Source organism: Coffea arabica, chromosome 1e, assembly GCF_036785885.1.
Source record: "Coffea arabica cultivar ET-39 chromosome 1e, Coffea Arabica ET-39 HiFi, whole genome shotgun sequence".
Classification (NCBI taxonomy): domain Eukaryota; kingdom Viridiplantae; phylum Streptophyta; class Magnoliopsida; order Gentianales; family Rubiaceae; genus Coffea; species Coffea arabica.
Genome location: NC_092311.1, coordinates 44092230 through 44160479, shown reverse-complemented (window position 1 = coordinate 44160479; position 68250 = coordinate 44092230). Strand labels below are relative to the sequence as shown.

General features: G+C 35.3%; 8 protein-coding genes and 1 long non-coding RNA gene across 14 annotated transcripts; 4 read left to right on the top strand and 5 right to left on the bottom strand.

Moving 5' to 3' along the window:
* Nucleotides 1–3550: 3550 nt before the first annotated feature.
* Nucleotides 3551–4711, bottom strand: LOC113705455 (uncharacterized). Its single transcript, XM_027227310.2, has one exon. It carries the CDS (start codon nucleotides 4503–4505, stop codon nucleotides 3942–3944), a length of 564 nt encoding a protein of 187 aa, XP_027083111.1. The 5' UTR covers nucleotides 4506–4711; the 3' UTR covers nucleotides 3551–3941.
* A 7512-nt stretch (nucleotides 4712–12223) lies between these two features.
* LOC113705446 (uncharacterized) lies at nucleotides 12224–13816 on the top strand. The gene is made up of 3 exons (XM_027227301.2): nucleotides 12224–12571; nucleotides 13264–13455; nucleotides 13556–13816. The coding sequence occupies exons 1-3, from the start codon at nucleotides 12335–12337 to the stop codon at nucleotides 13712–13714; spliced, it is 588 nt and encodes a 195-aa protein (XP_027083102.1). The 5' UTR covers nucleotides 12224–12334; the 3' UTR covers nucleotides 13715–13816.
* Nucleotides 13817–13986: 170 nt separating this feature from the next.
* LOC113705436 (transcription factor E2FB) lies at nucleotides 13987–20592 on the bottom strand. Its single transcript, XM_027227292.2, has 14 exons — nucleotides 20085–20592; nucleotides 17903–18095; nucleotides 17691–17750; nucleotides 17435–17520; nucleotides 17269–17357; nucleotides 17109–17163; nucleotides 16173–16225; nucleotides 16031–16081; nucleotides 15864–15912; nucleotides 15708–15773; nucleotides 15527–15603; nucleotides 15063–15285; nucleotides 14639–14705; nucleotides 13987–14528 (listed from the first exon to the last, which is right to left on the bottom strand). The coding sequence occupies exons 1-14, from the start codon at nucleotides 20250–20252 to the stop codon at nucleotides 14395–14397; spliced, it is 1371 nt and encodes a 456-aa protein (XP_027083093.1). The 5' UTR covers nucleotides 20253–20592; the 3' UTR covers nucleotides 13987–14394.
* Nucleotides 20593–27080: 6488 nt separating this feature from the next.
* LOC113705424 (uncharacterized) lies at nucleotides 27081–29848 on the bottom strand. 2 transcript variants are annotated; one of them, XM_072057141.1, is made up of 2 exons: nucleotides 29714–29848; nucleotides 27081–27515 (listed from the first exon to the last, which is right to left on the bottom strand). In XM_072057141.1, the coding sequence occupies exon 2, from the start codon at nucleotides 27506–27508 to the stop codon at nucleotides 27266–27268; it is 243 nt and encodes an 80-aa protein (XP_071913242.1). In that variant the 5' UTR covers nucleotides 27509–27515; nucleotides 29714–29848; the 3' UTR covers nucleotides 27081–27265. The 2 variants fall into 2 exon arrangements, with proteins under 2 accessions (XP_071913242.1, XP_027083080.1); XM_027227279.2 differs by having other exon boundaries at nucleotides 27081–27523; nucleotides 29714–29830.
* A 3077-nt stretch (nucleotides 29849–32925) lies between these two features.
* On the top strand, nucleotides 32926–36419 carry LOC113705414 (uncharacterized). The gene is made up of 4 exons (XM_027227268.2): nucleotides 32926–33307; nucleotides 33405–33527; nucleotides 34964–35182; nucleotides 35850–36419. The coding sequence occupies exons 1-4, from the start codon at nucleotides 33137–33139 to the stop codon at nucleotides 36237–36239; spliced, it is 903 nt and encodes a 300-aa protein (XP_027083069.1). The 5' UTR covers nucleotides 32926–33136; the 3' UTR covers nucleotides 36240–36419.
* Nucleotides 36420–39756: 3337 nt separating this feature from the next.
* LOC113705407 (probable aspartyl protease At4g16563) lies at nucleotides 39757–41859 on the top strand. Its single transcript, XM_027227257.2, has one exon. The coding sequence runs from the start codon at nucleotides 40138–40140 to the stop codon at nucleotides 41554–41556; it is 1419 nt and encodes a 472-aa protein (XP_027083058.1). The 5' UTR covers nucleotides 39757–40137; the 3' UTR covers nucleotides 41557–41859.
* A 2680-nt stretch (nucleotides 41860–44539) lies between these two features.
* LOC113705397 (uncharacterized) lies at nucleotides 44540–54957 on the top strand. Of its 4 annotated transcripts, XM_027227247.2 has the most exons (16): nucleotides 44540–44697; nucleotides 44805–44916; nucleotides 45640–45708; nucleotides 45857–46018; nucleotides 46115–46188; nucleotides 46916–47018; nucleotides 47489–47531; nucleotides 49068–49130; nucleotides 49713–49942; nucleotides 50848–50968; nucleotides 51058–51161; nucleotides 51401–51514; nucleotides 51591–51761; nucleotides 52582–52725; nucleotides 52803–52948; nucleotides 54644–54957. In XM_027227247.2, exons 1-16 carry the CDS (start codon nucleotides 44634–44636, stop codon nucleotides 54793–54795), a joined length of 1872 nt encoding a protein of 623 aa, XP_027083048.2. In that variant the 5' UTR covers nucleotides 44540–44633; the 3' UTR covers nucleotides 54796–54957. The 4 variants fall into 4 exon arrangements, with proteins under 4 accessions (XP_027083048.2, XP_071913218.1, XP_071913220.1 ...); XM_072057117.1 differs by lacking the exon at nucleotides 45640–45708; XM_072057119.1 differs by lacking the exon at nucleotides 51591–51761.
* Nucleotides 54958–55648: 691 nt separating this feature from the next.
* LOC140010374 (uncharacterized) lies at nucleotides 55649–56232 on the bottom strand. The gene is made up of 2 exons (XR_011817637.1): nucleotides 55991–56232; nucleotides 55649–55903 (listed from the first exon to the last, which is right to left on the bottom strand). It is a non-coding gene; the product is annotated as an uncharacterized lncRNA (long non-coding RNA).
* A 1644-nt stretch (nucleotides 56233–57876) lies between these two features.
* On the bottom strand, nucleotides 57877–65272 carry LOC113705374 (5'-3' exoribonuclease 3). 2 transcript variants are annotated; one of them, XM_027227216.2, is made up of 23 exons: nucleotides 64948–65272; nucleotides 64566–64671; nucleotides 64363–64439; nucleotides 63519–63710; nucleotides 63270–63389; nucleotides 63110–63172; nucleotides 62869–62973; nucleotides 62585–62725; nucleotides 62278–62448; nucleotides 62113–62190; nucleotides 61870–62019; nucleotides 61616–61768; nucleotides 61389–61484; nucleotides 61210–61302; nucleotides 60861–60931; nucleotides 60653–60781; nucleotides 60475–60551; nucleotides 60342–60382; nucleotides 60147–60221; nucleotides 59735–59880; nucleotides 59246–59296; nucleotides 59086–59161; nucleotides 57877–58812 (listed from the first exon to the last, which is right to left on the bottom strand). In XM_027227216.2, the coding sequence occupies exons 1-23, from the start codon at nucleotides 65101–65103 to the stop codon at nucleotides 58147–58149; spliced, it is 3033 nt and encodes a 1010-aa protein (XP_027083017.1). In that variant the 5' UTR covers nucleotides 65104–65272; the 3' UTR covers nucleotides 57877–58146. The 2 variants fall into 2 exon arrangements, with proteins under 2 accessions (XP_027083017.1, XP_027083025.1); XM_027227224.2 differs by having other exon boundaries at nucleotides 61616–61765; nucleotides 64948–65270.
* Between the last annotated feature and the right edge of the window lie 2978 nt (nucleotides 65273–68250).

The window sequence follows — 68250 nt, the reverse complement described above, 5'->3', positions numbered from 1 at the left end:
GTTCCCTCGTTTGCTCTTGTTCATTTGCTATTTCTGTTTCGGAAATGCTCATACATTGTTGTACCTGTTGGCAGTTATGGTACTCCTCAAAGTCATTCGCTGCCTTTCTGACTACCTCCATTGGATGCCTATGTTTGCCTTCAAATTCTACTTCATTCCTGGATTTCCAAATGTGCCAAAGGATATCCACAGTTAGACAAATGTGTTGCATTCCATCCTTTCGTTCCTTTACTCCCATTAGCATGCTCCATCATTTCCTGAAATCAGTTGTGTCCTCATGAAGCCCGTCCCACTGTAACGGAGCCATCTTCCATATCAGCTTTGCTTTGCTACATTGGAAGAAAATGTGCTCAACTGTCTCATTTGTTTCTCCACACTGCTTACAGATTAGCTCTCCCTTACCCGTTCTCCTAAATATAGCTTCTCTTACGGGTAACACCTGGTGTAAACTGCGTCTTATTCTCAATTTCCATAGCTGTTTCCAGATTTTGTTGCAGCCCCCAATCCAGCTTGTTTCTCCCAGACTGCTCGTAGGTGCTTTAGGCATCCTATCCTCCGCTGTGAAGGCTTCATAAGCAGATCTGACAGTGTATTTTCCAGTGGTGCCGTGCCTCCAGTAGTAGCAATCAGGTCTCTTTGTCACACTGATAGGCATTTTGTGTATATTCCTAGCTTCATGTGGACTGAAAGTTCGGAAGATGAGTGGTGATTTCCATCTGAAACTGGAGATCAGCTCGCTAACTTTTGTGATGGTGCATCCCAGTGGTTTTGGGGATTCTACCTTGCCTTGCTTCCCTTCCAATAGCCAAGCATCTTCCCAAATGTTAGTGCTCTTCCCATTTCCATATGAAGTAACTTATTCTGTTAAGTGAATGTTCATTTTGACAACAATTGAATGGCATGGTATAGTTGCAGTTACAAGTGCACCGATCCCGCATCCACTGGTACCAGTTTCAAGAACACAAATCCATGATTGTTTCCTCTTCTATATAGTCAAATCCAGAAGGCAAGGATTTCCTCTTTTATATTTTTATATTTATACTAATAAATATAAATATAAATATTTAATATATATAGTTATATAATATATTATTACTATTATATGCACATATATTATTATTATATACTAATTATACACACACACATATATATAATATAAACATATAATATATATTTATAAATATATATGTGTATACAATAAATATAAATATAATATATGTATTATTATAAATATATTATATAATTATACTAATATTATAATAAAATATATAATTATAATTATAATATATATAATTATATAATTAAATATTAATTTTTTTAACAGGTGGTATGGCGGGCCCCATTTCTAAACAGGGAGAAAAAATTCCCCCCACCCCATTAGCCTCCTGTGGGACGGGTGCCCCAATTGCCATCCCTAATTTTCGATAAATTAGATAGGAATCAGATTTGATTTTTGTTCAAAACTTTCCAAGTTACTAGAGAATTGTGGAATTTCAAATTTTTAGATATGATTTCAAAATCTCAATTCCAATACTAGTAATCCAAACAATAATTATGGAATTTATTCCAATTCTCCATTCCGAAACCCTCTTACCAAACGTCACCTAAGAATAAAAAATGCAAATAAATGTAAATATACGGCAGAATGCATGAATGACTGGTGTGAACTTCTTTAAAGTGATTTTATGGTTATTATCACTTTACCCCCTTAAAGTATATCACTACTATCAGTTTACCTCCTAACGTTATCTTTTAATCACTTTACCCCCATAAGTAATTCAACCCAACATGTTAAGAAATTTTGGACAAAACTACCATTTTATTTTATAACATTACTACATTGTTATTATCACTTTTTACGTTTAAATTATAGTGATACAATCATTTTAGTTCCTAACATTATTTTTTAGGTATTTTATTTCATCGTTAATCTAACTAGTATGGTCAAAAAATTTTAAATATATTTACCCTTTTTTATATATAATTAAAATAAAAAAATTGGAATGGCTATTCTTCCTTTTTTTTTTCACTTTAAGAGATCGAAAAACATAAAAATAAAAGGGTTTTCTCAAATTTCTTTTTTTCACACTTATTAATACTAGGAAAAGAAAAAAATACAAAAGAAGAAGAAAGAAAATTAGATTTTGCAAAGAAAAAAAATAAAGAAAAGTCTAACATTATCGTATTACATTAAGGTTGTTGGGATTAGGATTGAAATTTGGTAGTAAACAGAAAAGTGAAATAATTTTAAAATAATAAAAGTATTTAATTCTTTCTTATTTGTAATTTTTTAAAAAAAGAATTGAGCTCTCTCCCTCTCCATCTTTCTATTCTTTTTTGATATTAATAAGATTGTCAAGAAGAAAGAAACTAATACTTTGACTTTTTTTCTTGATACTAAAAAGAAGAAGAGCAACTCTAAATTTTTTATTATTTTTATTATGCAAAGAGGAGGGTATTTTCTTCTAAAGTTTTTTAACTTGCTAAGTTGGTTTAATGGTAGGATAAATTGCCTAAAAAATAACTCTAGGGGGTAAATTGATAATGCGACTATAATTTATGGAGGTAAAGTGATAATAGTTTTAAGGGTTAAACATGTCTTTTCACTTTAATTAATAAATTCCGTTAAGTTTGACTGTTAGTCTTGGGGGTAAAGTGACTAAAAGATAACGTTAAGGGGGAAATTGATAGTGGCACCAAACGTTAAGAGAGTAAAGCGAGGTCCAATTATAATCCTTTAAATGTTTGTTTGTTTCATTCTGTACAAAAGTATTTCTTGCCCGCTAACATTAAAAGCCAAAGTAGTACCCCGTGAAAAGCCAAAAGCCCACGATTTGGAAAAGTTAGGTAATTGGAGAAATAATTGAACATAATCTGCTCACAAACAGCTAGACTAATTAATCTTTCCTGTTTAATGTCAATTTTTCTCCTTCCAAATTTTGTTGGTAATAAAAAAAAAAGTTTGAATCCTGGTTAACTTCCTATCCCTTGAACTCCATGTTAATCTCTACTTATTTGGATGTGTATGGCAAAAAATGGAATTTTTCATTTGTCTCCAATTGCAACAACGTAGAGACCATAGATGCAAAGTCCAATTTAAGGTGCAAAGTTGCACAACAATTTCTCCAAGCAGAGAGACTTTTCTGTTCTAAATCTGATGGAGAGGAGTACTCCCAGTGAATACTTAATGTTGCATGTGCAACTTCTGGCTTTTAACTTTCCCCCCGTTTGGTGTTTTATTAGGTACAAATAGTTAAATATTCTGCTCTGAGGAATACCGACCCTTGCCTAAATGTACCAAAAAAATCTACCCCACTATCAAAATTATTCTATTGCATTACACCTTAAGTGATCATATATATTAGCAAGAACTCAGTTTGACATTCCAACTTCCAAGAATATGCCTCTTTCCCCTCTTTCTACACCCAAATTATAGAAGAACTAAAGATGAATCAGGATTTTCAACTCTAATACTAGAATCAGGATCATAAATTCCAATAGGGATACCATCATAAAATCAAAACTTAAGATGCACAACCCGCAAGAAGAATAGGATGAACATAAATGAAGACCATTCATAGCCAACTACTTGGCACCAATAATAATACATAGCTTGCACTAAATGTCATCAAACTGGAAACTTTTGGATAGTCAGAAAATTTCCAGAAGGAGAATACAGTAAAGATTTCTGTCTTAAACTTCTTTTCATCATCTGATCAGAGCATTAAAGCTCTTGCCTCCTCCTTACTTCCATGTCTTGTTTCACTACTACTTTGCATTTAACTCTTTTCATCAGTTCATCTAACTTCTTCCCACCATCATCATAGCTGGTACTAACAGTTCAGATTCTGCTATACTAATAACCAACACCATATTAGTAGTACCAGAAGAAAAAAGGGAAAATACCATTCAACCTTTATCTATCCATAAAGGTCTTCATATCATACTAATTTGTTTATTCCACCATGACATTGAATTTCTTGTTGCTGATTTTTCTGCTTGTTTGCGGGATCAGATTTCTCGGAGACAACCCCATTCCAGATGTCCATGAAGGCATTGACAATGATTTCATGATGAGAAGGAGAATTAAGACGAAGAAAGCAGCTGAGAAGCTCTTGTAGATCATCTTTTGAGTAGATTTCTTTCTCAAGAATCATTTGTAGCATTGATTGGCGAAAATCTTGATAAGGGTCGTCAGACTCCTTGACAACTGCAACACTATCACCAAATTTGGGCAGTGGACTTACCATTTTAGAGCTGCTTGGAACATTGAATTGATCCTGCTCAGAACAATGTGTTAACGTTGTGGAAGTATCATCGATGGAGTTTCCACCACCTCCTCTATCCCAGGAGCTTGAAGAAGAGTGATAAATAGGTGTATTGCTTGAGGCTTTACCCTTTGGTTTTGGCTCAATTACTTCATTAGGCTTTGGCTTCCCACATCCACATCCTCCATTAGCTGTAAATATGACCTTAAACATTTGTTTGGTCTTGCTGGAAGACATTGAAGAAAGAAGGTGGAAGAAATAGGAGAAGGAAAAGCCAAAACTTGATTTGTGAAATAATAAAAAAAAAATTCTAGTAGATATTTGTCATTTTCAGTATTTGATTGGATGTTGAGAGGATGGAGGGAGGGGGTTTGGAGGTGTAGAGGCTGTGTGTATTAAATCTCACCATGCCGTAGGGAATAAGGAAGTTGTAGTTTCTTTGAAGTATCAAATTATGATGGCAAAAAGCTTTCAAATTAAGTGTATAAGTACATATGTATTGATTAATCCGCAGGTCGATTCGGTGAGTCTTATCTTGATAAGGAAAATCTTAGCCATGAATTTGACTGGTATTCAAGCTTTCAAATAACATCAACTCTTTATAGATAATGAACATCTTATCTATAGCTTATGCATGTATATTTTCTTTGGTCATATGGTGATGTGCATTGTTCTAGAGGTTTTAAATCTCATATCCTATATATACTAAGTAGTGGAATCGAATGGTAGGATTTTAAACAATATTTGTCCAAAAAAAAAAGGGATTTTAAACAATAGAGAAACAACAAAAGGTCCATTAATTTGCAAATGACAGGTAGGTGACAGGCGGTTTAAGGTATTGTGCTCCTCTTGGAAGAGACGGTTAAGGTCCTAATCTTGGATAAAGAAAGAAATGGCATTGCTCTTGGAAAGAGTACCATTTTATTCCTGTATGCTCTACATACAAAGATTTGCATGTGCTCGTGTGGCCATGGGAAATGAATTGGACAAAGTGGGACAAATGGAGGTTCATTTTCAGCCTGTGACCACTTTTAATTAAGACCCATTAATCCAACAAATTGAGACAAATAAAAGCCAAAATTAAAAGGTAAGCAATGGGGTCGACAGGTCCTTCTTAATCTAGACCCAAAAAAAAAAAAATTTCCGCTATGTCACATCCATGCTTCAAGGTTTTGATGCATATGTGTGTGTGCTAGCATTGTGTATTATGTGTCCAATTAAGCAGATAAGTATGTTCTGAAATCTTAACCACTAAAAAGTGTATTTTGATCCTTAACCATTTATTTACTTTATCTTTGTCATTTTAGATTTTAATTTCTTTAAAGCCAACTTAAGTCATGATATCAATATGTAGAGATGCAAAACTATATATGGGATGCAGACTAGTTTTTTTTTTTTTTTTTTTTTTTTTCCTGTTTGTGCTAGTCCATAAATGAGAAAAGAACTGAGATTCTATCACAAGAAGGTTCAAAATTCAATGAGGACGACGCATGCTAGATGAACTCATCTTTCCCATCATGTGCTGTTAAATTGCTTCTTAATGGAGTTTGATTATATATAGTATATGTAAACCAACTTGACTAAAAATAAAGAAACATTTTTCACTCGAAAACATAAAATGCATGTAAATAAAAGTGCGAGGGAACTAGATTTGTGCTGTTTTTCTTTGAAATCAATGAAGATTTTGAGATGGATCTTTAAGAAATAAATGAAGTTTTTGGAAAACTCCAACATGATTGTCCCTCACCAAATACATAACTAGTAAACCAATTACCAATACATACAATAATAAGGCAAAAAAAAAAAAAAAAAAGTGCGGTGCAGAATATATAAAAAAATGGACATTCAATAAGATGGTTGTCTTCAAAAATTGATTATAGCACCTTCAAAAAAAACATTTGTTAATACATGTTTTGATGTATCTACTTCCTTTGCCGTCTTAAAAAGTATGACATAGATTGGCTGTTGAAATTGCATATCCATCCAAATTCACCTGCATTTCCATAATTTGATTCCTGTCATCCAACTGCTATTATAGTTACAGTCTAACAGATGTTAAGCATGCATGCTACAATAGTTAAGGAAATGACTATTGACTAAGGGTCACAATAGTTAATGAAATGATTAAAGGTCTATCATGGTTAATGAAATAATTAAGGATCAGTTTTGAGTGAGACGTTTCTAGTGTAAGGGTCAGTTTTGAGTGAGACGAATCAAGTTTATCTTAAAAGATTAGATAATGCAATTATTGAATGAGAGATATCAAGTTTATCTTATAAGATTAGATAAGGCAATTATTGAATGAGAGATACCAAGTTTATGTTAAAAGTGGATAATGCAGCACAAGTCAACTAGACTAAATTTGGCATCCTCTTTTTTTTTTTTGGGGGGGGGGGGGGGGGGGGGTACTCAATTGTAAAGTTAAATTCATTACATAAATATGCATTTGAACTATATTAGACTGAAAATGGCTGTTCAATCCTGACTAAAAGTGAATTAACCTTTTTTTTTTTTTAATGTTCAATCCTAAAGTTTATTTTCCGAGTACATTGATCATCATAATATGTCTAGAAGGTTATCATGATAAAATCCTACTTTGGGTTCAATTACACATAATCAATGAATTAACCATATTTTGAAGTCAATTACACATTTATTGTTTTTCATTTTGTGTGTCCAATCTACAAATAGGAAGGTTTCTGAAAGGTTAATTAATTAAAGCTAATTTTTATTTTTTAACTTGTAAGCTTAAAACTACCATCACATAAAGCTAACAACCTTATGGTAACTCTAGGATGGTATCTGAAAGCTTAAAGCTAGTTTCTAGTTGTTAACTTCTCTAGGTGGTATCTAAAAGCTTAAAGCTAACACCTAACATCCCTAGTAGTTGAGTAAGAGCAAAAGGAAAATAGGATTAGTGTACATGTTTGCAATAGTAGTTGAGTAAGAGCAAAAGGACAATAGAGTTAGTGTACATGTTGGCAAGATAGTAATGGATTTCTTCTTAAGTGGACTTGGTCTTCATTTTGGATGTATTTCCTTGTTAGTTTTGTATCATCTAGCAAAACTACGATGCTTTTATGGCATCAACATCACTACGTGTAGGTTTTTTTTTTTTTTGGTATCAGCCCTTTATAAACTAGTATACCTTAATCAAATAACTAGTTTAAACTGATCAAAGAACTAGTTTTATACATAATTCATAGTTTATGACTAGTATACGGTAATCATGTAAAATTCACAGTGATGCTGATGCTAGATTTGAGGTTTGAAATCTTGTAAAATTCATCTTTCCTTCTATATTCATTATGCAATCTTTAAATCTTTCTTTGTCATTGCAGTATCTCAAGTTAATTATATGGGGTACTAAATTGTCCTGTTCAAATTCACTTTTGAAATCAAATATTATTCGATTTAGGCTGGAGCATATACCAGCTGCAGGAATGGGAAAACACTTTTACACTTGCTGGACTTATAAAAATGATCTAGCTTTTAACTTCATGTCATCTGCCTAATAATTCATCGTATCAAAGACAAAACAAGAAACTCATTATATTTGACCACAAAAGCCAAACTCAAACGTCATGATTGAGTTTGAACTTAAATAGAGAAACCATGAATATCTACTATTAAACCAAAGGCAATCGAATCTAATAGGCCAGTTTCAGGAAAAAAAAAAAAAGAATCTAATAGGCAATATGCAATTGGAAATTGTCACATCCAAACGTTGTAAATTGTGCAAATGAGTGAGAAATTTATTCTCAAATTTATTTAATCAAAGGAATACATCTCTAGTTAAATAACATTACAAGTTATGCTAGAGAAACAAATAGACCTAACGTTAACTGCTGATGAAGAAGACATTTGTTTTCATCTCCTATCACCTGCCTAAAACTGATGACATAGTCATGCAACCAAACGGTTAAAACTGATGCCTAATAAACTAAACGAAGGAAGTAAAAAAAAAGTACAAAATGACATAACACCAAAACTATCCATGTCACCTTTGAGGAAGCCCGTTGATTAATTGACTAGATTTATCAATGGACTATTTATTAGTCTAAAACCTACTAATTAAAACCGTCTAATCACTAAGGTTAAAATTGGACAAGTGTCATTCAGCAGCCTAAAAAATCAAGAATGGCTGCGAAAATCTTACCAATAGTCTGGCTGATTTTCACAATAAATTTTTGATGGATGAGGTTTAAGCAATTTGACAAGGGTCGTTTTAGATCTTCAAGAAAATGTTCCCACACTGCAAGAACCAAGATCTTCTCAGAAGCGCTTCTTTTCACAATCATTGGAGGTGAGGAAAATGATGCAGACTTCTTCTTCATCTGCGCTAATCTTCCTTGGTTTCTGTCAACAATCCCAGAAAATGTGAATGAACGGCCATAAGGCATCATGTCCCTTAAAGATACATATTTTGGAGCTGATGAAGTCCATGAATTTTTGCATGATTTTGCTGTAGGAAAGCTATGACTGTGACGCATTGAGACTTCCAACATTGAATTGGACTTGTAGATTTGTGGGGATGGAGAGAATAACATATGAAAAATAACGAAAAACAGACCTGGAAGAAGTTTTCGCGAAACGAATGTAATCACCTGATTTGGAAGAAGTTTATTAGGATGGTATTTTCTCTGTTGTTTAAAAATTAAAACTCTTTTGAAATTTAACTAAAAAGTAATTTGAAAGAATTTAAGATGCAGTTTGGATTTTATCATGGTTATCTAGATAATGATCTGGACCTATCTGGAGATAGGAGCAGTAATCTAATCCTTGTTTTTAGTTAATTAATCTCTCTGAATATTCCTGAATATGCAACTTTTTTAGGTGAAGATATAGTTATTGTAAAGGACAGAGTTTAATCCCAGAAGTACCATACTCCAGTTGCAGTTGTTTATTAGAAACAAAAGAATGAAATATGTAGAATCTATATCTATAAGTATTGTAGGGGAGGTTTTAGTGGAGGGGCCCAAATCTCCCATATTTTTTTTCTGAATTTTTTGTTTATTTTAATACATAAACTCAATTTAAAAGTTTTAAATAGTGATTTACAACTAATTCTATGTCAATTCAAATTTAAAATTTAAAACTTTTCCACTTCAAATGAGTGCTTAATAAATCTTTTATAGTTCGTTTTCAAGACTTTAACCCCTTTTTTACTTCCATAATTAAAGAAAATAAATTTGAAAAATTTGATTAGTCCCATATTAAAATTATTCACCCCATTACAACTTTATCACTTTAGCCCATTTTACTTCTTGATTAGTAAAGATTGATTTGTCAAAATTGAGGAATAATGTGATTATTCCCATTTTTTAATGAATTACATAGTAACATTTTTAGCACTTTCTTTCCAGGTATATACATATAGATTTGTTAACACATTCAAATGATATATCCAATTATAACCATTATTTAACCATTTAAACTATAGTAACTAAATCAATTTTTTTAGTCTTAAACTTATCCTATTAAACAATTATTCTAACCAATGAAATAAACATTCTGACAAACAACGTTATCTAGATAATTTTTGACATGTGCAAAACTTATTTAGATAATTTTTCATATAACATGTATATCAAAAAGTGCACATAAAACAAAATTTTTATATGAATTTTAAATTAATAAAAGGAGCATTTAGATGATTTTTTTGGAGATTTTATCAAAAATTCTAAAACAAATATTTGTTTAAACAATTATCTTGGGTTGTTTAAGCAATCATCTTGGGTGATCATCACAAAAAATAGTAGTATTTCACCAAAATTATACCCATTATTTTTTCTTGATGACTATAATTCTAACTTTTTATTTGAAAAACCACACTTCAAAAGTGAGGCAACGAATTCTAAATAATAAAAAGAATAGAAAAATATGAGTATAGGGTTGGGAATGGTAAAAGTGAGATGACAAATACTAAATAGTAAAAGGAGTATAAAGATAAGAGTATAGGGTTGGAGAGGGTAAAGTCAAGGGATCTTTAGTTGTGAGTTGAGATGAAACTATCAAAATGAGTGATTTATGTGCATTAAATGGATATAGTTTTACATGAATTTAGGTATTTTACCCATTTACGATCCACTACAAATTTTATTTTTTTTCTCTCATATTCTTTGAGTAACAAAATAAGATATCATTGTAATCAATAAAAATAAGAGCACATTATATTAATAAATATGTTTTTAACTAAAAAAATTACACAGAAGAACCAATAGTGGTGAGTTTCAAATTTCACACTCTACAAGAATCTCAAAATAATTTGGGTGAGAAGGCAAGAAATCAATTAACACTCAATGAGTTAATTAAAACTTTGATGAAAGGGAGGGAGGAAGTAGGATGATATTTAACAAAAATTAAAGAATAGGAAAAGAACGTTAAATATGCTTTTGCAAAAAGTAGAATATAATTATTGTATTAGTAGTAATTTAAATTTACTTACTAATGAATTTGAATCTAAGTCTAAGTTAATTGGTTCTAAATAGGTAAACCCAATCTATCCATTTAATAGCTATTAATTAATGGATTTAAATGAGTTATCCATTTGAAACTAATAAAATTGCATACCCATACTCATTTGTTGAAGAACGAGTTGAAAAATTGGTCACTATTTATAACTGTAAATGGGTGGAAAGAGTAGTAAAATAGGAGGTAAATAGGTTGTGAAATTTGATAAGAGATGGCACAATTTGATAAAAACAGAGTAAAGTGAAAAGAAGGTAGAATTCGTGGGAGGGAGAAGAGTTGGAGGGATGTAGAAAATTTGGCTTAAAAAGGTGAAGAAAAGGATAATGAAAAGTAAGAGAATGCTGAGAGAAAATGGCACAAAAAGAGAGAGCGTGGAAGGGAGGGATAATAACGTTGTATTTGGTGTGCTTATAATAGTTCTTTAGATATTTTTTGTAATATTTGTTCATATTTTTTAATATACTTTAAGGTTTTAGATAAGGTATATAAATACAATAGAAATAAGATACTAAAATATTTTATTTACTATTATTATTATATTAGATGTAAATCCGTGCATGACACGGGTTACAATACTAGTACCTAGAGTATTGGGTATGCATGTTTGGTATCTGATGGTCTACCATTACAAGATTCCTACTGAAAAAATTTATTTCCAAGTGGTAGTTCACAATAGAGCCCACACACACAAACGTATAGTAAAAAAAGACATGTATAGTAGCTGTTTGTACCCAGCATTATGTGGGCAAAATCTTACATATCTTGCAAATTTGAACACCACATTAAAGACATGAGATTAAGATTAAAATCTTTATGCTGTAAACACCTATCACCCCATCCGATTCATTAATAATTCCTGCTTTCATCAAAAAGAAAATTGAAAATTTAAGGAGGGGATTTTTTCAGTTAACTTTATAAACCATTTTATGTTGGGTTCATATATAGGCAATCATTAGTCATTGACTTTACTCCAATGTCGAAATATAACCGCAGAATCTTTGAACAAAAGATTAGAACAGTTTACACCAAAAAAAAGGGTCTCTTAAATCATATTATGATGAACAATGAAAAAATAAGTGCTCTCTACGTTTCAATAAGAGTGTTTTGGTACATAATAAGAAAATTAATTTTTTGCCAAAAACTACTATTATTACTATTTTACAACTGATTTATTTGCTCATGAATAATTATGAATTTTATATATATATACATATAGACTTATATATATATATATACATACGGATTCATACATACATATATACATACACACACATGTGTGTAGACACACACACACATATGCAAGAAAAAGAAAAAAGAAAAAAGGCCATAGAAGGAGCTAATCATTGTCCTCTAAGCAAATACACAAGCACAAGGAATAAGAAATCTTTCAGAGGGTAAAATAATAAATATCAAATTAGACATTTTTTCTTTTTGTTTGTCTGATTATTAGTTGCTCAAAAAGAGGTAACCTGTCACATTTTTCCACCAACAAATTTGCTAGTAAGATTTCTCTAATCTCCACCCCTCAATCCTCATACAAATATGTTAGTCCATTAATCTGGCGTCCAACTATCAAGATTTTGTTCAGACACATGGCCACAGCTCTGCAGGTCCCTTCTTACTTCTGCTTCCACAGGAAGAAGAATGATAGGAAATTGAACTCACTCATCAGCAATTCTTCCATCTCCCCTTCCAGTTCCAAGTCTAATTACAGTACAAGTTTTAGACTCAGAGCTGTAAAGGAGAAAACAGAGGAAATCAAGTCTTCTGCACCATCCTCAGCTGAAGATGTTACCAAGAAGTATGGCCTTGAAGTTGGGCTCTGGAAGGTATCCACCTTCCTTTTCCCTTCCAAATTCTGCTTATCCATTGTTCTTTTGTCAGTTTCATCATGTTCTGGGATTGTGGAATATATTTGCTCCTTTTTTTATTTTTCCAAAGACAGGAAAGGAATATTCCTGGGTTTTAGTCATCTGACTTTATCTTCATAATTGCTGAACTAGAATTTGGTTAAGAATATTAACATCTGTTCAATATGACAGCATAGTCTTGGTGCAGGAGCTAGCTGACTTGTGACTTTTTCCCAATTAATCATTTATCTATCCAATTTATCTGGTTGTAAGAATATGACAACTATTCTTTGCAATTTTGATAAGTTAATTAATGCCCAAACTAACTAAATGCTATTTTTTTTTAATCTTCGATGCATAATGACTAAGTGGTTAGCTTAATTAGCCATTTTTTTTGGCCATTCTGAAAGTTATTTTAGCAGTAAATAAAAAGTAAGATTTATGGGTCGATATGCGATTAGTATTACCGACTAATGGTTGTTTGGCATAGTACATTAGAAGTTTTTAAGGTATTGAATGGAACTCCGAAACTAAGGGTCCAAATTGCCAACCTAATCTGTCCCTGTAATTCAAGAATTAGCTATATATAGTGCTTATGAGCCTTGGGTTAATGCCAGCAAATTGGTTGGATCAATGATGCCAAAATTTGGTCTGCCTCTGCCAATTTGTAGATATTCAGCTCAAAAGAGAAAGGAGATGAAGGAAATGAGGAAAAGAAATCAAAAGGGGACCAAGCAAAGGAACTCTTGGCAAAGTATGGAGGAGCATACTTGGCCACCTCTATTACCCTCTCTTTAATCTCCTTTGCCCTTTGTTATGCTCTCATTAGCGCTGGTGTTGATGTTCCAGCTTTGCTGCAGAAGGTAGTGTGCCTCTGGCAATCAACTTCCAAAAATTACAGGATTTAACTTTATTTTGTGAATAATTGTTACAATTTGAGTTCATGGTCTTGCTGCCTTGCAGGTAGGAATTTCCACCAACGAGGCTGGGGAAAAAGTTGGGACTTTTGCTTTGGCCTATGCTGCTCATAAGGCTGCATCTCCCATCAGATTTCCTCCTACTGTTGCCCTTACTCCAATCGTTGCAAGCTGGATTGGCAAGAAAGTTGATAAAGAAAACTGACCTGGCTGATTAGTGATGCTGGGCAATTTTTTGTTACCAACATATGTAGTATTTCTTTGGCAGCAATATAACTATTTGACAGAGTTTTTGACCGCTTTTAAATACGCAAGAATTCTTGTAAAGGTGATCATCTAGATCAGACTGAAGGCCTTAAAACAAAATGTTAACAATCCCCACATAATACTGCAGTAGTCTGAACAAACAGAACTTCAGATAAAATTGGCCTCAAATATTTCAGCAATTCTCAGAAGCATGTCATTTGGAAACAGGGCTTAAGCAGTCAACTAGCATTTACCATTATAATATGACTGACAAACTATCCACTTATGAAGGTCATCAACTAGCAGGAAGTAGTAGTGAAGGAAACAATTTACAGTGGCCAATGTTTGATGATAACATAACTTTATCTATTTATTGATATTACAGGGTATAGATACATAATGTACAAAAAAACCACCAGCCTCCACTTCTGTTTACCAGCTCTTTCATAGATTGACTTCCTGGAGATTCCGGCAGTACGTGGATCCTGAAAGTGATCTAATGCAACTCCAAGGTCTTTCAAGGGTTTTAAATGGAGAAATTACTGGACCTGAACTTTATATCAAAAGCTTCAGGCACTTCCTTCCAGTTTTCTGCAATCAGCATGCCCAGGATTGGCAAGTAGGATTGATCAATCTTATTTAACTGCCTGAAACATTTGTTGCAGAAGGCACTTCTGTTGTATGTGGTGGTGGAGTTTGTGCACGTGGCGTACTAACACTAGGCATGGCATAATTCTCTTGAATTGCGCTCAAATCGCCCCAATCAACTCCAGCTATTCACAAGAGTCAAGGAATCTTATTCACAAAATTCATACATTATTGTAATCCACGAAGAGATTTTAAACACAGCAGAGAAAAACAGACAAACAATAGGAAAGGATACATTCAGTTCTCCACATGTCTGTGATGCTAACATCAGCATCTGACAAAAGCCAGTAATCTGCATCACTCTGCAAGGAGGAAAAGAGTTGCATTAGCTGAAAATGAGGTAGAAACCGCTCTCCCGAATTAAGATTTTCAATGTACGTGGAAGGAAAATAGCGTCTCCCTCTCTGATTTTTCTTTCAAAAGACAGTGGTTTTTAGTCTGGGAAAACTATGAGATCAGCATGCCATCTAAAATTCTCAATACTGGAAAAATTAGGAGGTCCGCTACACTTCCTAGAAGAGATCTTCAATTAGATGTCCTCAACTGAATGGATGAGGTGGCTTCCAAGACATGATCAATTTTAACTGGATCATGTTCCCAACACTCATCTAAGATGCTAAGAAATAAGAAATCATATATGGTACTGAATAAGGACTTACATCAACATCAGGAACAATTTTCATGATCCCACTCACAAAATCTTGCGATGTGCCTATATCTGAGCACATCCTATTATCTTCCTGCTCTTCGATTTGAATGTTGTCTCCTCCACTCTCCTTGGTCACTGATGTCGTAGCTAAATTCTCATTCACCCCCGATGTTGAAGGAATGTCTGGAGGTGCCTCGACTGCATTAATCTCCTCAAATTTTTCCTCGAATTGACTTAAAACACAATCATCCAGAAAGGAAAACAAAAATTAGAATCAGAAACAAATGAGCAGCAGATTGCATCCAATGCACTATCAAGGACTGAGAAAACAACACTAAAATTTAATGAAAATATCAGAATAGATAGCATCAGATTCAATGTCATCCTAACATAATATATCTAATGTCTAGTCCCGCATAGAGTCCATATGAACCAGGAAGGCAAAATATCATTTTATCATTTAGAACAAAATACCTGACAAGGTAAACATCAATTGGTCCCATTGTACTCCTGAGAACTATTCTGTATCTCCTCTGGGGATAGTCAACAGCCTGGAGAAGAAAGGAATGTTGCCTCACTATATTGCATATAGAACTAGTTTCGGAACGATAGACTTTGATTACATAAACCAAAAGCAAGAAGCATCAACAATTACCTCATCAGGATCTGGAACTTCCAAGGTAGTGCCATGAGGAGCTTTAATTGCTATTAACGTTTCATTCTAACAATATTGAATACAAAAACACAAGTCAGCTCGGAGTTAGAATTGAAAGACAGGAAATGTTACCAGTTATAGAGCACTAATATCCACCTGGAAGCAAGGTAAACTCTTAATGTCTTCTTCAGTAACGAATAGCCATCTGATGAGAGCAAGGTGAAGATGAGAACCAACAGATGAGCAAATAAACTTCAACAAATACATGCTAAATGATACTCAGAAAACAAGATTCGTTATTAAAGGCAGAAGAATGAAATTACTTTTGGTTATTCTCAGCTTCACTCAGGTCTCTCAACCTTTCCTGCATTTCTCTGTAAGACAATATTTCAGTAGCGTTAGCATCGTCATGATAGACCTAAGCAAACATGTAAAATTTGTACAATGTGGGCTTTAGAACAGAACCTTATTTGGTCATCTAATCTGTGCTCTTCCATTGTTAAATTTTCTATATCCGCCTGCAAAGCGAGAGAACACAATGAAAAAATATTCCAGAACAACCCAACAAAAAAAGCTGAAGGAAAGGCACATGTTTATCTCTTTGGACTAGCTTCATTAGTGCATGACGACAATCTCAAAGGATGACTCATTTACTGATAATATGAATTTCATGCCAAGTTATAACATGGTTTCTTCTAGGTTCAGCTGCGACATATTTTTGCACTTCCATATTAGCTTAGGTACAGGAATCCTTTCTTCATGTTCCAAAGAACTACACATACTCAATTTCCTCAAACAAATGACATGCTTAATCTGGTTTTGCTTTCTACAAGGAATAACTCATAAAATCAGCAATACCATCACGTGTTACATGAAAACTCTCGGACAAAAGAAAGAATTGAAAAATCTTCAATAACAGAAGAGCGAGCAATATTTTTATTAGCAAGGTGAACTACGTTACCTAAATTTCTGATCGTGCAAGCATTTTCACATTGTTCTTCATTGATGGTTTCAATATGGAGTCAAAGGGAATTTAAACCAAACAAGATGGTCAAGTAATCCATTCATTTTCAGACTTTTAGAATTACATCTCTACTGTAATGTTAATAATGCAATGTGAAGAAATGACAAAGGTAGTATTGAGTACTCATTGTACTCATTACTAAGGCAACACATGCATTTGGGGATCACTTCGATAGCATCTCAAGAGATTGAAATGCACAGAAAAGTTAAGGACCAGAAATGCCAGGTAGAACAGTGATCTCTACAAGCCTGCAAGCTAGCAACACTCATTGGGGATCACATGCATTTAGGGATCACTTCGATAGCATCTCAAGAGATTGAAATGCACAGAAAAGTTAAGGACCAGAAATGCCAAGGAGAACAGTGGTCTCGACGAACCTGCAAGCTAGCAACACTCTCATCAACCTCCCCAGGTCTTGATACATCTAGACCCCTGACCAAAGAACAAGTGTTAGGAACTTTTCAAATTTTTAGTAAATCCAGGAAAGAAGTACATTTACACAAGACAATCTTCATCACAGCAAATATTTGAGCATACTTCCACTGAATCCTGTTCTTGAGTTTCTTTTCAATGAGTCCAATGCCTTCTAGGACATTTGTTATGTCATATATACGCCTTTTCTGCACCTGTTATGGCAGTATCTCTTCAGCTAAAATAACATCAATAAAATTTGGACCATTGTTCAGATCTGTAAAATAGTTACCTCTAATGTGTCAGCAGCTTTATTTAGATCAAGGATGCCATCTTCAGCATGTTTAATCAGATTAATGAACTTCTTTGTCAACAAACCTGAGCAATTTGAAGCACATTCATCATTCAATCTAACTGTAGCATACTTAACGTACAGAAATAATCCTATAGAATTATCAACATAGGAAATAGGCCACAGAAAACCAAGTGACAATAAAGTATGGCCAGAATTTGTTTCCCCCCAAAATCAAGGCCCCAACAATATTTACCAAGGGAGCTATCATAGCGACATGGACCAACTGGCGTGAGATGATTGCCCGAAGGAGAACCTGCAAATGATTCCAATGTTTAGCCTTTTTCACTGATATGCACGCATAAGCCTGATTCTCTTCTGGTTTTCAATTTGTTATTGCAACCGACAACTACTTTTAGGAGACATCAAAATGAGAAGCACGTAAGACTTCCAACAAAAAAGTCTCACCAACATTTGTCGCAGGAGTTTGAGAACCAGATCTACTCGCCTTTGTCATCCTTGGAGCTTTTTGTGCTTTTCCAACTTTTCCCGATACAGGTGTTTTTGCCGAAACATTGGCAGCATCGGTATAACCAAGACCATGGTTCTGATCATTAGACTCAACTTCAACATCTACCACATCATTCTTCCTTTTTAAAGGCTGCAAGAAAATTTCATATCCGTGAATCATCATCAGAAGGATTTAAAATTCAAGAAAAATGATAAAAAGAGCTTTGTTATCAGCATAACAGCATTGGGATTAAAAAATTTATGTTAGAAAATTAATAGCATAAAGTGAAGAAAGATACATCACTGAAAAACTTTAGAACTTCTTCAGAATTATTTAAATTTACAGGATAAAATGGAGAAAAATGAATCACTTAACAATTTTAAAACTTCTTTAGAATTATAGATAAGACTTAGTTATCGTTGAAGTTCTAAAGCACGATCTATTGGTAATTACATATGTCAAGTTGCATATGTTCTTAAAACTAGTTCAAGTTATGCCTTTTAGCTTCTCTTCTCTCAAATAAAATCACCAGAACAGTGTCATGTTCTTGATCTTGGAAGAACCACTGAAAGGTTTGAGAAAAGCACATTGCATGACTTTTTGTAGATCCACTGGATTATGTTTTGAAAAATATCATTCCTTAGTTTCCTTGTGCATCCATTAGGACCATTACTTGAACTTAAGAGCACAGGAAGAAATGCAGTGAGCAAGCAATCCAACATTGCAAGGAAACGTCAATATCAAGCAAAAGTCAATCAGATCAGTATCAATCACTGTGATGTACTTCTCTTTCTTTTTTCATGAGCTTCATTCCTGCTCTTCTCTATTAACCTTCCTTCTATCTACCAAGCCAGCTATGTTTACCCCTGCATTGCATTTTTCTCCTCTGATTTTCCATTATCTTGTTTATTTTTCTTTGACATTCTCATGTTTCTCTATTTCCCATATATAACTATGGCCACTCAGTAGTTCTTTTTCTTTCTTGCAGAAATAATTACTTATTTCACCAATCTATCAAATCATATCTCTGAATTTCTTTAGTCTGCATCTGACCTACAAAATCACTTAAGACATGTCTTCATGTATCACATACTACTTCCTTCAAGAAAAAAAAGGTTAACATACATGTATCATGTTTTGGTGCCTTCACCCCAACTTCTCAATGACACAACATTAAATATTCTCCAATCTTTTAGTCCCTGCAACACCAGCGACATTTTCCTTATGAAGTGCACCATTAATCATAAATTAACTGCTGATTTCTATTTTTCTTTCATACTTCCTATTACAAGATTGCCAAGTATAGAATCTACAACCATATATTCCAAGAGTCCATGTACAGCAGAAGCAACTGTTACTTTTCATACAGTGCTCTAGCCTACTAGTCTTTGAACTCATAAAGCTCTATCAGCTGCAAAGGTGCATAGGCTTTCTTTCTAGATGATTTAAGCAATTAGCACAAGTTGGATATCAAGCTTCTCTCCCCCGAACCTTTGACATGTAGCAGTTGTCACAGCTGTGCTAGATGACAAAAGACATACGAAACTATCTCAGCACAGTGATAGTGGTTATCTGCATGTAGCAGCAATTCAAACAGGCAAGATTTTCCATTTCTTGTCAAGATCTCACATAAGATCAACCTTCATACGCAGCTTCACAACTTGGAAATGACAGCCCTCTGATCCTTTCACGCAATCCCCAGTGATTGATTCTATTCTCCAGAATAGATAAAATCAATGCTATATAACTCCATCGAACTCAAAATGCTCCATAAAAATTCCATCAACTCAACTTCAGAGTCACCAAAAGGTCGAATTTTGACCAAATCGAGTAAAGAACAATTATGAGTTTAAAAAGAAGAACAAGAAGAATTAGCTGAGCAAACACCAAAACAAGAAACTACACTTAACCTACTTCCTTATAACACCTAAAGATCATAAAATTGAACCTCTCAAATCCTACAACACACGAATCATCCAACAGTCATGTCGCACCTAGCACAAAACTTCGCATAGATCTCAATATCAACAAAGATAAAGTTTTTACTCCAATCATATCCAAAACCAAACACCACTAAAGAACGACAAATTACTTTTGAAAAAATCCAAAGGGTCATCAGCTATAAGAGAAAACACTTACCGGAGGTGCAGGGGGCGAAGACTTGACAATAACAGCTTCCGGCTCAAGGGGCAGCCGATGAGGGTCGGTGGAGAAGTGATGGTAGTCACCAAAAGGCGGCTTCATCGAGGTGAATGGCAGCTGCTTCTTCAACGCCTGCTGCTGCTGCTGCTGCTGTTGCTGCTGCATGATCTGCTATTTTTTCTTGAACTAAAAAGATCAAATTTTTACGGATTTTTGGTGGGAAAATCAAGAAACAGTGGGAAATTTGAGGGGAATTGGAGCTTGGAAAGGGGAAGAAGGATAAAGGGATGATGGAATTCTGGAGATGGGCTGCCGGAGAGGTGAAAAGGGGTGGCGATGAGGGCGGAGGAGATCTGAAGATGGTGGTGGAGGAAGGGAATAAAAAAGCGGGAAGAGAGAGAGAGAGAGAAGATGGGGATTGAGTTGGAAGATAAGAGGGGAGAAAACGAGGGAAATTAGAGAGAGGGGATTGTGAAGGGGGTTCGGAGAAAGGAGGGAAGTTGGTTCGGAAATAGATGTGGAGGGAAGAAACTAGTTTTATTACTCTATATTAATTTAATTTAATTAAATATTTTCACTATTCATCTAAATTAATCATAATAACCAAAATTGACTCCTATTATGAATATTAGTCCATCATGATTGTAATTATTCAGGAGGTTATTGAAATGAATAAATTACTAATACTTTTTTTTAAAAAAAAATTATTAGTACTTCCTAGGAAGTTGTGAGACTATTGATTGACTAGAAAATAGTCTATGGTGCCATTATTTTTGTAGCCTGCAAATTTGATGTATATAATTAATAAATTGGTTGATCTCAGAGGATGGAGAAAAACAAAAATCACTTGGTCCATCTGAGGATTAGATAGGGGTGGGAAAAGTATCCAGGCCAAAATCCTCTAGCTATTCATAAGATTATGATTGGAGCTTCCATTATTTGTCCTCTTCCCTTTTACTACATTGACATGAATGTAGAAATTTTGAAATTAAAATTTGTTAACATGCCAGGATTTCCACAACACTCATAAATTATGCTAATAACTAGCTTATGTATAAAAATAAATAAATAAGTGAAGTCTTGTGGTATCATATGTGGACTTTGGGGAGTAATCTAGCTAAAGTAGTATATGCTCATGTGTCCACTACCATGAGCAGTTTGGCATACTTCCTTTTGGTGTAGAAATAGTGTGCATAGTGTGCTAGTGATGTCTTTTGAGAGCTGAATACTTTAATTGGCTAGGAAGTAAAAAAAAAAAAATTGATTCCAAGAAATTACAACAAAATTCTTCTTCTTTATTTATTAGAAAAGTTTTTCGAGAGATTAATGTTCAGAATTCAAAATTATGTAATGCTCTATTGAGTCTTTGAAACATCAATCTAAAAAGAAAACGTTTATGCGTCAATATCAGCAGAAATAAAAAAAAAGACCATCTATCAGTATTTTGGTTAAAAATACGTGGACGAAACAAAATTTGAAATATCAGAGTCGAACTTCTTCAAACACTTTTTTAAAACAACTAAATTTGAAATATTTCTTCTACTTTCTCCTTTAATATATTTGTAACTTACGTTTTATTAATTATCAAATGGAATCATTTTAAAGGTGCAAAAAGAATAAAAAATTAAAGGTCCTCCAAACTTATCCATATAGGCAATGCAAATATTATTGTAGCCAAGGACCAATGGAAGTCTTTATCTAAGCAGGTTCGAATCGGCGATTCGCGCCTTACGTTGGGCAGTGCCGTTACTTGACGATTCTTTGGCGCGTAATTCAGTCGGCAGCTTTACCGAACCCAAATTTTGGGACTAAAAAATGTAGTGGCAGCGGGCTCAAGTTTGGGCTAGTTAGGACGTAATCATTTATTTATAATTGGGCTGTTTGCGTGAAGCCCAGAATCGAGTTAAAATCTTATTTCTGATAATGCAATTGCCCCGCTAGGCAAGTGAGTTTTTTAGATGTTTGTCTAAAACTTTATTGTAATTTACTGTAGAAGTTGTAGAAAAAATTTTTGAAGCATGTAAATTTTTGAATATTTTGAAATATATAGTTTAAAAATTATCGTGGCATCAAACTACCTTCATGCTGACAAGATTTTCCTTCATGCTGGACAAGATTACAACCACATGAGGAGCACATGATTTTTTTTTTTTTTTTTTTTTGTGGAAACTAAGGTATAAAATGCATAAGAAATAAGCAAAATCAGAAAACAAATTTGTCGATTTGCAAAGAAAATGAACTACTTCTTTTAGCTGTAACCAGAAGAGTTTTCAATCATTTTTGGAATCATGTTTTGTGAGAGTTAAGAATCTTGTCCAGAACTTGAAATCTTGTTGGGACCATTAATTGTCAGGAGTTAGAATCCTTGTTGCTTAATCCCTCCCAAATGACAAAGCATAAAGCAGTGAGATCCTCTCCATTACTTTTCTATGTTTTTTTTTTTTTGGGGGTAATAGAATCTTCATGAAAGGAAAATGGATGGATTTCAGTATTTAAATAGAGTGAACAGATCCTTTTGCTGGTTGCTTGAGGGCAATTTGTTCACAAGGATTTAGCATTCTGAGAATTTTTGAATTAGCAAACTTGAAGTCAATGGAGGGCAAAATCAATATTGTTTTTTAAGTTGGGACAATAAACTGCAACTGAGCTGCTTCTGCACAAGTTTTGGGGTATTTGCTGCATTTAATACTAATCTTAAAATGTGATTAATAGGGCTGTTAATTTGCCCCAATTTAAATGCAAGCTTAAGGTAAGGTTGCACAAAGTCAGCACACTAAAATCTTTGCTTGAGTTGTGTATAAATATACATAACCACACATAATAGACTATTTATGTGGAGGATTCTATTAGCAACATCTAGTCTTCTTTCTTTATGCTCACAACTCCAACAATTAACTCTTCTCTCTACTGTCTACGTACATTCACAAACTACATTTTCTTTTTCTTTTTCTTGAACCTAAATTTTAATTTTCTCAAATTTCAAGAAAAAGGCATCAAGAAGACATTAGTTGTTTATTTGATTCTTAACAATTGAGGTAAGATTTTCATCTTCTCTATTTTGTATTTGTGTTTGTTGATTTTTTTTTTTTTTTTATTGCCAACTTCAAAAGATAGAGTTGTGGTTTGAAATTTGTTATATAAGACATAAAAACATGGTTGAAGAGGTGATCAGCTTACACCGTCAATTCGTAAAGAATTTCAAATCAGTTTTTAGGATTTAACACATTGCTTACAATTGGTTGAAGAGGCATGCCTAATTGTTGCTCTGGACCAGCATAAAATTTTTCCCTGCATGATAGATCTTTGTTGTTTTGGTTAAGCGTGAAGTCTGAAGAAATCTTTCACTGTTTGACCAATTTATAAGGATACAGTTAGAGTAAATTCTTAAATTGTGATAAAAAAAAGTTTTTCTACAAGAGGGGTTGATTTTGGGGCTGATTCTAAGAGTGGAATCTTCGCATTTGATAAATGCGAGATTCATGTTTTTTTAAAAAAAAATGATTAAGATTTTTGGTTTTTTTTTTTTGAAAAAAAGAAGTGCCAAAAGCTCGCATTTTAACAAATGCGAGGTCTAAAGCAATTTTTTTTTTGGATTTTTGCAAGTCAGAAATTTAATGATAAATCAGATCTGTGAAATGCGAACTCAGTGAGCTTGCATTTTGCAAATGCGAACATCACTTGACGGAATGCTATAGTCAAAAAAGCCCTATCAGTAGAAAAATTTAAAATTTCATCATAAAATTAGGAATTTCTCGATACAGTTAGCCTGTCGAGTATCCATAAACACATGTTTCTTTTGAATTAGTATATAGGTTGCAATTAATGGACCTTTAGAACTGAATTTTAAATTGTAAAGGTTTAGCGTGGGGTGACAAGTTTATGATCTCTATAAGCTTAATATGCTAGCCTCTTATTCGCAATAGGCATTTGATTTTGGTTTAACTAGCAAAAATGAGCTAATGGCATTATGGGTCGACTCAAAGGGATCATTAATCATATAATGAACCTTTGTACTTGGAAAAGTTACAACGCACCCCCAACACTATTAACTTCTTTTTAGAATAAGCAAATTATGTGGTAGAGCAAATTTAAGTACCCCCATTGTTTGTTAGCAAGAAACTAATTGCATATCTAAAATCCTTTATTTTTCACTTAAAGTTCAAATTCAGGACTAAGCCAGATGATTCTCTTAGCTACAAAACAATTCCATCCTATATGGTAGGTCAAAATTTCTTTTCTTTCCTTCAAAATTTTTGAAATAAGAATCACAAGTTCTTGTTGAAAATAAAATACAGAAAAGAATAAATAAATGATGAGACGAAGTTGGGAGGTATGATTCTTGCTTTATGGGAAGCAAGCACTAAGAAGCAAACTTCAATTTGCACCATTGCCGGGATTTGAAGTCCATTGTGCACATTAATTTCCTGTATCGGTCAAAAAAAAAGCCATTACTGAGATTTGAAGTTGGTGGATGGCCAGCATCTCCGACGAACCAACAGGCATGAAGACAAATCTTATGTGTTACATTTAACTATATTTAATTAATATTAGTTTGTTATATTTAATTAGTAGTAATTTGTTTGCTAGTTGATTACATATAAGTAGTGTGAATTTATTACATTGATTAGTATTTGAATTAGTTAAATTAGTAATAGCTTATTAATGAATAGTGTTCATGTTTAGGATTTACAAGTTTTTACGTCTTAATGTTTAGGATTAGGGTTTATAAATTAGGATTTAGGGTTTAGTTATTAGAGTTTAGGGTTTCATTAAAAAAAATTTGATTATCGCCGCCTGCACTAATTAATAAAAAAAAAAAAAATCCAATTGCGGAATGGAAAATGAAAAGGAAAAAAAAATTATTTTTTGGTAGCCAATAATTTCAAATGTGACGACCCTTCTACTGTCATGAATCCTAAAACAACGTCACTTCTTCGACTTTTTCTCTTCTTAACATTATTTATAGAAATTCGCCCTCAAATAGTCCAAGTCTTACCTATCCCACCTCATTTTCTATCTTTACAACCACTTTGCCATCCCACCCTTATCCCACAGCGCCGTTCTCATCCAATGGCTATAAAAAATAAAACAAAGGTGCAACTCGTCCATTCACGCCAAAAAATAAAACTAAGGGTTTTGGTTGCAATTTAGTATGCAAATCCAATGGCTATAAGGCCATTCCATAACTGAGATAAGTCACCTACCATCTAGCATTTTTTGGTACCTTGCCCCATTTTAACAAAAGACTACTATTTTCAACTTCTTTCCTATTTATTAAACTCCTTTGTTTAAAAACAGAAAGAAGGAAAAAACAAAGAATGGCAACGCAAAGAGTAGAGAGAGGATGAGATGGATGGGAATCAAATCATATTCCTGAGGTTGGAGATAAAGACTCTGAACTAGTAGACTGCATCAGACTCCCAAGACAGGAACTAGTATCTTATGTCTGAGTCAAAAATTAAACTCTATCTGATCAATCCTAAAGTAAAATAATGACCAATAATAACACCAAGTTGTGAGTGAATTTAGCAAATTTCTTTGTTGTTTGGCGATATTGTAATATGTTAGAATTCTTATATCATATTTCTATCTTAAGTTGCCAAAACGTCTTTATTCATTTCACTTTCGACACAATTATAATCGGTTACACTTCTTTTTATGGTATTTCTATTTTAACTTGGCACAATTTGTGTCTAAACATTTCCCTACGTAGTGCTTAGGAGTTAGGATAAATTTTAAAGCCAAATTAATGTTACCAATGATCAATGAATATGCATGTCGAAACCGAAGGCAACTGCTTAATCCTGGAGGAGTAGATAAAACGGCAGGGTGGACTTCGGGTGGGTTTTGAATGTATTCATGGAAAATAGGCGTTACTTCTTCTACCTATTTTGTTGATAGGTTAATTGGCAGAAATACTAAATGAAAAAAAAAAATCATAACTTACTTCTTGAAAATGAAATAGAGAAAAGAATAGTTAAAGGAGTTGAGAGAGAGGTTTGGCACCTGCTCTTTGGGAAGAAAGCACCTGCAAGCAAACATCAATTTTCAGTATTTTTATCTACTTGTAATTTGCACAAATATGGATGGTAATACATACATATACATACAAATGTACATATTCATGCAGAGATAGAGATGTGCAGGGTACGTGCCGTGGGGGCAGGGATGGGTTGAGCGGTACGAAGGGAAAGCAGTGTAAGTAAGAATTTTCGAGTTTAAAACATCCCAATTATACAAAAAAAAAAACCGTACGTTCCGTGGAGAAAAAGAGAAAGGTGGTTAGTTAGATATGTGCAGAATTTGCACGCTGGATAAAGAGAAAGGTTTGTGCGAATTGGAGTGTAATGTGTGTATAAATACGCACGCTTTAGTGTGCAGGTTTCGTTGTTTCACATTTTTGCTTTGTATCTTTTCCACTTGCTGTTAAAAATTGAATTATTCTCATCATGTTAACTAATGAGCATTTTCTCCAATTATTTTTGAGGCATCATCCTATCCCAATTGTGGCCTAAACATTTTGTACATTATCTGGAATTGGAATAGCAGGAGGATAACATGAATGAGCTATTCTCTTTTAATTCTACCTCTCCAGTCCCCATCATGACTACTTACAACGGGTTGCTTTTCTTCAGGTTTTGCAGGTGCTTCTTGTTCTAGGAAGTATAAAGTCGTGCACTTCTACCTCGACAGCGGGATAGGTGGACGCAAAATATTGACTGTCAATGTTGATAAATGTTGGAGACGACTTGGTGTCAGATAGAAGTTCATTTGGAAAATTACGAGAGTACAATGCTTCACCATTAGTTACTACTTCTGAACCCTGCAGTCTGCTAATTGGTAATGCCAGAATGTTACGAGATCATGTGCCATTTTTTGTTCTTTTGGGCGAGTACCCATTACCGCTGTAATGAAAGCCTCACAATAGGCAAATTGGAGCAAGAATGATAATTCCTATCTATACAAAAATGCAGCTCTTAAGAGGTGCAAACATTGATCCCAATCTGCGATAATATACTCTCATCCACTCTTTATATGTCTGAATAATGATTCAGCTCATACAAAATGTTATAACAAAGGGTCCATATACAGAATGGTGAGGGTGCATGTCCCAGTGCTTTATCTTCCATCAGTTGCCTAAGTGCGACTCTTTCTGGATATTGACAAGCAAAGATCATTTACTTGAACAAGTGTGCCAGATCAGGGTCATCCAGGTCTACATCCAACCATCCATTCAGACGCATGTACTCAATGTAATGCTCTGGTGGCTCTATGGCTCGAGGGTTTCTTGGAGCAATGCCATGAATCCTCTCGAGATCTCGAAAAAGCCAGCGAGCATAGGCTTGATCTATAGGAGGCACAATCTTCAACAGCACTTCTTCCTTCTGTGGCTTTACAGACTTTGCTTGCTTGTTTCCCATGATCAACCTGCTCAACTTCAAGTGTCGGTCAGAACAAACAGAATCGTTCCACAATCATGAATTCTTGATAACCAATAGGAAAAGGTAATCATTCATAATCGTAACACACAAAAACAAAATGGAGAAATGTAACCAGGAACTAAAGCATGAATTGTTTGCAAAGTTCTTAGTAATAAAAGATTCTTGAAGCCTAGGCTTGTAAGGCATCAGAGTTTTGTTCATTCACTGAAATGTTAAGAAATAAAACAGCTGTTAAAGGTTAACCTCCAACCCAGCAAAACACGCCACAATTGGTATTTGTACTCAGGATATGCATAGAGACATGTTGAAATTTGGTCAAAATTTTCAAGGCCTTTCCTAAACTGTTTTTGCCTCCTTTTTATACACTATCAAAGAACATTCAGTGATACCACAGCATGTGAGTTAAAGAATGCACTAAGAGGCAACTATGCAGTCGTTCCATCTATTTTTTTTTTCAGAGAATTTGGCTAATCAGGACATCAAAAAAGTAGAATACGATGCGTGAAAGCTTCGGTAATTGAATGACTAATGAAGGTAATAAAATGAAAGCTTCGGTAAAAGTTTGCTCAACTTTAATTGCTTCTCCTATTTACATTCCTTAAATTCTTTACTCAAGGTAATTGTAGTTCAAATATTTGAAAGCAGAAACCAGCTAGGATCGTAGAAGTTGCTACCAAGTCCACATACTATTCAACTCAAACTTACAGTGCACCACATTAGAATAATAAAAGTATCAGAAACTGATTTACAAGCTAAACCAACTAATTATTCAATTCCAACAAAGAACAGGTGGGAACAGATTCAAAGAAGTTTTAGAATCTAAGAGAGGGTCACTGCAAGAAAATGAAAGGAAGAATGTGCCAACAGAAATGCTAAGCTATCGAAAAAACTACCGAGGAGACAAGGTGTGATTTATAAGTTATTCACATCATCTGATCTAGCTATGCATAAAGAGCATATACACATCAACAGTATCCCCAGAGCAACTACAGGCAAACCCCAAGATGAAAACTTAATGCCTGAAAGTAAAAGTTATTGGGGGGATTGCAGTTGGTCAAAACATTTCTTTTTGGGCAAAATACAAAAGGGTTTAGACACAAATATTGATATTTCTATCCAAATTAAAGAAGCATTGATGGTTTTATTCAGCTTCCTTAAACATAGAGATCGGTGTCCTAGAAATCAGACTTCAAAATCATTTTCTAACAAGTCAACTTCTCTTTTCCCTTCTCTTGTTCACACCTAACATCTCCACAGAATAACACAAGCAAACTCTCTTCCAAATCTTCCCGGTTGAGTTCAAAGAAGATGTTAACATTGCCTCTTCATTCGTAGCGATTTTGACAATCATGGCAGAAAGCCAATTCATCAGATTGAAGAAACTGCAAAGTTCACCACAAGAATACCAAAATCTGAAGGCTTGACATTGGTGGATTTAAAAAACTGTCAAGAGCACCAAACACGACTTGCTTGTCTTCTTCTCCACCTGGTAGTAGCCATGGTCGGCCTTATGAAATAGAAGAATACTTCTACTACAAATTGACTCATGAAGAAGTATTGAAACTAAATGTCCGAAGACTCAATAGACTTAAAAGGAGCGGACTAAATTGTACAAGAACGTTCCCAAGACTTTTGTTTTAGCCCTGGAAATGAACTCTATAGTCGACTTTTTCGAAATCAACATCCATATATATTCATAAATCTAGATAAAATTATCAATATTGTTGAGTTTAGAATAAAAATACCTCTATATTGTGAATAACCCAAATACAAAATCTCTTGATCCCTTCTCAGGATCTTGGGTTGTCTCTTATAATAATTTCTACTAAGTCACTATTCCACCCATGATATCAAATTTTCAAATTCAGCATAAGCACCCTTTTCAAGGCAAATAATCAGCAAGCAACCATTCCTGGGTCTAATTCATCTTCTTCATAACACTTCTCCAAAGAACATACTTTTGAACGAACGAAGCATATTCTTTCTGGGACGACAAAGGGGGAAACATACAGAACTACTGAGAATATATTGCAGTCTAATTTAGAAGCATAGAGCCCAACTAAATAATTTCAATTGCATGCAATTTTGCTTCAATTAAAATGAAAAAAAAAAAGTTTAAGCAAAGAGAATCACCACAAGAAATCAAAATTAGAACAAAAAATGTATAGAAAACAATTGACTCACAATCGCAGAAGGGGTGCAAAACAGCAGTCTTCTTGAAAGTTTCAGCTGTCGAAATGCTGCTGATTAGTGAGTGGAGACGATTAAAATAAGCATCTGCCGCATAACGGATTCTACCCGCTAAAGATCCGATATCCCATGGACTCTAAATGGTTTTTTATTGTATTAGTTTATATGCAAAAAGCCAAAAATTTTTAATTTACTGCTTATATGGTATAATTTGGATACATATATTATGTAACATTATCACGGTGGCTTTGTTTGGAAGACAAGTTTTTTACCCAGTTTATCTGCTACAAGTTTTTTAAAAATTTTAGCTACAATAACCTCAAAAAACTTTTCAAAGTTTTTAAACTATACACTTCAAAATATTTAAAAAAAATACACTTCAATTTTTTTTTTTTAAACTTCTACAGTAAGTTACAGTAAAATTTTAGACAACCGCCTAAAAAAGTCACTTGTCAAATGAGTAAAATTAGATATTTGCTGCACATGCCATGTGTGATTGTGGCTAATACAATTTAACACAAGTAAATTTAACATATACTTATGCGTCAAACTTGCGTGTATTGATTGATGTTAAAAATATATAGAAAATTTACTCGTTTATTTTGAAAGTTTAAATAGTTTCTCTCTCACTTTACTTTTTGGTAAATATGGGGCATGAAAGATCACTAAAGGTGATAGTTTGAAACAATAAAATGACTAAATCTATCAAAAGCTCGAATACTAAGAATAAATAGCATGAATCATATGATATCTTTTGTATAGGACATATAGAATAGTAATTTGAATTTACACTTAATCAGAAAATATGCAAAATAAACTCTTTTTTACAAAAGAAAAAAAAATTCCATGATGCACCACTTGTATCTAGTTTGATTTAGATGTACCAATTTTGGATTGCTATCATTATTTGGAGATGTTACCTGCAAATATAGCTTACACATAAAAAAAGAATGAAAAATACTACTAAATATAGTAACAATATAAAATCTTTTGATCAGAATGAGAAATGAAAAAAGTGTACTCTCCTCTAGTAACTATTTCTTCTTTTCTTTTTGGAAATAGAACATTTGTCCTCAAAAATGTTAAAGAACAGCATACTCCTAGTTAGGGATGTACTCGAGTCAAGTCGAGCTCGAGTATTACTATACTCGAACTCGACTCGACCTATATGTAACTAGACTCGAGCTTGCTCGAGCCTAAAAATCGTAACTCGATGCTTGACTCGAGGAAATTCTTTTTAGCTCGAAACTCGACTCGATAAGGTTCGACCAAAGGTCAGGCCTTATCAAGTCGAGTATAATCAAACTTTTTGACTCGACTCGAAAAACGTACACTTGTAAATTCAGTATAAATTATACCTATAATGGTCATTTTATAATTTTAATACATATATATTAATTAAATATATCGTTACTCGTCCAGCCACAAGCCGCAAATTCCTGACTCGAACTCGACTCAAAAGTATATTCGAGTAGCTCGAAACTCGGCTCGAACTCGATTTGATTGAGTTCAAGCCAAGTCGTTGACCGAGCTACTCGCGAGCTACTCGATAGTGGCTCGACTCGCTTACATCCTTACTCCTAGTACTCCGCCCCGAAAGACCAAAATCATATACTACTTTCCTTCCCAAAAACTAGTTATATATTTTTTTTGTTAAGGAATTAATGTTTTTTCTTGTATTAATTTTTAGGGAAGCAATAAGTCTAAAGTAATCCATCTTTTTCTATACTCTCTATTTTTCTATTTAAATAAAACCAATAATAAAGCGAAAGAAAAGATGAACAATTACCAAACTCGTAACATAACCCAAACCCAAACCCATACCCAAACCCGAAACCTCTGCTTTACTTCTCCATCACTATATATATGGGATGAGGGGCATGAGCGATCATCAGATGGACCGCTCCTGAGCTGTTAACGGTCAAGATTTGGTTCTAAAAAATTGTACGGTCCAAATCATTTCTTGTACCTTATTTTTAACAATATGTGTGAGATCCACAAAAATTTGTTCTAAAGTTACACGTTATGCAAATAAAATTATGCCGTGTGAAAATAAAGTTATGTGGTGTGCAAAAGGAAAAATGGCCAATTTAGTCCCTATGCTTTCATACTTGTGCCGATTTAGTCCCTTTATTTTATTCTTGGCCAATTAGATACCTTAATTTAAGATGTAAGTCCAATTGAGACCCTTCACGGCGGCGCCACCAGGAAATGTCAAGCAGGAGTGAAATTGACCACATAGAGAGGGCTACTTTCGGAATATCACTTATGGGGCTTTAATAAAGCCAACTAATTCATACGGTAACAAAACTAAAATAAAAGTGAGGAGCTTTCATTGTTCAAAATTTCCCTCACCTACTCCTCCGCCACCGACCACCACCGCTCTTCAAAATGTAGACACGCGTAACTATAGTATCAAAATCCTTCCCATTAGGCCAAAAAATATCCTGCCCTCCTTGAGGTCTGAGCTGAGTCCCTGTTCAAAGTTTCCCCCACCTACCACCACTATTCCCAGCATCATAAAGAGATTCAAAACCAAGTAAAAGAAAAAAGAAACAAAAAAAAGGGACAAGTTGGAGAAACTAAAAATGGCTTCATCCTCATTTGGCGAGAGATTAAAAATTGGCAGAGCCCAAATGAGCCGAATCATAAGCTCAAAGATGAAGGAAATTCTCCAAGCCCCAACTCCCAAATCTAAGATGATAGATGAGGCTGCCTTGGAGACAATGGAAGAACCCAACTTGGAGACGAGGATCATAAGCTCAAAGATGAAGGAAATTCTCCAAGACCCAACTCCCTAATCTAAGATGGTAGACGAGCTACCTTGGAGACAATGGAAAAACTCAACTTGGAGACGAGGTTGCATGTTACTACTATGTTTTTTTGCATCTTCTTTTGGGTGTTTTCTACTCTCGGGGATGTGAAAGTTTCTACCTTATGAATTAGTTGGCTTTATTAAAGCCTCATAAGTGATATTTCGAAATTAGCCTTCTCTATGTGATCAATTTCACTTCCGCTTGACATTTCCTGGTGGCGTCGCCATGAAAGGCCTCAATTGGACTTGCATCTTAAGTTAAGGTATCTAATTGGCCAAGAATAAAATAAAGGGACTAAATTGGCACAAGTATGAAAGTATAGGGACTAAATTGGCCATTTCCCCTGTGCAAAATACATAAAACCGCTAGGAACGGTTGCTAACGTTCCTGCCCGTGGTCCCTGTATATATTCACCGGCCAGCGGGGGTTTTTCGGTCATTTTGACTCAGAAGAAGAGCTACTTCATCACTGACACCAGCCTCAGCTTTCGCGCTCCCCAATTGTCGCCGGACAGGGCCGTAATTTCCCAATTAAAAACCCTCGAATTCTTCCATAGCTATTGGAAACAAAATTAGCTACAATTAATTACGAAGGCCGAATAATGGAGAAAAAATACGGATTGCAACTTCGGGTGAAACCCTCGCAACAAAAGAAACTTCCTCCTAGACCTCCTCTTCCCAAGTCCCTCGGCTTTCGCGACGACGACGACGACGATAACCGCGTTGAAGCTGAAATTTCGCGGCAAGCCTACAAAAACAAGTCTCTTAGAGATGTGAGTATTGTAATTAGAATTTTTTTTTTTTAAATTTGTTTTGAAGCTTTTCCTTTTATTTTTTCCCTGAATTTTATGAATTCTTTGGGAACTGAAGGTTGAGGAGCAGTATAAGAAGGCATTGGAAGAGGATCCCTCGGCGTTTGATTATGATGGAGTTTATGATCAAATGAAGCATGAAGTTGCTCGTCCTGTTGCCAATGATCGGCAGGAAAGGAAGGTAATTTTTTTCACTGTTATGAAGTTTTTACCTTTTTCTTGTTGGCTTTGATTTTCTATTTAATTGCTTAATCTGAGTGATTAATGCTCTAAATTAGCTCCAAATTTCTGGTGGTTTGGTGGAAGTTGGAATTCAAGTGATTATATGTTGTTTAAGGAGCATTCATAGTGAAGCATTTTGATTATTTTGTGGTTATTTTAATAGCAGTAATTTGTGGGGAAGAACTGCCAAGTAAGATAATCTTGGTTACTCGTGATCTCAACTAAGCAAAAGAACATGAAAGTTTGTGCTAGTTCTTGAATATTAAGAATAGTGTGAAGTTGCCCATGTTTGATTTCGGGAACTAGCAGTTGCTTTTCATGGACGTGATCAAGTGCAAGGCTGTTTAAATAAGGTAGGGACTAGTGTTGAAGAAGGTAGTTGAAGAGTTCAGATTAATGCCCTATCTCATTCTCGCAAGCATCTAGCCAAGGTAGTTTGCACAGTAGAATAAAGAAATAATGTCTGCAACCAAATGATCCATGGGCCTATAAATTCTATTATATAAGCGAGGCACTCCCCTGCAGCCTGCCAACAAGATGTTAAGATGAGCTAGTGCTTTAATAGTTTGCATGGAAATGCTAAATAGAACTTTAGTAATCCACTGGATGAGTTAAATTTTACTATTTACTCTTGGGCTGGCAAAAATTACAACCATCTAGAGCACCCAAGGTGATACATTAAGGAGAATGACAAATTGTGCCTCTGTACATAAGGGAGCGAATTCCCCCTCCACATGGTATTTGTTTTCCAGGGGGTGAGTTGGGGTGTAGCATGTGAGTAAACATTGGATTAAACTGAGTAATATTTCACTTTACCGCAAGCGGTTACTTACCTTTTGATATTCTCTTTTTAGCATCTTTACTCTTCTGTTCAACATTGCCAATAGATCAAGGAGAAGCAAGCAGAATACTAAAAGAGCAAATATTACACCCCAGTATTCAGTGTGAGGATCATGTGGAGGTGATGAGACGGAGAGTATTGAGGGAGTGGGAACATAAAATATACTACATGATCATCTATCGTCTCTGTTTTGCCTGCATTTGTGCTCTTCTGCAGCCACATGAATGTATCTGGAATAAATTTATGTGAATAAATATTTTGCTTCTGCTGAAAGTAAGAAGAATTTAGTAGTAGCATTAGTGATTTTCTACTTGCTTATGGAGCCGCCTTGTTTATGAATATGTGATGATTAGAGATATTAAAAACTGTATTTCCATCTATTATTTTTTTTCCTTCAAAAGAAATAAGGCCTTTATAAGGTTTTGTCTCCTTTCCTAGATGTTATTGTGTATGTATTGTTTTCCATTCGTCTCAGTTTTTTCTTCCCCAACTAATACTCAAATTTGTTGCTTACCTTGAATTTGTTCCTACGTATATTTGGTCTCTTGTTGCAGCCTAAGTATATTACAACACTAATGGAAAAGGCAAAACAAAGAGAACGAGAACATGAGGTAGTTTATGAGAGAAAACTTGCTAAAGAGAGAAGTCAAGAAGACCACCTCTATGCAGACAAAGATAAATATGTTACATCTGCGTATAAAAAGAAACTTGCGGAGCAGGCTAAATGGATGGAGGAAGAGCGTCTCCGGGAACTGCGAGAAGAGAAAGAGGATGTAAGCCACACTTCCATTACTCTTCATTTGGCATTATTTTGTTTGTTCACGCTTAAGATTGTGAATTAATGTTTATGTCCCATTACTGGATACGGGATGTCACTAGTAAATGGCGATCATTAATTTTATTATATCATTTCTTGCAATTCTTATCTAATCTGTAGATTAGTGCCAGTTCAATGATTTTTCTTACTGCATACCTCCTTTTATTATTTTTGTTTTGTTGTACATGGGGCATTGGGGGTGTGAGGGCGCTAGGGTTGTAGGAGTACTGTATTGAGCATGCATATTTTCTTGGCTGCTGTTACTAAATGATTTTTTCATGACTAGACTTTCAAGTGGCTATCTTTCTTGGGAGTAAAATCTTGCACTTAATTGGTACTTACAGTGTCTTTTTAGGTTGGAGATGTTAGTTTGCTGATTGTAATTTGAAGTTTTGTCTTTGATTCTCTCTCTCAAGTCTCTATACCTGATGATGTAGTGTAAACTTAACTGACGTCGTCTGTATGCACTACCATCAGAGTTATACTTTCTGTTGAATGAATTGAATACAACAATTTTTGTAGCAATTGTGCATAGTCTGCCTTGATCTTCCTGTTCTCTGACTTTCTGTTGTAAGTTTGTTGGACAATATCAGTAAACTTGAAGTCACTCATTAATGCTCCAGGTTACTAAAAAGACAGACTTGACCGACTTCTACTTCAGCCTTGGAAACAATGTTGCTTTTGGTGGGGGTAAGGCCGAGTTTACAAAGCCCAAGAAGCAGAGTGACGAACCTGTAAACAGATCACCTGAAGAAGTGCCTCCTTTGCCAAACTCTGAACCTGAGTCAACTAAGGAGATTAAGAGGCATGAAAATGAAAGTCAACGTTCTCCAAGGGAACAGTCTAACGATGGAGATGCCAATCCTTCTTCTGAAGCTTCCGAACATGAAAAGGCCAAAGATGAACCATCAGTAAGTGAACAACCAAGAGATAACCATCATAAAAGAAATCAGGACGCGTTAACTGCCGCAAAGGAACGGTTTCTGGCTAGAAAAATGGCAAAGACTAATTAACCATATATTTATTTTAGGTATTCCGGATGTTTCTGGCATGATAGAAGAAGCTCATTTCCTGTTGATTCTCTGTATTCTGGTTCGGTGCATGTCTCTTACTACACTCTCTTGTTTTTCTCCACTGTATAATTCTCTATGGCTATTTCTAATAACTGCGCTGAAATTACCTTCTTATTGTCACTTTGTCTCTATTAGCTTGGTCACTCATTCAATTTAATTGAGTTGTTACATCGTAGCGATTGAAGGAATGGAATGATGCTACCCCAGTTGAAAAGAAAGTTAAGAAGGATAGGCTAATTCAATTAGAGGAGGAAGGAAAAGAAAACAGACAGATATATTGCTTGGAAAGGGGAAGGAAGAGAGAGTATATTAAAAAGAGCTCATCATTCCTTCCGTTTCTCTCCGTTTTGCTCCTTATTATTTCCCCTTTCCCCTTAAATATTGATCAAACACAGAAGACCAACTCCCTCGTTGTTCCCTTTTACTTTCCGTCCCATTCCCTTAATCCAAACAATGCCCTAGTTTTCCAGCTTTGATAGAGAAAAGCATATTGTCGGGGCATGGTGTAGACTTGACAATTTTAGAACAACTGGTCCTCCATGCAAAAACGATAAATAGGGATGGCAACAGGTCCACCCCATTACCAAAAAAAACTCCCCCCACTTCCGCCTCGTTCCCCCCACGCCCCACCCTGCTTTTCCCGCAGGTGTTTGTGGGTGATAATTTATTTTTTTTAAGAAGTTTTTATTCAATAGATCAAAACTAAATTCAAAGAATAAAACAAAATACGAAACTGGAAAAAGTGAAAAAAGAAAAATGTTGAAATAAAACACCAAGAAAATTAAGAAACTTAATTGGATTGTATAGATAATATTTGGGAATACTCATAAAATGCATAACATATTTGTGTCAAATATCAATTAGGAATTTGAATAGAAATGGGATATAGGTTATGTTTAATTGTCAAATATTCTAAATTTATTATTATTAGATTATACAATATATTATATTTATTTATATTAATAAATTGAAGCGGGGGAGAAAAAATTTATTTATATTAATTTTTTCTCCCCCCATTTAAAATGGGGGAAGAAAAATGGGGGGAGAAAAAATTCCTCCATACCCGCCCCCGCCCTGCCCTATCCCCCGCCCCATTACTCCCTCCGCGGGGTGGGCACCTGCGGATGCCCATCCCCATTGCCATCCCTAACGATAAAGAACTCATCAAAAATAAGTTGCTTTGGTGATTCTTTTGGCCAATTAAAGGGAGTAGAATCGTGTCAGTAATTAAAGGAGTAGAATAAGACTTTTCCTTATCTTTTCTACTAATTCTTTGCCATATAAAAAACAAATTAGTGATTAGCATAGCTAACTTCACTTTAATTTGCAACTTTTGAGTTTTATCCACTTCAATTCAATGTTGCTCATTATAGGCTGTAATAAATACCATTACAGAGGTACTGAGTTTTTGGTTCAACGCTCTTTTACTGCATAATAATCAAGGTGAAGGGTCCCCATATCCCCTACAGGAATGAACTGGGAACAAAATTGAGAACTCATGTAGTAGCAGACAAAGAGCAACGGTTGTAGGTTTCCATTTCCCAGCTCGGCTTGAAACTGACAGTTCACGTGTATGTGTATTAAACCCATGCTCCCGTACCCAATAGTCCAACACCAATTGTGGCATGGGCATCGTGGCATCAACCTCAAGCAATAATAAAATGTTTTAGGCTATTGTTACGGGCTTTGGTGTGATGCAATTTGCACTATAGACGAAATAGTAGCTTGTCTACTATTGCCCAGAGAAAAAGATGGCCACACTCTTGCTAAAGGCTACATTCACCACAAAAAAGCACAGGCGGACAATGGAAAGTGGTGCTAGCTAGCTGGGAGGTGTGCAAGCCTTGTGCAGTGGTAGTAATGGCTTGAGGTAGGGCGTTTTCTCAAAGGAAGTGGGATTAAGAGAAGACAATGGAAAAGAGTCAAGGAAAAGAACCTAATGAAAATGTAATTACTAAGCCAAGAAATGTTCATTAACTTTAGCAATATTTAGAACATTATTAACAGGTAAATCAGCCCAAACCAAGCAGTGACTAACGCAAAATTGCACAGGCACTGCTGTGTGACTAAGGAGGCACATGTACAAGATATGTTGATATGGTTTAAATTCTCTCTTTGTCTTGTTTGGGTTGCTATTTTCTAAAGAAAAGTTTTAACGTTTTTCATAAACACATTTTTTAATTATCTTTTTATCTCATATACATCAAATAGTTACAGTACATTTTTCTATAAAAACAATCCAAACGGGAAGGTCCTATGATCCTTTACCTGTTTGTCTTCTATATCCGGTGAAGAGATACATGGGATCGTTTGTGAAGCACCAGTTTGTCTACTTCGGAAGCAATTTGTTGCATAGATAGATAGTTGTTGATGCTGCTTGTTAATTTCACATGCCATTAGTGCTTTTGCCTTAAAGTTTCTAAAAGTGTTTAGCACCTCTATCATTCTATGCATGACCACAATGCATGCCGCTAGATTTATGAATTTCACTATAACAACTGTTTTTCTTGGGAAGGGGTAAGGATAAACTTAGAGTTGAAGCTATCCTCATTGTAACTTGCAAACTGCAAAGAAAAGAATCATCCAAATCACAAGGTATGATCAGTCTGCAAGGTCAAGATACACATGAGCACATACTTTAGTTCCTTTAATCATGCCTCGTACATAATTTGGCTGAAAAGCTGGTGGCAAAAGGCAACAAGAACTATTGTTTGATTAGCCGTATCCCTTCTGAGGAGGGTCGGGTTTGGTGTTTCCCCTTTTGAGGAGGGTTGTATTAGGTGGTTCGGGTTTGGGGAGGAAACGTAAGTGAGAGATCCCGTTTTGTATTGTTGGGGTTTTAATTGCTATAAATACTTACCATGGTCCATGGCCAAAACCAGCCAAACAATGTGAGGAATCACATGTGAAACAATCTCTTATACCTAACGCACAATGCTTCCAACAGTATTCATTTTTAATTTGCATACACAGCTAATGTGAGAGTTACATTCAACCAAATCCTTTAAATCTTATATCTTCGATACCCCAAGAAACGATCTTGAAAAGTTATCTGAGACCCTCCAAAGTCTATAGGCTAGAGATATCCCCAGTGCCACAAATATAGACAAACTAAACAAATTAACTAACAAAACCAATGAGCTTAAGAAATCTCTAAATTGGGTAATCATTATCCCATTGCGCTTTCGGACAAGAACTTCATCGCCAAATCTGTTCAAAGTTAGTCACTTGCGGCATCAATTGCTGCTTTAATGAACGTGATGTTGAAGTTAGGCATGATAGAGAAGTATGCATGGAAGTTGAGTTTTCATCAGTTCAGTAAAAACTAATATTGAGCATAAGCATATTTATGTCTACTTTATAAATGCAGTATGGCCAAATGTAAAGAGCAGACTTCAACCCTTGACTCTCATTTTCTTCTCAGCCTAAATATGTAAAACAAAGTGCAGGATTGGGGTTTGAGTCTTTAGAATTGTTACTGCTTGATTTTGAACAGTATTTACAACGGCTAAATGCCTAAGTTGGTGAACATTGAATGCTTTTCAGCAGGTTCCCAAGATTTTCAACCACACCGACGTTATCATTAAGCCCCCTTTTCAACTTTGCGGTTAGCATATAGATTCAGTGGCTACAAACACTAAAACACATGCAAGAGGACAGTTGTGCAACCTCAGAGGCAGCATTGTGGCATTTGTCATCAGCCAATAGCCTAAGCTTTATTGCCCTTTTTTGTGCTTTACTTGAGACAACAAAATACAGCTCTTACTAGTACTAATACAACACCAGTCTTGTAGTAGTTGTATTATTGGTTTAGTTTATCTTCTCTGATCTCCAAATCATGGCACAAACTTCAAGAACGATGTCTTTCTTTTCCTGCTTTCTCCCCTTTTTCTCTCTTGTCTTTCTATTGCAAGCCCTGCAGATTTCCTCATCATCACCCACCCCAATAACTATACCTCTTTCATTTTCCAACACAGATTCATATGCAGATCTGTACCAAAAGCTTTCTCATCTAGCTTTAGCCTCCTTAGCCAGAGCCCACCACATAAAAAATCCTCAACTATCCAGTACTGCCTTCACCAGCACTACTCCTCTGCTGCCTCACAGCTATGGTGCCTACTCAATTTCACTCAGTTTTGGCACCCCACCTCAGACAATCTCCCTCGTCATGGATACTGGTAGTGACTTTCTTTGGTTTCCATGTACCAAAAGATACCAATGTAAAAACTGTTCATTTCCAGGCGCACGGGAGATCACTTCGTTCAGTCCTAAACAATCATCATCAATTAAGATTGTTGGATGCTTGAATAAGAAATGCAGTTGGATTCATCCAAACTTTGATCCTCAGACAAGTTGCGGCGAATGCCAATCGCTTAGTGCAAAGAACTGCACTCAAATCTGTCCACCTTATCTTATTCTTTATGGTTCAGGCTCAACTGGTGGAATAGCAATTGTTGAAACTCTGGATTTGCCTAACAAGAAAGTTCCAAACTTTCTTGTGGGCTGCTCTCTTTTCTCATCCAGACAACCAGCAGGAATAGCTGGTTTTGGAAGGGGACCTGCCTCATTGCCAAGCCAATTGGGCCTCAAGAAGTTCTCTTATTGTCTTCTCTCTCGCAGGTTTGATGACACTGGCGAGAGTGGCTTCTTGGTGTTGGATGGTGACTCCAATTCTGGTAAAAAGACTGAAAATTTTAGCTACACCCCGTTGGCTAAAAACCCAATTGTGGCTGGGAAAAGTGCACTTCAGGTTTACTACTATGTCGGTTTAAGGAGAATCAGTGTTGGAATGAAGAAAGTAAAGATCCCATACAAGTACTTAGCCCCTGATTCTGATGGCAGTGGTGGAACTATAGTCGATTCAGGCTCAACGCTTACCTTTATGAGTTCACCTGTTTTTGAAGTTGTGGCCGGTGAATTCATAAAACAAGTGAAACTATACAGAAGAGCAGAAAATATCGAGTCCTTAACAGGTTTAAGGCCATGTTTCAATCTTTCTGGGCATGATTCCATAGTGTTGCCTGAGCTGAAGTTCAGCTTCAAGGGAGGTGCAGAGATGAAGTTGCCATTAGCCAATTACTTCTCATTTGTTGGTGGTAATGAGGTTCTTTGCCTGACTATGGTGACAGACAATATTGGTCCGGCCCTGACAACAGGGCCATCAATCATTTTGGGCAGCTTTCAGATGCAAAATTACAACGTGGAATATGATCTTCTGAATGAGAGATTTGGGTTCAGGCAACAATCTTGCAAGTGACAAAAAGTTCAAGCAGCAAATGGGGGAGAATGACAATTATTGCAAATAATTTCTTAGCTAGATAGTGTGATTATCCTGTTGAGCATGGGTTTATCTAATAATCTTTATGTGCTTTACAAAAGTGAATTGCATTCTTTGGTAGAAGAAGCAAAGAGAGAAACTACAAGAACCATTTTACATTGACGAAAGCAGCATGTGCAATTGTAGGACAATTGGCATCTGTTTTGACATCTGGTGTAGACAGACGTATGAGAAGAAGCACCATGTTTTTTACTTTAATCTATTGAATAAGATTTTCAATCATACATTTTCTTCTTCTTCTTTTTATTTTTGGGTGTAATTCAACAAGTTAACGTTACTAAATTGTTTTGATTTTGAATTTGCAATCTTAAGCTGAGGCAAATGTTGGACAGTGTACAAGGATTTCAACAATATAAGTTGGCATGGGGTCCCAACAAAGTTCTGCACTTTTCCTAATGGCTCCACCATTTGCTGGAAAATGCTTCCTTCATGTGTATCAGCACATGCATTTTTGGAAGCAGCCACCCAGAAAAAAGAAAAAAGGAGAGAGAGAGAGATGGATTTGTCAACGGTATTGGTCATTTTCCTTATTATGTTCTAAGCCTGTGACAAGAAAAATTGCATATGTATGCTGGTAAAAAGTTAACAACACAGAAGAATTAGATTTTCTTTTGAGAAATAAAGCTTTTTTTGTATCTGGGCATCAGAAAAGTGTGCTTTTTCGGAAAGGAATCTGATCCTGGAATCTGAACTTTTAAGGATGACGACAATGTCCAAGATTGCTTTAAGGCCATCAGAAAGTAGGAGCAGATAATGTAAAGGTGCGATAAATGTATGAAATAGCATATCTTACTTTTGCACTCTTTTTTTTTTTTTTCCCCATCGAAAAATTTTGAATTTATGACCTCCTATTTATAATGCCTCTTACGTTACCAATTTATCCGGCCTTCTCCAACTTTTGTACCGTTTAAAACCCCTTATTTCTGTAATTATAATTTGTCTGAGTAATTTGTGTAATTTACAAGAGGAGATGCTAGGAAACTTCGTTTTGCAGAATTTGTGAAAAGTCAATTGTCTGCCTCATGTCCTTATTCCCACCAAGAAGAATAAAGTCAAGTGTACCGTTCAAAGTTCTCAATAATTAACGTTTTCTTGCCATCTGGTGACACCAATATGGCTCCCAATTACCAAGTTTGTGCACCAAATCATGGCATATGGACAAAAACTATCGTGAATTGTTCAGCTGTAGCTCATGAATAACCAGAAAAAGGGAAAAAGAAAAGAAAAAAAAGGAGGAATAAACTTTCTTTTTTGGTAAAAAAGAATGCTTTCTTGCACTTAAATTGTGGGGAATATGGACCCCTAATAGTGGTACGAGTTTGGGAGTTTTCAGTTAGCTACTAAATGCGAGTATAGTAGAAATAATGGCACCCTTTTCTGTTCCGCAGACAAAGGTCGTGATCTTGGCCCGAAAGAGGACCAAACTGTTTCTCTTCCCCCTTTCTATTTTGGTACCATATCAATTGCCAAATAAACACTCCAGTTCCCTGGCCATCAGGGAGGACTTAAGTCCCTCTTGATGAGCTCTGGGTCGGGGTTCAAATAGCAAAAAAATCTAAGGGTGTTGTCATAACACCTTTTTGGTATAATCTGTATATCTACTAGTTCCTAACACACAAGTTTCCTTAGGCTCCATTTGTAGTCAAAAAAATTCAATGGTGGTGCCATAGCACTTCTTTAATCTAGTCAAATCTGTATACCTACTGGTCCCTAACACACACACAAGTCTCCTTAGACTTCATTTGTAGCGAAAAAAATCCAAGAGTGGTGTCATAACACCTCCTTGATCTAGTCAAGTCTGTATACTTACTAGTCCCTAACACACAAGTTTCTTTAGACTTCCCTCCTCAATAGATTAGAATAGAATAAGTTATACAATTGTTATCATTGCGGGAATAAAAAATTGCCAAATAAATAGTTTCTTCTGATTTTGAAGCATTTGATTATATATAAAACTGACGAGTCTCAGCAATACCACCAATAAAACTGACATTCTTTATATAAAGCAACACCACCAATATAAGTACTTGCAGAAATGAGACGAGCCTCAGCAATGCAATTACTACTGTTCAGCACAAATACACGATATGAACATAGTCAAAAGAAAGGCGCGCGTAAACGTGAAGAGCCAACCGACACAAGTGTTTATGCTATGGATGGAAAAAATGTGTTTTATCTATTGACACGTTTGTGCACTCACCGGAAAAATCTAAAAAAAGAGGGCAAATTATACTTTATCCTACTGTAGTTTAGTATTTTTTTTTTACATAATCTCCCTATAGTTTCAAAAACTATAAATAATCCTATCATAGTTTATATTAAAGTGTCTGACGGAAATGGTCATTTGTAACGAAACTTTTAAAAATATCGAAATTACCCTTATAATACATATTAATACACTAACCCGTATGATTTAATGTTTTACCATATAACCCCCTTATGGTTTTCAAAATATACACATAACATTTCTTAGTTAATAAATAATTTTCAACTTTACATAAAAGTATTATTGACATTTTAGGTGACTCCGTTACGGATGATCATTTCCGTTATTTTAACATTTTAATCCAAACCATGATGAGGTTATGTATAACTTTTGAAACCATGAGAAAATTATGTAAAAAAACTAAACCATAGGGGGATAAATTATAATTTACCCAAAAAAATATACAAATTGATGTGTACATAAGCACAAATTTTTCTTAGCAAATGTTGAATTGATGGTTGTTTAAGTGTTAACCCATTAAGTTTTATTCCATAAATCCCTCATTGGTGGACTGAATTGCAGAAAAATTCAGTCACTTTAACTAGCTAGGAGAAATTCCAAATCCAAAAGTTGAATATGCTAAACTGATAACCTCATAGTTTTAAGGGACCAAATATGTAAATTCTCCTGTCACCAAAAATGGAAATCAAAATGAAAAAGACCTCCAGAAAGCAGAAAAGCTCCAACGGTGTCGTATGTTTCAAAATAGTAGCGTACTCACTGAGAAGAAATGGCGGAAGCTCCATCTCTGCTTAGTCTATGCCTGAATTTAATTGTCGATGAACTTTTACGCGGTAATCAGCTTTCTTCATCATAGTTTGAATAACCGATGAAAATTTCAGTTCAGCCTTGAGAATTTTTTTCTCTAATTTGTTTTATATAAATTAATTCTGCATTTCAGGAGGTTGTGATGATGAATTTCTGGCAACTCTGTATAAAATTCCACCTGAACTATTCGATTCGATGTTGCCGCGCCTCACTCCTTTGGCTTTGGAAAATTTACACAGAAACATGTCAGTATATGTTTCTAAATTCCTAATTCTACTATTTGTTTTGTGTGTATAGCGGCGTGAATTTGATGATATGTGTAATAGTTGTAGCAGCAGCATTCGATGTATTTGTGTTTTTATGCGAATGAGTGAATGTATTTGTCAGTTTTGAATTTGCGAAGTGAAATTTCGAAATTTTCAGATTTTTTAACTGTCCTGGTAGGAAAGGATAGAAAGCAAATTTGTTGGGGGGTTTTTTGGGTTGGGAAGGGGGGGTGGGGGCGGGGGGGAGGTGAAACCAAATCACTCAAAGGGGCTTTCAATAGTTGCCTTTTCTATTATGTTTAGACACATTGCGGGGACGGGATCATGGCATAAGCGGTGCTTATGTAGGTTAATGAAATTTATTTATTACTGCAAGAAATCAAATAAGGGCTTTGTGACGATGATTCAAATGAAGCAAATGCTCGAGAACCAAGAATGAATTTTCTGGAAAATTTGGAGAAAATTTATTATTTCAGTCGTGTCTTGTTCATTTGAGTTCTGGTCATGTATTAAAAGTATAATTCTAATAGAATATGGTTGTAGCTGCTGTAAAACAGTTAGATGGTGTCACCACTTATTCTGGCAAGCTGATAAATGATGGAAAATTTACCTCAGCTCTTCCTGGTTTGCATTTGTTCTTGGTGAGCGGTTATGCAAAGAGACGACTTATGTCATGACAAGAATATGAGTCCTTTTGTGCAGGCCATCCCACGAATGCAGCATTAGTGGACCTCAGGATGAAAATTCTGGAAGTCAAAGGAAGCGTAAGAGGTCTGGAAGAAAGATTTGGTTGTAGATCTATCTAAATAATATTTTGCATGTGTATTTTGAATTATAGGGATGTTCAGAATAGAGCTATAAAAATGATTAAGAATAAGTAGAAGTTTGCCAGTCTCACAGCATATGCATTACCTGGCAGATGGTTGAACTTTGAGGGAGCATGGAAGAAGCTGTATGAGGTGCGTTGGGGTGATTGTGGTGCTCAGATTCATTCAATTAGTTGGTTGGCAAAACAATTTGAAGCAAAGCATGAACTAAGAGATGATTGGCAGCAGATGTACTGGGAGAGACATTTACAGAAGTATTTACATCTAATTGAATGGGACTTATTAGAATAATTTGTCCTTTGTTGTGTCACTGTAATCCTTATACTTTTATTATGTCAACCTGAGAACAGTTGCCTCGATGCAGCAGCAGAGATAGCAATGATCCCTTCTTTTAGTGATGGAATTGGAGTGATAAAAATCCCAGGTATGCATGGTTTTGTCTTCTTAAATTTGAGTGTTGCTCTTTGTGCATTCTGTTCTTGGTTAAAATGATTTAGTGATCAAGGGAGCATATCACTTAGTTTGCCTAATAGATGAACTTGGTTAATTTTTGAAGTTGTAGTAGGTTAAAACTGTGGGTCTTAGCCTACATACTGATTATTCAACTGCTGAAAATTGAATTCACGAGAAAACCTGATAGCTTTAACACTGCCTTCATATTTGACTCCCGCCTGTGATTGTAAGATATGTTTTCTGTAATACTTATATATTGTATGGTAACATCTCTAATCTTATTTTTGGGATCCTGGTTTCATGTTGAACTTTTTTGGCTGAAAATGACATTCTAGTTGACATGAATTCTTCCTCTGCACGTGCTTGTGATCTCAGCAGTGAACTGGTCTGTTTAGGTGAAACTTAAGGTTGGTAACCGCCTGCTGAAACTCTTCTAAGGCTCCTCTATTAAATATGTTCTCATGGCTAGAAGGATTATCTATCTTGATTAACTGGCTCATAAAGAACTTAAGTCCCTGTCAGACTGAGCCCCTATCGAGTTTACTGAGGAGTATAAGATTGCGATTTTTCGTCAATGTTTTTCCTTTTCTATCGCTCACTTTCCGTCAAATGCTTAAATTGTTTTATAATTTTTATTTGAATCTGTTAATCGTCAAAACAGAGAGCCACTTAAAATACATGGCTTTTGGTCCATGCAGCTACCATAGTAAGATGCATAGGGTATTGGGAGCATATGAACAGTTCAGCATGTGACTACTCAAAGTTCTCAGATCACTGCCAACATTTTGGATTATATGCCAGGTTTTGGCCTTGTTCTCGCTTGCTTTAGATTTTGCAAAATCTGAATATGGAGAGTGATTGTAGAGAATAATCAGAATTTGTAAAAGCTACTCTTTGATTGTTTATGGATTTTAGCTTTTTTGCTTATTAAAAAATCTATATTCTGAACACAAAAGCATATGAGAACATCACAAAAACTGATTATTTAAAATCACAATTTGTGATCAGCTAAAATAATCAACCGAGAACAAACCCAATGTGACTTTTGTCTCGATATCTCAAGAACAATGGCATATACTCTGGTGGGATCTATTTAAGGCTGATAAAGGTTCTTGTGTATACTTAGTTTTCATTAATTGCTACTACTGCTAAGAAAAATGAAAGACTAGAGCACAAGTATGTTTTCTGGCACATAATGTATCAATCATTTGCTCTTTTGGTGCTAAACTCTTGAGAGTTAGATTCATCGGTCCATATTTTCTTTGTTGCAGACGCCTGAGACTCCCCAGTGCTCTTTGCCTTCCAGAAATTTGTGTAAGTTAAATTCACGGTGTGAGATTGATAGTTTTGGTTAAATACTGTATGAATTAGTTAGAGGTGTTTGTTTAAAATTTTGGTTTCCTTGCTTTACTCATACATAAAAGGCCATTGCAATGTTGTAGATCCTTTTTAACAATGTCTTCAATGGTACTGTAGGTTAATTATTGGCATATAATTGGTTCTGATATGCAGTAAGAAAACAGAATTCAAAACTTTTCAGGGTGATTCGGCAAGAATAGCTAGTGAACCTATATAGCTCTAAGTAGCTTTGGTAGTGAAGGATAATTAGTATAGATGAAATGGACTCTGAGTATGCGAAAACACATTAAAACTGAGTAAAATGCGGTATTCTTGGTGGCCTGAGTAATATTGAGGATAGTACGGTAGATTCCTTTGAGCTTTGTAGTGGACATTGAGGAAAGAGGGAGTGCGCTCTGTAGGAAGAGCTTCCTGGTTTTTGAAAAAGTTTATTTTGCCCTTTCAGACTGGAACATGCCAAAAGGAGCTTAAGGCTAGGTTTGTTTGAGCACCAAACAGAGCATTTGACAAAGAAGTTTCTAGCTGTATCTTGCCTCATAAAAAGATTAGATTTCTTTAGGCTACGAACTTTGTTTACTGGCATAGATAAATGGCCCCAAAAGAAAATTTGATAGTTATGCTGAAGAATAGCAAATGATAGAAGTGCCAGTGGCATCCCTAACACCGTGATAAAATTCTGAATCAATATGACTCCTGCAGCTTGTTTAAGTAAACAAACTCCAATTTTCTCCCCCTACTTCATTATAATTGCTTCTAATTTTACTCCATTACAGGATTCTGAAATTCTTTTGCTGTCTTTGTTGTTTCATCTTATTAGCTGTAAAATTCTTTTAAAATGTCCCTGTTATATCCTGAGCTGCCATAGAGTTTGAAGCTTTAACTAGAATGCCTGTCATGACTATAATCTTGTATTTGTGTGGATTGGTATCTTCTAAATGTAGATTTTGACTTCATGATTGGAAGTCATCTTTACTGCTACCGTGTGCTCCTTTTTTTTTTGTGAACTTTGAGATGTCTTTTAATGCTTTAACTTTGACCATCGGCAGATTAACATGGTTCCCAAATCATTTTATGGTAGATGTGTTCCCCTGTAAATGAATATGAGTGAATGAATCTATCAATATCTTGTGTAAGAAGAAAATGACTTATTCAGTAGTTGTACGTACATGAGGTAATTAATTTTGAATTGAAATTAGTAAATGCAATGAATGTGTCCAAGTATTCTTAAGCTGATTTAGCTTCTGAACTAAGAGTGATACATTCTGCATATTTTTCTATGCCTGCCTGATTACATGTCTATGATTATCCTGTTGTTTGCAGGAAAAGTCATTTACCATTTATTAAATGTACACTAAAAAGTATATGAATTTTGCTTTTCAAATTAGGCTGTTGTACATCAATGTTAGGTAAAGCTCTTGACGGAATCTGATTGACAGTTTGACGCATCTTTTCATCTCCTTGGGGAATATCTGATCATGAGTATATCTGCAGGATTTATTAAGGACCAGTAACTTGGAAACTTTGGAGATACACTGGATAAAGTTGAAGGATCATGTAAGTTTTGTAAGTTTTGATGTTTGTTTTTGGTTCCAAGTGTTTTGTAACTTTTATGAGCTAAGCACATTTTGTTCCATGCTTGCATAAAATGGTAAGGGTTGCTGGCATATTTCCTTAAAAAGGGGATCATCACATTTGGTGTTTACAATGCTGAATATTTGGTAGGTTATGTAGTAGAACAGAGTGGTTTCTAGAACTGGTGAAATAAATTAGAATAATATAACCGAAGGGCGTTGCACTGATAATAGTGGTTTTTATGTGATACCAAATGGTTGTTGGTTATGTTAGAAAAGAGCAAGCTTACGCTATCCAGAAAAATGAAGAAAAACAAAATCATGTAATTAATTTTCTTTTCACTTTCTTTTTCATCTCTATTTTTGAAATCAAGGTTAAATTGATTCTGTTGGCCAGTCGTTTTATTGTTTCTTTTGAAATTAAGTGGCATATTCATTTTATTGACCTTTAAGTGTGTGTGCTTTCCTTCATGTTTGTCTCATGTATTCAGCGCTGGCAATAAACTTCCAGAAATCTAATGTGTACATTTTTAATATCTTTTTAACTGGCTGCTTTCTGTGACAGGTTGATGGCATATGTGAACTTCTGAAGCAAAACAGTGAAACTCTAAAATCTATTGAATTTGTTCATTGCAAGCTTTCAACATCATTTATCGATGCTATATGCGATTCATTGTGGATCAAAGGTCTCAAGACACACGGAATAGAACATTTCTCAATCAGGATATCAAATTTTTTGGATACAAGTTCTTCTACCTTACCTGCTGGTTTGGCATCTTTCTTGTCATCAGGGAGGTACTTTGTCTTTTGCATTCTTCGGTATTTTTAAAGATCTCTCTCTCTCTCTCTCTCACACCGCACACCCTCTCGTGCGCTCGCACAGAATGAGATTCATGCAGCCATGCTAACTGTCAATGAGTAGGCTTTGTTTTGAAAACTTCTTTATCATTCTCTCTTGTATTGTGCATGTTTTGTACTCATTGCCAATACACTCGTGATGGAGTCATCTTTCTATTCTTTGCTTACCACGTTTAAGGGATGATCTAGGTTTTCATAATTAATTCCATCAAGTCTTTTTGATAATAGCTTTTTTGGTAGATTATATTTTTTTATCATCAGTATTACCCAATGGTCAGATTCTGAGTTATTTTATGTACTGAAGAAAGTTAAAGTGAGCTACCATTTGAAATTTCTAAATTTTCCATGGATATGATGAAAGGCAATATTATTTTATGTATGAGCTCAAGAATGAATCGAAGAACATAATATGCCTTCGTTTTGGGGACTGCTGCTTAAACTTCATAAAGTTTCTGGTTAAGAAGGCAAGAAACTTGGATAGCTTAGTCAAAGTCCGTCGTAGCAAGAGTGTGTTCCCAAGATAATGGTATACTTAGTTGGTTCACTTCTTTGTTATTGGATTTGTGAAAAACATCGTGCCTCTCAAAGGAATTAAACATGTTGCTGTTTGTTTGTAGGCACTTCCTCATTGAGGTAGATAAATTTTAAAAAATGTTTTGGTCAAAGAATTGAACTAGGATAATGGCAGGGAGAACTTTTGATCTCTAGTGTCAGAGTGAACAATCTGTATGCATTGCTAGTCATCCTTTAAAAGTTCATGTCAAGGTTTCCATCAGGGTGCATGTCAACTGAGAAAATTTATATGAGTAGTTTGAAATTCTTAGATGCTTTTATTTCTTTAGGTGCTTGTCTTCGTTAAGCTTATCTGATGACCACCTTCGTCGAAATTTTGTGGAAATGATTTTGGATGTCCTCTTTGATTCTTCGTCTAATATAGCTGCTTTGGACCTTTCAGAAAACTATGTAAGTTTTAATATACGTATCACATGATTTTCACCACAAACATTTCTGTTGACAATCAGCCTTTAAGGATATTAACATGCAAAGTGCAGATGTCTGGATGGCCATCCCATTTTAAATGGACGTCTAGACCTGGCAAGCAGTTATCTTCAGGAATAGGCAAGTCATTGCAATCATTGCGGGTGCTAAATCTAAGGTACATGACATTATCTCCTGATGATTAGTAAATATTCAAATTTCTTGAAGATGAATGAAATCTTTCTTGGAGTTAATTAGCCATAGACCTGACAAGGGGATATCACATTAATGTCTGGAGCATGGAATGTCTTTCATTTTATCCACAGTGTAACGATGAGGTTGTAGAGGCTGCCTTAAAGTTTATCAGACCTTTGCTTTTTACATAATTCTTTGATTTTTTTTTCTTTCTAATTTCAGGAACAATAATCTGCAGAGAGATGACGTAGACTTTCTTAAATATGCGCTGGTTTGCATGCCTAAGTTGGAGAGTCTTGATTTAAGTGATAATCCTATTGAGGATGATGGAATCAAGTTAGTAGACTGGCACATTCTTTCAACAGTTTTAAAGTACTAGCTTTCTGCTAATGCAGTATTTTGCAATCTATAGGAATATGATGCCCTATTTTGTTGAGATGTCAGAGAAACCTTTTTCGCTCATTGATCTGAAGTTGGGACAATGTGAGCTTACTTTCAACAGTGTGAGTCAACTTTTAAATGTACTGTCAAGATGGAAGAAGCCACTGACCTCCCTCTGTATTGGAGAGAATAACCTTGGAAGGTTTGTAGGCATGAATTTTCATGCTTTCATTGAACTAACATCAAACCAGTCCCCGATTTGACTTGGCAGGGAATGCTGAAACCATGGTTTGGTTGGAATTACCTGATGGCTGATTGATATTTCATTCTCTCTTGGAACTTAATTATGGGAGTTGTGCATGCAATTTCCAATCAATCTGGTCCACGTCATGATAACAGAATATTTTCCCTATATATTGGCTCTGATAAATCTCAATGAAGACCCAAGTTGTTTTTCTCTCTGCTTGTCTTAGGTTTTGTGTAGTGCTTTCTTTTTCTTGAAATATTACAGTGCCTGTTCTTCCCTTAATTCATTGAAGTTTTTTCTTCATTTTTGCCTTCTAAGCATTTTTGACATGGCCTGTTATTCTTGTGTTCATACTTCAATTTACCATCTGCTCCTTTTACGTGTTATACTAAAGTTTTGTTGCTTCTTGGTGAATTAATGTTGACCTAACTTTTGGTCCATCCTAGCTGTTATTAGTGTAAACACTGAGATGCAATAACCTATGGTGGATGCACAAAGTGAAATTTCTGACTAGTTCTAAGTTCTTAGTGCTGCAAAAGTTGTATATAGAATCAATCATATCAGTCCATCCTGTCCCTCGTTAGTACCTTGTGCCTTGATGAATTTGTGATGCCCTTCTTTCTCATTTGTTTTTGATGGTATCCCTCACCCGTGTATATTTTTCAGATCGAGTCTTCTATGCCTGCTTATACTATAGTATATATATTCAAGATATCTTCCAGATGTAATGATGGGTGTTCGTTTTCATGCTTTTGTCCACTATATATCTGTTCAGCAAAATTGGGGCATTGTTGGGAAAGTTTCTCTCTAAGGGGCTTCAATCCCTTGACATTGATGATATTAATCTTGGTCCTCCCGGCTTTCAGAAAGCACAAGATGAAATAATGGGGGACCTGAAGCTTGTTTACATCAATATCAGGTTCAGTGGCTCTCTTATTGTCCCTACATTTTTTATTCCTTGTGCATACAATTAACATGCTGAGTTACCTCATACAGCAAAAATTACGGTGGGATTGAAACTGCAAATTTCCTGTCAAAGCTCATTTCATGTGCTCCGGAACTTACTGCAATCGATGCCAGATGTAATTCCATGCCTGTGGAATCCTTGTCAATCATTTGCTCCACCTTGAAAGCTATGAGAGGTATGTTCTTCTAGTTCTGGTTATTCTGTTGTGCTGGACAATAGATACATCATACTTCCCCGTGAGTTGTTTGAACTAAACATGCCATGGCCGTGAAATATGTGTGTCAGGTTACATATTTTCTGTTTGATATTTGCTTTTTGGTTAATCAAGTCTAGTCTTGGTATGCATCACAACTTCCTGAAGAAGCTTTTAAGGACTTCACACATATAAGAAGAAATTGTGGTCTTAAAAGGTGGTTCATAACGGCTCAAGTCTGTCTAAGTTCATGCTTTATAATCCTGTATGGAGTTTTCCTTTACAAGATAATAAATTGCATAATTACCAGAACCACGGATAGGAGGCCTGTCAAAGTGTTGTGTATGGTGAACACCACATTCTCACTACATCTATGCTCCTTTCAATAGTTTATTGTGGCAGTAGAGCTGTAAAATCCCTTTTTATCTCCGGCTCAGAAAGTTTTACTTAGAGATAAGACATCCATGGTGGCAAGTTTTGCATAGAGTTGAGCCACTATGGCAGGATCCCAAGTCACTTAAGTGGCTGATCATTTTTATGAATGTATCAGAAGATTTGAAGCGAGAGTTAATATAAATGAAGTTCAGAAAACTTTATCTTAATGAAGGGGAGTACATCTTTCTAAATGGAGGTATCAGACGATTTTAAAAGAGTGAGCATAAAGGGAATTTTGAAAAAAATAGTTAATGACATTTTTTGCTGCCAATGAGAGCCTTAATTGGAACCTGTTTGATTGGTTCTGACACTTTATCAAGATATCCAACCAATATATCTTTTGCAAAGTTAACATCTTGATACAAGGTGATTATTCGCATAGGCTTATTTCTTTTCCAATGGCCAGATACTGACCATAAGTTATGAAGGTTACGTTTACATATTGCAAATATTTTGGATAGGTTAGTATGAATTTAGTAGTTGAGATCGCACAATTGTCACTGAACTCTTTCTATTGGAGGATTTGAGCCTCAAGCCTACCACCTAATTATATTATTATAATTTTTTTTTTGCTGGGGTGGGGGTGTGATGGAGGGGTAGCAATCTGGAAACATTGTGCACTCAATTCCAGCAAACTAGTTTTGTTGTGACTGATTTTACACTTGTTCAGCGTTTTGTTGTTTGCCTGCTCTCTTCAGTGTTTACTAGGTTTCTTCAAATTCCTTCTGTGCTTCTTCTTCATCGAAGAATACAAGAAAGGTGTACACGTCAGCCATTACCCTTGAGAAAGCTGATCTATAATGTTAAAATGAAACTATCCTTCAATACCATCGCGCTGGGACTTTTTAAGTGAAGTTCCAGGTTACAGAAAGCAACCCTTTCTCACTTAGTGACGTCACTTCATTCATTTCACGAGTTATTATTTCCTGATTAACTATCAGCATTCTTTCAAAGACTCTGCGTAAATTTGTTTTTGTTTCCTGCATGACACGACTATTTCTCATAACTTTAGCAGGGAAAACCATCTTTTGCAGCACCACTCGGTGCCCATGCTTCCCAAAATTGTCTTACTAGAGTTCTAGAGGATTTTCTCATACCCATGGATAAAAATTTAGCCACTCAAAAAGCACCGCATTCTTTTTTCCAGCATTTAGATGTTTGATATCTACTGACCTTGTTTTAGTGTTCTTTCTGATGAGAGTTTCATTTTGACCCCGTTGTGTTGTCTGTGATATTGATTAGGGAAAGTAGAGCATCTGGATTTGAGAGGAAATACTTCATTGATACGATTTGCTGATGCTTCTCTGCTGGATGAACGGAAAATGAACAGAAAATCCATTCTCAAACTTGACTCTTCATACGACCCAGATGGCCCTTATGACCAGGATCCTTAGCGTTTTTTTTCGAAGGACGGTTGCTCAAATCTTAATGAATGGTAAAGCTGCGGAGATTAGAGACATTCAACTTGTCAATACATAAAAGCTGTAAAGAATGTTGACTGTGATTGAATTGTTTGACCTTTTATACATTCATCTTACTTTGTTCTTGCTGTTTCATTTCTTGGCCTGTCCTTTCAAGTTTTAAAAGTTAGGATGAAAATAAAAATCTCTAGTTCTTTGGAGTAAGAATGCAGCCACTGCCCTCTAGTCGCTACTAACAATTGAATTTTCTAGTTTTCAATAGCCATATACTTTAACCATTTGTTAGTGCAGGAACGGTAAAACTGTGACCAGATTTAGTGTTTTATCCGTTATGGAACATTCTAGGACAATTAAACTAGATCTTTAGACTCAAGTGATTAGCTTTTCGTCTGGAGAAGATAAAAGAAGAAAGAAAAACTTTATTATTGTGGCGTAGGATGTAAATTTTGTAAAACTTGACAAACTGCCTAAACAGATTAACACGTTTTGGTAAAACTTAGCAAACTATTGATTATCAACTTTGGCCTGCAATGTCTATAACTTGTTTAACGCTTCGTCCCCAAAAAGTATGAAATTCTTATTGAGCTACTTATAGTTCAACAAACCAATCCACCGTCAAACCTAAATGAAACCTTATTTTCTTCTCATTTCTTGATTTACCATGGAAAAATAAATGAGTACCTGACTTGCATAGGTAACGTACCAAGCAACTGCATTCAAGCTCCACATAATTTCTAATTCCTTTCCATTAATTATAGTTCCTGAAATCTTACCCCACAAATTGTAACCTTCTTTTTCTATAAGAAAAATTAACAGAAAAAAAGAAGAAGAAGAAAAATTACTAGCTTCCTATTTTCTTATTGTATAGCATATTTCTGTACACGAAGAGAAAAAAAGAAGTACATCATAGATGGGTAGCCAATTGTGCGACTAACATTAGAAGAGAAAATGAAGATAGAAATATAATGTAAAACAACTAAATATGCAGAGCAAACAGAAGGGTCTCATTTGCATGGATAGTTAAATAGTAGAAGCACTTATTTAAGTAAAGAGTTACCAGTGAAAGATGAAGAATGCTCAGCTGCAGAAGAAAAAGAAGAACATGTTGGTGGGATATGGAATCCAAACATCAGGTGAATCAAACGGACAAGAGAGGTGGGCTTTATACAAGATATGAAGCGGCTGAACTTCTTTATAAGCTGCTGCCGTAAATGATATGATCTGTTTCCTCCTCTGCTGCACCACCACCACCACCAAACTCCTGCCACCGCAAGTCTCTTGATTCTTCACGACATATATAGTGAAAAACTGAGAGAGTTCAAAGTGGATAGATCATAGAAGTAACAGGAAGTCCAGTATTTGGACATCTTTCTTGCTTTTGGTAACGTGTACTTGTGCAGGTGAGGTGGACCGAGTGCTCTTGCCATTTTTTTGGGATAGGCTAAAATTGGCTGATGGCACATGCACCCCATGCCACAAAATTCTAAATGTTCAAAATGCAATTAGGGGCCTGAATCCAATAAAGCCCCTTGAAAACCAACAGCTTTGGCCCGTTGGCCACTACCATAGTCTTTTCTTTAAGGCTTGGTGGGATGAGAAGTCAAGAATTCAAACCTTATTTCCCACCATTTGTCACTATATGTGGCTTGCCATTTTAAATAGTCTAAATTCATACGGGTGCATAGTGCATCTGTCTGATTCGATGGTAGTTCAGTTCTCGTCAGTTCGCCAATAGGTCCAGTTGGGCCTTCCCCCTTAGAATAAGTTAGAGTGAGACTGTGAGAGTAAAAGTAAGTGTATGGTAGACAAGTACCGATTGACAAAAAATAATAATAATAATAATAAAGCCCCTTAGAATAAGTTAGAGTGGGAGTAGAAGTAAATATAGAATATATAAATGCCGATTGACACAAAATAATAATAATAATAATAACAAAGCCCCTTGGAAAGTGCCACTTCCTCACATTGTCCCCCGTGAATGTTAATTGAATCAATGTAGAATGCACCGCACCACTTTTTCTCATTATGATTTTTTCACTCAGGCATAGGGCTGCAATCGCCGATCGCGAGCAGCTCGAATACGAACTCGAGTCGAGCGCGGTCAATATCGAAGTCAATTCGAGATCGAGCTAATCAAATCGAATTCGAACTCAAAAATACCAAGCTCGCAAGCTCAATTATATATATTTATTTTTTATTTTACATATATATATATTCTTAAAATTTTATTATTTGTTAAAAATTATTATTTTATTCATTTTTAAAAATAAAATAATTATTTTTATTTTTATTTTTATTTTTTAAACTCGTGCTCGAGTTTGACATTTTGAGCTCGTTGAGCTCGAGCTCGAGTTCGAATTTCGTAAAATTAACTTGAAACTCGGCTCGATTAGGTTAAAACTCGACTCGACTCGACTCATTTATACCCCTACTCAGGTACAATTGGGTTGGACAGCCTAATCTCGGGTTAGATTAGCCATGTGCAACACACACATACTTTCGTTTCATGAATTGATCAAATTGCCATCCCATTGCTTTACAAAATGTATTTTCAAACTGACTTTTAAACTAATAAAATAGGTAAAAATGAACTCTGGATAATTACACTTAATTCAAAAACTTTTGAAGTGTAAAACATGAAGTATACTGTATTTAGCGACCACATTTTTTTAAATATATTTCTTAGTTGTAACAAACATATGAAAAATAGTAGTTGTAAGCTAATATATAACAAACTCAACCTCAATTATTGATAATAAGCTACAAGTTGCATAAAAATAGAATGCAGGGGAATAGCGAAATTGTGTTGGAAATTTTTCTTGTAAAGTAAATATTAAAAAAATATTGGAACGTAAGAACTTGTTGGGTAATATGGCCACTTCACAGGACCATGCAGCTAGAAATTTAGTTTCTTGATCTAATTTTACCGGGTTGTGAAATTTGTAATGCCACAGAGAGTAAATTGGTTCAATTAAATATTTAGGGAGGACAATGTGAGGAAAGGTATTTTTCAAGGGTGTTATTTGAAATTAATCCTAAAATTAATATTTACAGTTTGAATCCCAATCCTGCTTATATAGAAAGAACTCAGAAACAGCCAAACTTCAGAGAATCTGGATACAAATGCAGAAGAGAAGATTCACCTTCCTCAGCTTAAACCTCACAAAATTCATGCCCAAGAAACGAACAACAACCAGGTAGTTTACTTTGGTAGATGGCAAAATATAACTGATCTCTTAAGTTCTTGGTTTCAGAGTTCTACAGGTCAGATGACAAAAGTTCAAAACGTTCCAGTCCACCTATTATATGGTTCAAAAGAAACAACTACCACCGTTCACCATTGTTCCTTCCGTATCTGCTTCCAGTGTTCCAAGCACTATGAGAAGATTTGTCAACATATTGGCCTCTCCCATGAACCTGTTGCCGAGGGGATGCAGAAGAATTAGAAGACTTGTGAAAATATTGGCCTCTCCCATGAACCTGTTGCTGCGGGGATGCACAAGAATTAGAAGATTTAAAATATTGGCCTCTCCCATGAACCTGCTGCCCAGGGGATGCACAAGAAAATGGCTGGCTCTGCCTCCAAGCAGGACTTGCATTACTTGTAGAACTAGACTGCCACGAGTCCTTGTCCGTATTTTGCCATCTGCTCCAGCTATTATCTGATGCAGAAGTATTTGATAGTTTTTCAGGCCTCCAGTTAAGACCGCTAGCAGAAGTTGAGGTACTTGATGATGGAAAGGAACTGTTTCCTACACAATGAGCATATGACTTCAAAGCTGGAACTGGCCCTCTTTGAGTAGTAGAGTTGTTAAGTTTTCCTCTGCCAACACTCCATCCAGTGCCAGCAAATTTGCTGATGACTGCAGGTTCTTTGTTCTTTAGGCTAGATTTCTGAACATGGTTCCTATTTACCAATGCTCTGTTGGGAGCGCTGCCATTGTATTCATGCCAAAGCTCTCTCTTCACTATATCTGCTTCAGATATTGACTGCACGGATATATAGTGATTCAAATTTTATAGGCATTTTAACAAGTCAATAAGCATTTGTCTACTCTATTAATGAAAACTATTATTTCCAATTCCAGCATCTACATCATGCTTGAAGTTTGCAATTTATCAGTTTTTTCATTTTTGATCGGAGTTATCAAACTGGCTTGGAGAAGAAATGCTTTCCCTTGGTAAAGTTGACAAGATTTTTATTCCTTTTAAGGAGAACTTGATAGGATTAAGCTTGTCCAGCAGATAAATGCATTTGCGTACCTCCTCTGGAATATTTACTCCTTCCGCAAGAAGCCGTTTAGGCACATAGTCCGAAGGAAGCTTGTAGAATGCACAGCTACAGGCAAACAAAAACAGGAGCAGTGAGCAGCTATCCAACAGGAAAACTTCTCAAGATTAACAGAGATCGGCGATTGCTTACAAGACATCTTGATCTGCTTCACAAAGATGCATGAACCCACTCAGTCCATCGCTGAGGATAATGGCACAAACAGATCCACCATTGTTAATCCATTGTTGCAACTGTGACGACAAGCTTATACGGTATACAATTGACTCATCACGCAAATTCAGCAATCCAAACCACCTCTTGCAAGGTGTTGGAATTGAATGCTGATCCATACTCTTGGATAACCATTAATATTTTTGGTTTCAAGGGATAGATAACAATCAGATCAAACCAGCAAATGGTGATATTTTACTTTGTTTCACTTCTTAACCATGATAAAGCTACTTAATCAACACATTAGAAATGCTATGCATTCGATTTGGCCAATGATATTTAGGCACAATGGAGAAACCTGTTAGTTACCAGGTCACAGATTTAAGTTACTTTCAGTAAATTTCATGCACGAAACTAGGCAGACAAAAAGACAAAAATTGGAAAAAGTAAAAGGGTTGATTTGCTTACTTCAACATGTCATTGATCTTGATATAATCATTCTGCATGAAAGATGTGCAATTTTTGTAGACTGAACTAATTTGTTCACCCAAACCACTTGAACTCCCTATGAACAATTGATCAGCAGTCTCAGCATTCCTCTCTTTCTCATGGTCCTACGTAGCGTGAATGAAGTTAAACATATCGTCAAAATCAAAGGTCCAAGTTTATCAAATCCACATGCAGTAGTACACAGTACACACAGCTTCAGTGAGATTGACTATAGCTTATTAGTTAAAAAAAAACAAAAATTAACATGTGAGCTTGCTACATGCTCAAACATAGGCTTTCAGATTAAGCAATGTGTATCTAAAACCCTCAACAAGGAAAGAAGCATACTACCAAAGCAAATACAGATATATCAAATGGAAATATTCCAAACCTTTAATTCTGTTTCAGCCTTTTTAGTCTCTACTAGGAGGCGGTCTTCTTGAATGAATGGTAACTTGCATATAGCCTGAAAGGAAGAAAATTGTGTAAAAGATTCAAAGAGATAAGTTGTTTAACTAAAATTTTGTGTAAAAGATTCAAGTTGTTTAACAAAGAGATAAGTTGTTTATAGATATATAGGACAAACCTGCCACATGAAGCGCTTTCCATCTGCATCCGTCTCAAAACCTGAACATCAAATTTTCAACATGAGTAATATAGTCAATTATATTCTGGTTAACCTACTTTAAATTGAGTACAAACATCAGAAGTAGCCTTACGGGCTGGATAAAATTCAAGAATACTTGAATCTGCATCAACCATAAGTCTCTTGTATGCTTCAGGAAGAGCGTGGCAACTATTTGTCACTCGTCAGAAGTCGGAGAATAAAAGAATACGGTAAGAATAAAAGTAATCTCAAAATGATTCCAATACACAAAAATCAGGGTGGCAAATTACCTTTTTGGAGGGAGGACAGCCAAGAGCTGATCAAAAGGTTTCAGAGGTAGACCTTTTTGAAATTTCACATTCACTTGAGTAAGGCCTTTTAGGTCCGATGCAAATGGACCATAATGAAATGGATAAAACCTAGTGGGATACATTGGACGGAACATATATTAGTGAACAAGTCTATCTCAATCCCAGAAATTTGCAGAATTTTTCTTACCAAGTCCATGATGGAACTCCAGAAAAGTAGTACTTTAGGACCCAACACAGTCCTTCAGTGTACTTCGCTACCTAGAAATCAGAATGGTGAAATCACTAGAAATAGGTGCAATACTAAGCAAAAGAATCAGTTGCTTTTTCCTGATAAAAATCAACATAATGCTCCTATGCTATGCGTTGGGATTGTATAAGCTAGATACTTGAAAAAAATCTTCCTCATGCTTGAAGGAATGTTTATATGTCTCAGCATAATCTAATGAACAACTAATGCTTTGTGACCAGAAGATTGATCTCATTATTACCTATAACAATACTAAGGAGATAAGATAATACAGCATGTAATATCATACCAACGATCTACGTCTCTGTTCCACCTCATCTGTTTTTGCAGAAAATTTAACTTCATAGTATCTCTTTTTCCATCCTTGAACACCCAGTTTTACCTGGAATTAGTCCAAATATTCATCTGTCATCTTCAATCATCAAAAATCTAATGAACTGCCTGACAAAAGATATCCACTTCATTAACCTTATCTGAAAAAAGGCCACCATTTCTGAATGTATCTGACTGGTGCTGGATGCGATCTTTCAACTCTTGCATTAACTCTTTTGTATTGTTCAGAACCTGAGGCATTAGAAGCGAAAACTATGAGATAGACAGCAGACTAAAATAAATGAAATAATTATAAAAACAAATGCAAATAGAAGAGATATACAGTGATGAAAAGAAGTACTTCTGAGAGAGTAATATCTTACTTCAGAATAATCAGTTAAAGAAATATCTTTTTCATCTAAACCACTTGTAGAATCCACAATCTCCGACATTTTTCTATCCTGAAATGCATTATCAGTATTTCCTAAGCTGCTCCACAAATTTGCTTCAATACATCCATCATCTTCAGTGTCCTGCTAGACAAGAATTATAGGATATCCCAATTAATTTTATGTAGCAGACAGCCTCAGGCCAAGAAATACTAGCCACACTGAATCATTCAATTGTCAACACTCACAGCATTCAAAAGTTCTGATTGGATCCTCCTGAGCTTTCTTTCCTTGATTTCTAATCTTTTCTTGAATATTTTTTCTTCATACTCACCCACTGAAAGTATAAATTTCTCAACCCTTTTCAATTTTATATATCTGCCTTTCTTGTCCTCAATCTGCTTTCAGAAATTATATTAAAACAAAGGCGGTTAAACGCCCAAGTTGCAATTGCAGTAATTGATTGCTTAATACAAGATAATGTTAGGTACCAAATGTGTATCAACCAAGTATCCACCAAGATTCTTCATCTCTTTCTTATAAACATACATCAGTAAATCAATTGCACCCTGTAATCATAAGTAAGAAGAATGTATAAAGCAAGAAAACATAATTATTTCAAGACATCTAACTGCAAAATCAGAGACAGTACAAACCTCATGGATTTCTAGAGTGGGCATGTGCGGTAAGAAGTCATTGCCAGTGAAGAAACAGATGAATATGAAGTCATCGATTATACGCTCCAAATCTATGTTCAGATTCTCAGGAGGATCGCTTATGTTCAGATCGATATGCAGGTACTCCCTGAGGAGCCAGATATGCAAATACTGCGAACACAGTTTCAAAGAGAGTCAATAAAAAAACAAGTCATTTTCCATTTTCCCTTTTCTCTGTCAAAACATGATTGCAATGTTCAACCATTGGTGCAATAATACTAATGTTTCTCAGGTTTGTTTCTCACACCTGAAAAGGTTTTTTCATCACAGGCAATCTTCTATTTAATTTTTTGCTCGCTTCACTGCATCTGTCTGATTTCTCTGACGCTGATACTACCTCAATGTGGCAGGAAGCGGGCTTTGGCACTGATTCTGACTTGTCTACAACCTTTGGCAAATTACAAACATTGGAAAACAGAAGTTCTTCATTTCACAACATGTTAAACACTAGGACATCTTAGAGCAACTATAATTAAGCAATAAAGTAGAAGAATCTGCATTCGAATCACAAGTTTTGGAAACAGTTCCAACCTGCTTAAACCATCCCCTACACTTTCCTGAATATGATTCTGCTTTGCGGGCACTACGTTCAAGTTCTGACACTCCATTTAATATTTCCTCGTGAACGAGAACATCCTGTTTTGAAAGACAACAAATAATTTAACTCAAGACCGTATGGATTAACAAATCATGGATTTTAACAAGTACGCACTATCCAATTAGGCAAATTATGGTAGCACCAAAAAAAAAAAGCAGTTGATTGTAGCATTACCTCTCTCAATATCGAAAAATGCACCTCATGCGTTGCCAAAGCAAGCATGATTAAATCCGCGTCCTGCATTCAAATCAATAACTTTAGCTTGCCAATTTTCAAGTTCAAATAGGCTAAACTTCCTATAAAATATTCATCAAGGGGAAGGTTAACTAGCTACCAGGCCATATAGACAATGCTGAGTATTCGGATCATAACCTTCACTGCTGCGCTGAGCACGAATGAAAGACATTATCTTATGTTCCCCTTCGCTAGGAACATTTGCATCCGAGAGAATCACCTAAGATTTAACAATTTTTTCAAGTGATTAATGAAGTACATAATTAATTGATGAATCTTGCATTTCAGACCAATAATTAATTGATGAATCTTGCATTTCAGACCAATGTAGTACGTAATAACAATGCACCTTGATTTTGCTCCAGCGCGAATCAGTAGTCATTCGGCGCTTAATATAGTTTTGCAGTTTCTTAGACAATAAGTCCATAAATTCTGTGCCTGGAGTGATAATATTGGAATCAGACAATTCTGATTCTTCTCGAGGCAAAACCTTCTTGCCTTCCCTTTCAAAATTTTTCCTCAGCTTCGTTTCCACCTCTTCCTGAATTAAACATCAGTGAAAATAATTGGTCATTATGGCACAACCAACGGTGGCCAAGCCAGACAAAATCTTCAGTGAATTTTCATGTATAAGAAGATAGCCACCAATACATTAAACCCCTTAATTAAAACATTGGCTTTGTACTTGTAACATATATTTTGTTACTGGTTCATTTCATTAGAAATCGTTATCAGATCACTCATAGCCACTCCTTCATAATTAATTTCCACCAGTTATTGGTGTAAAAAGGTAAAAACAAAATTTTTTTTGTACCAGTTATATTAGCATAAATCTTTCGAAAATTTTATACTCGGAATTGAAAATTTTCCCTTGGTGAATTGAAGCACATGCCTCCACTAGCCAAAGTGTAGATCCACCACTTGTAACCAATTGTAGATTTTCTAAGGTAGCGTTCAACCACTTGTTACTCGGATTTAGCTATCAAGTCCTGCTAATACAGCTATTCTAGTGCCAAATGAAGAATTGGACATCGGTACATCGGGACAAAGACGTTCGATTATGCATCATAGTTGAAATTCAGGATTTTATCCTATAAAAGAATAGCCTCATCTGAATATTACGCCATATTACAATTGGGATAATGAACCAAACATTGACTTGATTAATTGTTGCAATCAAGAAAATTACTCACAGCAGCTTCATTATCCTTTGCGGTTCGAAACCGTCTTGCTCTTTGTTGATTCATCTTGGCTCGGGGAGCCACCCCATCTGCCTCATGAAAATTGTCAATTAATCAACTAGTTATAATCTCTCCCATTTTTGTTGTTTTGTCTTGCGAAAGACAATGATGTGAAATTAAATTTGACATCGATCAAAATGGAAAAATTAACCTACCTATGGCCATGTACAAAAGTTTACGGGGTTTAACGATGTTGAAGAGTTGGTCAATATAGTCGTAGATGTTGGAGAACACATCTTCAAATGTAGTCGGAGGAAACAACTGAAAAAAGTATTACAGTAGTAAACCTTAAGCCTCTGATTAATCCCCAAAAAAAAAAAAACTTGGTCAGTAGTAAATAAAAAAAATAAAAAAAAACAATGGGGAAATCTTTTTTGTAAAAGCAGAAAGACAATAGATAATTATGGTAGCTTACTAAACAAAACATGAAATTTTTATGCAAATACAACAGAAGTCATCATGGAAACCAACAAAAGATAAACACGTACGAGGAAACTCAAAAGAAAAATGCATGAAGGAAAACGAAGAGAGAGAGACCATATCTTCTGGATGGAAACAGGGATGAATGATTCCATTCATGTCAAGGTAAAGATTATCGAACTCTAAGCCATGGTGATTTTCATCTGAATTAGCATCAGATACTATCTTTGGATATCTTTGAACTAACCATCGGAAAAATGATGGAACTCCCATGTTGATTTTCTTTCTTCTATACTACTTTCCTCTTTACAACTTTCAAGTTTCCTCTGCTTCTCTCTTGCTTTACTTCTATGATTCTATCTCTATATATGACCCGCATAGCATGGATGCAACTAAATTAGCATTAATTATACTGTTTTGTGGTTGGCAGGACGCAAAAAACCTTTGGAGATTTCAGGAAAAAAGAAAAAAAAAAAAAAGTGGTACACTTTGTTGGCATTGTTTACACTTTTTTTTTGTACACTTATTTAAAATCAATTTCGATAAAGAACACCTTGTGAGCTAGTGGGAGTTGTTTTCTACAATAACTTTGCTAAAGTAAAGATTGAAGGACAAAAGTCTAGTATAGGAGTCTAAAAATTATGAAGTTTTTACAAAATTATTATAAAATTTTGAGTTTATTTTTATATATACCAATCGCTAATATATACATTGTTATTATTAGATGCAGATATATATATAAAATCTAAATTTTAAATTTGAATTCTAATTAATTGTTATGATTTTAACGGTGATAGTATATAAATTGTCAATAAAGAAAATTAATCTTAAAGTTTTTCTTCTACTTTTGTTCTCTCTCTCTCTCTCTCTGCCTTTTTAAATTTTTTCTTTTTCTTTTATTTTGTGAAATCCCAAGAAGCTTAGGCTTGAAGAGATGCAAAGCTAGAAAATTTTTGGAGGAATTAAGGAGGCGAAAGTGAAGGTGACGATTTTTGTCGCTTCATATTGACCAACAAAGAGATCAAGGAAAGAGCAAAAAAGCAAAAGGCCTTTTGCTGTTCTGCCAGCATTTGTGCAACTTTCGAGAAGATTAAAAGTTGAAATGCGTCTTTGATATGAAAGGAGCCTGTCTCTTGAAGAAACTTTCGAAGGGTAAATCATTTGTTCGGGCGAGAATTATTGAACGATGGACGCTTCGTTCTTAAGCAACTTCCGCACCATAATTTGCATTGTTACCACACAGGTTTCAAATTTTAAAGAATGGACCACAACTAATTTGGTATTCATGATAGACGGTAGTAAAGGATGTTTCTTTTTATTTTGGGATAATTTCAGACAGCTCTCCTCATACTTTAAAAATTATATATACCTCCACTAAAACATAGGTTTGGGTTTTACCTCGATAATATAAGATCAAAAAAGTATATGAATGCCGAAAATTGCCCTCATCTAAATTTTCTTAATATGGATAATCATTAAAATTTTTTAAAAGTCAAGAATATACTTGTATACTATCGAAATTATGAGTTTTATTCCTCAACCAATGTTTTGATGTTTTCCATCTCCATGATTTTCTACATCCACCCAAACTTTCATACTTTTATCACTTTTTCTTCTTCCAAACAAACTCTCTGTCTTAGATGTCAAAATCCACCGTCGTAATTCTTACCTTCATAATCTTTATCTCTCTATAGATTTCTTCCATGTATTGCCTATCAAACCGTTAGTCATAAAACTCACAATCCTTACCTTTTCCCCACTCAAATGGCCAAGCTCTCAGTTACCAAAATTCTTCTAATCTCTACTCTCAATATTTGGGTTGGTCATCCTAAATCAGCACATATTTTTTCTCTGAATTGACACAATTTTATTGAGAACAAGTTTCATATCTATTAAGAGGAACAAGACAAAACATCAACAAAGTGCAAGTTTGGAGTAATAGTTTTAATACAGTCTATCAAATTATACTTTTCCATAATTCACATTTTTTAAAGCTTTTGGAGCCTCTGATGAATAGACAAATTTGGAGGATGAAAGTGTTTTCTTGTAGGATGAAAAAGATAGAAGAATCAATTTGCATGGGATTTTGAGGAGGAAAGTGAGGTTAGATCAAAAGTAGGCTTTATGAGGGGCTCCATTTAAGGAGACTTGGTCAAAAAGAATCATTGAATTGTTTAAGAATCTTTTTTTTCTTTTTTTTTTGGTTTTGGTTTTCTGAACTTGGATGTACGTAGAGTAATAGCGAAACCTTTGAGTATACGTAAAGTTGCTAGGTGAATTTCTCGAAATATTGTTGATATAAAAAATTATCACAAAAGTGGTGTTGTGATGGGAAGGTGGATAATATAAGGGTCGCCGCAGGTGGAAATATTGGCGCAACAAAAATTCAACCCATTTTTCCTTTTTTTCATGTTCTTAAGAATCGGTACAATTTTATATTTCAATCAAATATCACTGTAGATTAACATATTTCAACGGTCGTGATTTGGAGGAAAAAATTTCTCAATCCTATTGCCGCAAACAAAATTTGCGGAGAAGGAATTTTTATTTTTTAATGTCGCATAGGACTAAATTTGTGGACCATTGATCTACTCAGTAGACAATTGCCATTTGCAAAATTCTTGAAACCACAAATGACCTTTGCGGCAAAGATGAATAAAATAAGCCACAAATCATTTGCTGCAAATTGGATTTGCGGCGAAGGTCTTTTTTTTTTTTTTTTAAACTGCAAAGGTCATTTGCAGTGGTGAATAAGTTGGGACCGTTGATCATCGCTTGATCAACGGTCATACATTTGTTCCGTACTTTTTTCATTTGCCGCAAATTGGATTTGCGCCGATTAAAATTTTTTTTTAAATGCATCACCTCTGGACCATCCGTTCACACAAGACACAACGAGATCAATGGTGACAGCTTCAATCAAAGAAATTTTGAGTCAAAGTAGCATTGTTACAATTATTGTTGTATCAAAACAACAATTTCTGCCAACAGTTTTCTATAAAACTAGTCATTGTTCACTCAATTTTCTTGTTCACTCGACTAAGAACCCTAACTTCTAACAATTCTATTTCTCTCTCGCACAACCCCATCCAAATCCCCTTCATCTTCTTCATCTGCTCAAAGTGGCTACTGTTCCGTAGGAAGACCAAAATAAGTTCCAGGATGATACATCATTTCGTCCACAAAATAGGTTCTAGGATGATCTTGACTATATGTACCACTTCCTAGGGATCTCGATAGGTTTTTCACATATTTTTCATATGGACGACAATAGTGTTTTCGTTAATGCTCCTTTCCAGGTGTCTATACATGGTTCTTGTCTTAGATGCTGTCAGACTCCCGTATTGGACCTCTCCGTTGATGACGAGGACCAAACGTCTGAACAAGTGCAGGCACCACCTCGGAGATCCGAACGACTAC

Excerpts from the sequence above, each read along its gene's own strand:
- LOC113705374 (XM_027227216.2), bottom strand. The coding sequence starts at position 65,103 with ATGGGAGTTCCATCATTTTTCCGATGGTTAGTTCAAAGATATCCAAAG. Across the intron at positions 64,440-64,565 it reads ACTTTTGTACATGGCCATAG|ATGGGGTGGCTCCCCGAGCC; the intron begins GTAGGTTAATTT and ends TTCATGAGGCAG. Across the intron at positions 61,303-61,388 it reads GTGGCCTTTTTTCAGATAAG|GTAAAACTGGGTGTTCAAGG; the intron begins GTTAATGAAGTG and ends GACTAATTCCAG.
- LOC113705407 (XM_027227257.2), top strand. The coding sequence starts at position 40,138 with ATGGCACAAACTTCAAGAACGATGTCTTTCTTTTCCTGCTTTCTCCCC.
- LOC113705455 (XM_027227310.2), bottom strand. The coding sequence starts at position 4,505 with ATGTCTTCCAGCAAGACCAAACAAATGTTTAAGGTCATATTTACAGCT.
- LOC113705397 (XM_027227247.2), top strand. The coding sequence starts at position 44,634 with ATGGCGGAAGCTCCATCTCTGCTTAGTCTATGCCTGAATTTAATTGTC. Across the intron at positions 47,532-49,067 it reads TTTGCCTTCCAGAAATTTGT|GATTTATTAAGGACCAGTAA; the intron begins GTAAGTTAAATT and ends GTATATCTGCAG. Across the intron at positions 51,162-51,400 it reads TTGCGGGTGCTAAATCTAAG|GAACAATAATCTGCAGAGAG; the intron begins GTACATGACATT and ends TTCTAATTTCAG.
- LOC113705424 (XM_072057141.1), bottom strand. The coding sequence starts at position 27,508 with ATGGGAAACAAGCAAGCAAAGTCTGTAAAGCCACAGAAGGAAGAAGTG.
- LOC113705414 (XM_027227268.2), top strand. The coding sequence starts at position 33,137 with ATGGAGAAAAAATACGGATTGCAACTTCGGGTGAAACCCTCGCAACAA. Across the intron at positions 33,308-33,404 it reads AAAACAAGTCTCTTAGAGAT|GTTGAGGAGCAGTATAAGAA; the intron begins GTGAGTATTGTA and ends TGGGAACTGAAG. Across the intron at positions 33,528-34,963 it reads ATGATCGGCAGGAAAGGAAG|CCTAAGTATATTACAACACT; the intron begins GTAATTTTTTTC and ends CTCTTGTTGCAG.
- LOC113705436 (XM_027227292.2), bottom strand. The coding sequence starts at position 20,252 with ATGCAGCAGCAACAGCAGCAGCAGCAGCAGCAGGCGTTGAAGAAGCAG. Across the intron at positions 17,521-17,690 it reads TCGCTATGATAGCTCCCTTG|GTTTGTTGACAAAGAAGTTC; the intron begins GTAAATATTGTT and ends CAAATTGCTCAG. Across the intron at positions 14,706-15,062 it reads AAATTGTTCCTGATGTTGAT|AGTGATGCAGATTACTGGCT; the intron begins GTAAGTCCTTAT and ends TCCTCCTTGCAG.
- LOC113705446 (XM_027227301.2), top strand. The coding sequence starts at position 12,335 with ATGGCCACAGCTCTGCAGGTCCCTTCTTACTTCTGCTTCCACAGGAAG. Across the intron at positions 12,572-13,263 it reads TTGAAGTTGGGCTCTGGAAG|ATATTCAGCTCAAAAGAGAA; the intron begins GTATCCACCTTC and ends GCCAATTTGTAG. Across the intron at positions 13,456-13,555 it reads TTCCAGCTTTGCTGCAGAAG|GTAGGAATTTCCACCAACGA; the intron begins GTAGTGTGCCTC and ends GCTGCCTTGCAG.